The 72,089-nt window shown below is 32.8% G+C and overlaps 4 protein-coding genes across 4 annotated transcripts; all 4 read left to right on the top strand.

Moving 5' to 3' along the window:
* Window positions 1-2,234: 2,234 nt before the first annotated feature.
* Window positions 2,235-9,971, top strand: LOC119836953 (mannose-1-phosphate guanyltransferase alpha-A). Its single transcript, XM_038362426.1, has 9 exons — window positions 2,235-2,391; window positions 2,699-2,897; window positions 3,354-3,522; window positions 3,922-4,133; window positions 4,778-4,868; window positions 5,858-6,016; window positions 7,347-7,467; window positions 8,065-8,208; window positions 8,895-9,971. The coding sequence occupies exons 1-9, from the start codon at window positions 2,352-2,354 to the stop codon at window positions 8,993-8,995; spliced, it is 1,236 nt and encodes a 411-aa protein (XP_038218354.1). The 5' UTR covers window positions 2,235-2,351; the 3' UTR covers window positions 8,996-9,971.
* Window positions 9,972-14,130: 4,159 nt separating this feature from the next.
* On the top strand, window positions 14,131-31,980 carry LOC119837133 (facilitated trehalose transporter Tret1-like). Its single transcript, XM_038362645.1, has 8 exons — window positions 14,131-14,274; window positions 23,263-23,492; window positions 26,288-26,457; window positions 27,274-27,427; window positions 27,984-28,116; window positions 28,610-28,839; window positions 29,809-30,003; window positions 30,697-31,980. The coding sequence occupies exons 1-8, from the start codon at window positions 14,202-14,204 to the stop codon at window positions 30,949-30,951; spliced, it is 1,440 nt and encodes a 479-aa protein (XP_038218573.1). The 5' UTR covers window positions 14,131-14,201; the 3' UTR covers window positions 30,952-31,980.
* A 5,857-nt stretch (window positions 31,981-37,837) lies between these two features.
* On the top strand, window positions 37,838-64,929 carry LOC119837115 (facilitated trehalose transporter Tret1-like). Its single transcript, XM_038362619.1, has 9 exons — window positions 37,838-38,102; window positions 51,475-51,593; window positions 57,470-57,699; window positions 60,037-60,153; window positions 60,534-60,740; window positions 61,705-61,837; window positions 62,396-62,625; window positions 63,205-63,399; window positions 63,880-64,929. The coding sequence occupies exons 2-9, from the start codon at window positions 51,515-51,517 to the stop codon at window positions 64,153-64,155; spliced, it is 1,467 nt and encodes a 488-aa protein (XP_038218547.1). The 5' UTR covers window positions 37,838-38,102; window positions 51,475-51,514; the 3' UTR covers window positions 64,156-64,929.
* Window positions 64,930-67,162: 2,233 nt separating this feature from the next.
* On the top strand, window positions 67,163-71,118 carry LOC119837165 (trypsin-1-like). The gene is made up of 6 exons (XM_038362687.1): window positions 67,163-67,419; window positions 67,882-68,063; window positions 69,057-69,154; window positions 69,769-69,936; window positions 70,292-70,410; window positions 70,953-71,118. Exons 1-6 carry the CDS (start codon window positions 67,163-67,165, stop codon window positions 71,116-71,118), a joined length of 990 nt encoding a protein of 329 aa, XP_038218615.1.
* Window positions 71,119-72,089: the final 971 nt, after the last annotated feature.

The raw sequence follows: 72,089 nt of genomic DNA, 5'->3' as shown, positions 1-72,089 counted from the left end.
TTCTTATATCCGTAAAAATCTAAAAAAGATACATTATATTGATGTTTCTACCTGCTGACATCCATACTAATATTATAAATGCGAAAGTAACTCTGTCTGTCTGTTACGCTTACACGCCTAAACCACTAACCGATTTTGATGAAATCCTATCCTGCTATATATTATATATTATATTATCCTATCCTACTATCCTACTAATATTATAAATGCGAAAGTTTGTAAGGATGTGTATGTGTTTGTTGCTCTTTCACGCAAAAACTACTGAACCGATTGCAATGAAATTTGGTACGTAGACAGCTGGACAACTGGAATACGGACGGGATACGGACTTACGCGGGTGAAACCGCGGGGCGCAACGAGTTTGGTGTAAAGATAGAACTGAACTTGAGAAAGGATAATAGGGAATGAGGGTTTGTATGAAAGTTCCTTACCTTCCATGTCAAACACAAAATCATGTGAGATTCTGTCACACGTAAACCACTTAACTAATTTTGACAAATAGTCTAGGCTTTGGGCGATTTCACGAAGAGTTCCCACGACCTCGGCTAACGTGGTGAGACGGAACACAGTGGAGTTTAGTCGGTAGGTCTACTGCCTATGGCATATAGGCAGTAGGAGTCCGACATTACCCGCGGTCTTTCCCCGAAGGCCGTGGGTATGCATGAGCATTCTCCACTATAAAAAAAAAAATAAAAAAATAAGGCCTTGGGAAAGACTATAGGCTACTCCTTACCATGTCGCGCGATATAACCGAATTCCAAAGCGAGCGAAGCCGCGGGCGGAAAGCTAGTAAAAATTAAAGAGAAATTGTTCTCGAATAAAACGAGTATGAATTCGTCTTTGGATCTTATAATATTATAATTATGAAGTAATCCATCTTTTAAATGAATAAATGAATTATAAAAATCTCTTTATTTTATGTAATGATTCTCTCTCTAATTATTGTGTATATAACAAATTTATAAAAGGATGATCTCTTGCCGAGGTAGAATAAAGAGATCACGATAATTTCTAATAAAATCAATTGAACAAGATGGTCCTATTAATTTTACTTGGAAATAACTATATATTGTGAATTTATTACGGTCACGAAGTATCGTAATACAATTGGCCCTTTATTCGATTGCGCAAGGTCAAGGGTCATATTTATTGGCATAGCATCGACTTTCATATATTTTTATGTGAGCCATAATAAGGACCATTAATAATATGATCTGGATCCTATAGCATAGAGCCATTAAAATGAACGTGATATGATGGCATGATTTAAACAGGTACCTAGATCTAAAAAAAAACAAAATAATATTTACATAAGTGGTAGATATCTTAGTAATTAGTAGGTAACAAATTTAAAGTATGTATAGGTAAATAAGCAAGGTATTAAGTTGATAAAAGCGATCAGTTTTTTTTAGATATATTCTTGTTCGCCTGTGTCAGTTGATATGGCAAATAGTTTATGAAAATATTAATATATACAAAATCAACAGGTGAAACAATCCCCTAGTATAAATTTCCAATGTGAAAGGAGTTATATAATAATTAAAAAGAATTAACATTCTTATGGGATAGCATAATGTCTATTACTTATCTGCTTGCCAAAACTAAAAACTTGAACAAAAATTGCGAATAACGTAAAAAGCTCTAGGCGCCAGATGGCAACGACTGCCAATCGTAAGTTGCTTGACTTCAATGTAACCGGGACCGGTACTGCTCTGAACCAGTTTAGAAAGTTAAGAAGTTGTACCTCACAATCTTATATCAAGAGTCCGTTATAAAAGCATATTTTTTGTATAGAATAGCTTATAATTATCAGTTTCATAGCGTTGCAGTTTCAGAGGTTATCTTCAAATTATTGAATTGAAAAATTTTATTGATTATAAAAACTAATATATACTGTTTGCAAAATAAACAATTTATTAAAGGGTTTTTTATAATGGCAATTTTTTTTCAGTTATCTCCAACCGTCCATTCATAATGTTTAAACACATATGTTATCTGTGACTCATATATGAACATACCTGTTTTTTTTAAACAACAGCTCTAGCTAAGCCGTAGGTCATCATTTAATTTTAAAAATAGATTTGCAATAACTACAATACTTTAAGCATTTTTGCTTATTCTGCGTTCGAAACTCTTATTGACGCAGACGTTGTCGAGTTACGTATTATTGTGACACCTGACAGTTGACAAATGTATGACGTGTAATTTCTTATATTTTGTGTAGTAGGCAGTGACGGATTACGCGCCGGTTGTACGTGAAAGAATCGCGAATTGCATTGTAAACAAACATAAAACCTGTGCATAATTTATAGTCAATTTATAGTTTTTGAGTAGTTAAAAATTTATGTATAATGCTGAAAGCTGTGATACTTATTGGAGGACCACAAAAAGGTAAGCAAACATTTGCCGCTTCACAATCTTTTGTTCAATTATGTTAACTATTGATAAGAAAATTATAGCGTAAAGTTTACAATGTATGCATTCCATACAATGTCGTGTAAATCCTTGAAATATCTTTATTATATTAATGTGAATGTAAAATGTATTTTTATATTTAGTCCATAATTAACATGTTTCTACTCTCAGTGAAAGAATTATCGCCCAATATGTTATTAGAAAATGCAAATGATAACATAATTATTAATACCATAACATATGGTAAGAAACAAATAAATATAATATTGAAACCTCTTTTCAGGCACAAGATTTAGGCCTTTATCGTTAGATACACCTAAGCCTCTATTTCCAATAGCTGGTCTACCGTTAATACAGCATCATATAGCAGCATGTGCTAAATTAGAAGAATGTAAAGAAATATTGATAATTGGTTCTTATCCAACCACTTTGATGACTCAGTTTGTCAGTGATATGCAAAAGGAGTATCATTTGATTATAAGGTAATTATTATTATTATTTTAACTAAACTTGTGAGTCCATTATATATTTAAACTCAAATTCTCACGTGACTCTGAGCTGGCTCTGGGCTTTAAGCATGAATCATTCCAGAAATCAGAAATGATGATAATTCCACTCATTCACTCTTGTTTAATTGAAATAAGAAGTAGTGAATAAAAATAAATTTTAAGTAAAAGTAAATTGTTCATTGTACTGATTTTTTACTTCTATTATCCTACCACAGTACTGCTTCCTCAAACCTGCTAAAACAAGCCTGTAAATCAAACTAGAAACAGGAAGCTACATTTTATTACATTCATAATTGTTGTCATTTAGTTGGTCAGAGTCATGATTCCAATTCATAACATATTTCTATTAACACTGAAAATCTTATAATTAATTTAATAAATCCAAAGCCCCACAGTGTTTTTACTCCATGGTACGGATACTGTTTACAGGTACCTTCATGAGTTTATGCCGTTAGGGACAGGAGGAGGTCTATACCACTTCAGAGACCAAGTGCGGGCTGGAAACCCATCAGCATTCTTCCTGCTCAATGGTGATGTCTGCGCAGACTTCCCTTTAAAGGAGCTATGGGAGTTTCATGAAGGAAGACCAGAGGCTTTGGTGTGTAACTTAATTATTTTAGTCTATACTGGCTCCGTCCTGCGGTTTCACCTGCGTAAGTCCGTATCCCGTAAGAATATCGGGATAAAAAGTTGCCGATATGTTATTCCAGTTGTCCAGTTGTCTACGTACCAAATTTCATTGCAATCGGTTTAGTAGTTTTTGCGTGAAAGAGCAACAAACGCACACACATCCTTACAAACTTTCTCATTTATACGAGTAATATTAGTAGGATATTAGCAGGATGTAATGTTATAATAATATATATAGTGTACAATTTTACACCATAATTAAGCTACAACAAATTTGTCCATTTAAAGTGGGTAGAAAATAAATCAGTTATGTACAAACATACAGGTAAACCAAATGACCAATAACCAAAGTAAATATTACTTCCAGGTAACCATAATGGGCACAGAAGCCACCCGCCAGCAATCCATATACTACGGATGTATGGTGCGAGACACGAACTCAGGCGCCGTCAGCCATTACGTCGAGAAACCACGCGGTTATGTATCTACGTTGATCAACTGTGGCGTGTATGTGTGCTCACCGCGAGTGTTTCAGATCATGGCTGAAGCATTTCAGAGGAAACAGGATCAATTTTATGGGTTAGTTTGTTTGTGTGGTGATTGCTAGAGAATACAGCGGGTGTTCCTTAAAACTAGGTAACGCATTTATGGGCCCTATTTCTACTAATGTGCACATGCTTCATCACAATGAAACCACTGGGTTAGTTGCTCACTCTAACAAAAAATATATCTATATTAATCTATAAAACAGATATATAACATATAAAAGATAAAAGATATTTGTGTACATGATTAATATTAAGTACATATTTAACGCCTTTTCACAATTAGACGATATTAGGTTTTGGTAGATTACATGTAATCTATGGAAAAGTTTAATTGTAAGGTGTATAGTTTTTACCTGTGTTCGATTTTACGCGAGTATTATACATTGAGAAATTAAAAACTTTTTAGCTGACAGGTCAGTCTCCCCGTGATCACGCTCGCTGTAAAGTGTTCGAAACGTCGGGTTAATAATATAATGAATAAATCGCGTTTCAAATCCGTTAAAAAGTTTTTAATTTCTAAATATATGGTGTATTTTTTAAATTTATCTAAATTAAAGGCATATGTATAAATCTTTATATATCAAAAAGATATTGAATATAAAACAACAGTAACAATAACAACAGTCATTACTGAGATTATTTATAATTATGAACATATTAAAACATTGGTTTCAGTTCGAACGGCCAAGGTAGTCCAGGTTATATGTCTTGGGAGCAAGATGTGCTGTCGCCTCTCGCTGGGACCAACAAATTGTACGCTCTACAGGTTTGATACTCTTAAAAATACTATTTAAATCTTACTCCTTATTATTTCGTGAAACATAAGATGTTGGAATGTAAATATTTACTATGATAGAGAAGAATTATCGTCGATATATGTTAAACGGAACCGTAAAATGGTGCCTCATTTTAGGGTTCCCTACCCAAACGGTAAATGGGACCCTAGGAATAAGACTAAGCTGTATTTATGTCTGCGTGTGTGTCCCTGTAAGCTGTATTTCATGAAACGCGATAGTTAGACAGTTGAAATGTTTGAAGGATGTTGTGTTTCTATTGCCGCTATAACAGCAATTAATAAAAATATAGGTTAAGCAACGGTTAACACGGTCATAAATTAGATGGGGGGCATTTTTTTATTTGCAATTGCTCTTCCGAGTCGCACTTGACTGTTTTTTTTTTCATATATAATTATGAATTTATTTATTTCTTGTAAATGTATATTCTATGACTATCAATATAATTTCTATAGAAAAAGGTTATCATAGGAATGATAAGGATCAATGATTGTCGCTATAGATTATTATATTATATCACTGAATATTGTAAATTTGCAATACTTTTAAAGCGGTGATATAAAACCTGTGATTAAAATGACATAAAAAGTAAAACATTTTATGCGACAGATAATTAAGAATGAAACGTTTTGTCATATATCTATGTTATAGGAAAATAATCATATAATACAGCGTAAATAAGTTAAAGAGCAACTGCAAAAAATTGGTCACCCATCCAATTTTTGACCGTGCCTACCTTTACTTAACCTAATTTTTACCATTGCTTGTTATAGACAGGGCAAAATATATAATCTCTGAAAATTTTTACCGTCCAACTATCACGGTTAATCAGATAACAGCCTGGTAACAGACGGACAGACAGACAGGGAAGTTTAAGAAATAGGATCCCGTTGACCCAATTGGATACGGAACCCTAAAAAACATATAAATACATATAATTAATAATTTTATTTTTGTCTAGGTAACGAACTGGTGGTCGCAAGTGAAAACAGCAAGCTCAGCGATATACGCGAACAGGCATTATTTAGAACTGCATCGAAACGGGTCCAGCCAGGCCCCATGCAAAATCACACCAGATGTGTTCATACACCCTACTGCGGTTGTTGACAGTACAGCTGTTGTGAGTATACTAACTTCCTTTTACTCTACATTATAAAAGGGAAACCCTCATAGGAGGCCTGTGTCCCAGCAGTGGCAACACATATGGGCTGATGATGATGATGATAAAAGGGAAATGTGGCTATTGTTAACCGACGTCTCAAAAAAAAAAAGGAGGCTCTTCATTTAATTGTTTCTTATTTGTGACTCGATAACTCGTGTTTACAACCAATTGACGTGATTGGTTTTGTGTTTTCAAGGAAATTGGTCCGATTGTAATATGACCCGATTTTAGAATTGGAAGTGATACCTTTCCCCCAGGGGCTTTGACCTTTCTATAGAAAAAAAACTTATGTTTGGATTTTTCTTTAAAAGAATAGATATTTTTTTTTTATCACGAAGCGGAATTCGAACCCGCGTCATTTTGCCATACCGCAGTGTACCCGTGATCCAGCCTCAGCAATCGAATTTCTTCTACTCGTTCGGTTTCATGTGCCCAACGGACACTCCACGCCATCTATTGAGATATTTCATTCAAAACCATTTAAAAAAATACACTCGAATTAGTAACCTCTTCCTTTATTTTGAAGTCGGTTGATAACAGTATAATTTATTCATGTAATGTACCTTCCAGCTGTTATAACAATGTATATTCAAATTACATACAAATGTCAAATTTACAATTCAACACTAGACAAAGTATTTCTGACTTGAAGAGAAATTTTTAATTAATTAATTTATTTATTTATACAGTAACAAGTAATTTACAGGTTTTACCCCAAAGCATTACATCTTTAGTTTGCATGAAAAATATAAAAAATAGAAAACGATTTTTATTTTTCACTTAAGTATTTTAAAACATTTGATTTATATATATTCAAGGACGTATTAACTAAATCTGTCTCCGGTAGCAAAGCGAGCAAATCAATCAATTAATGAGATTGTTTTAAAGAATAGCAATAAATCGATAACGAGAGATATAAACCGGCGTCTTTTGCCGAATCAATGTTTTCTATTCTTAAAAAAATCTGTTTTATATATTTATATCTTATAAAAAAGAATTAAAGATAATTTTTATATTATTAATATGCAATATCAACTATCTTAAATTTATGTTACTATACACATATTATATGTATGTGAAATATGTTTTAAAGTTGTCTTACGTCTATTTTATACCCTCGGCTTCGCCCGTGATACATATATAGCCTATATATAACCTTCATATATAACCTTCCTCAATAAATAGGCTATCTAATACTGAATTTTCCAAATCACACCAATAGTTCCTGAGATTAGCGCGTTCAACCAAACAAACAAATAAATGGTTTGTATTATATTTTATTCAACAGATAGGACCGAATGTCTCTATTGGTGCGGGAGTGACGATAAAAGCAGGTGTGCGCATAAAAGAGTCCATTATATTGAACCACGCGACCGTCCATGAGCATGCACTGGTCATGTACTCTATTGGTGAGTATTATGTATTATCTAATATATAATAATTCTATATCTAATATATTCTCATGTCACAGTTTTCCTCTGAAACGGTTTGACCAATTCTCATGATATTTTGTGTGCATATCGGGTATGTTTGAGAATCGGCTAACATCTATTTTTCATACCTCTAAATGATCAGAGTAAGGCTGAACAGCGTTTGCCGGGTGCAGCTGGTTTGTATATATATAGTATGATTAAAGAAAGAAAGAAAGAAAGAAAGAAAGAAACATTAAATATTCGGCTCCTCAAAAATTTCACAAACAACAAAACAATATAATTACAACAACACAATACAAAATTAAAAAATATCAATAAGAAAATCAATACAATGAATACACAGAACATATTGAAAGAAAGAAAAAAAAAAATAAGACATAAAGTGGAGCCAAATGAGGTACTCTCTCAGCCTACGCAGCAACGCAGTTGCCACGGTGATTTTCAGTAAAAAAGATAATTTATATACGTATACATATATAATAGCAAGTGACATAATTTAACTAATACTGTGATTAAAAAATTATACAGTGTATTGTTTTTTCGTTTTTTTTTTTTTTTACTCTATCCCTCCAGTGGGTCAAGACTGCTCGGTGGGCGAATGGTCGCGCGTGGAAGGGACCCCGCCGGATCCGGACCCTAACAAGCCGTTTGCGAAAATGGACAACACGCCGCTGTTCAATAGCGATGGCAGATTGAACCCCTCTGTTACTATATTGGGTGAGGTTGAAAAAAAAAACGAACTTTTTTTTTTGTTTTTTTTTTTTTTGGGGGGGAACTAGCGAAAAGTATAAATTCGTTTTATAATATACTAGCTTTTCGCCCGCGTAGAATTCACTTATATCACGCAACATGGTAAGGAGTATTTTCTTCGCATTAAAAACGTATGGTTTGTTCTTTCCCACGTTTAGCACCAACTTCATACCAAGTTTCATCAAAATCGGTTTGACAATAACGAACTTTCATCTCCTCTTTCAACCCTTTTAGTAGGGATTAGTAGGGACTAGCCCCTGGTACCTTCGCTAGTAGTACATATATAGCCTATAGCCTTCCTAGTTCCTAGTCTTCCTATATGGTCTAGATAGCCACTAGCCACACTGAAATAATTTTTCAAATCGGACCAATAGTTCCTGAGATTAATGCGTTCAAACAAACATACAAACTCTTCAGCTTTATAATATTAGTATAGATTGGCTTTAAAGGAATTCTGGAATTAAATATGCTTATGGTAGGCTAATGTTGAAAGGTGATAAAATACGGTTTTTGTCACGTCATAGCGGGGCGTTAAGTGAACTATTTTTTGAACCGTGGTTTAATTGTTTACTGTTTTTTTTTTCTGCTTTGTTTACTAAATGCTATATTGTACTAAATTAATGTATTACAATTATTTTTTATTTTATTTTTAGGCGCCGGAGTAACAATGCCAGCAGAGAGGATACTTCTCAATTCAATAGTATTGCCTCACAAACAACTCACGAGGAGTTATAAAAACGAAATAATTCTCTAGTTATAAATATATATATATATAATTATATAATGTGGTATAAAGAATAGCTATTTATTGTACAAATTGTCTGAATTCTCAATGTTTTGTTTACAAACTCTCAGTCCGTGCTATGTTTTATTAAACGGAGATTCTGATACGCAATATAAAGATTTCTTTAAACCGAGTTAATATAATTTACTTAATATTTACTTTGTCTTTGCGAGACTGTTGATAAAAAGAAATCATTTTAATTTTTTGTCATTAAGGGATAGTGAATACTCGAGAGTTTTACTATAAGACTGGCTGTTCGCCCCGGCTTCGTCCAGGGTACGTATATAGCTTATAGCTCGGCGATCACGTACGTATCCAACAATGAAAGAATTTTTGAAATCGGTCCAGCAGTTTCTGAGATTAGCGCAACACGCCCTTCAAACTCTTCAGCTTTATATTATTAGTATAGACTATACAACATGATGTTGTAAAATTTTCATAATATTTTAACAATCATAATAATGTTAGGTTGGAAGAGAATAACATTTATTACCGTCCCTTTCTTTTCTTTGAAATCATGTGAAATGGCAATAATTGTGATTAAAATTATTTCAAAACACAAACATTCTTTATGTAATAAAAACGTTTATAAGAAAGTTTTTTTGTGTGTAGAAGTAATTAACTGAGCTAGGTCGGTAAGTGGTTAGTGGTATCCTGATGGTAAGTGACCAACATCGCCCAAACATTTGCAGAGATAACCTCCATAAATCGTTAGAAATTTTTTAAAATTAATGGGATATAGAAAGGATTTACCTCGGGAACGTGTGGAAGGAATGGGAAAGGTGAGAAATAGGATATGGGCCGGGTTCCCCTACTTACCGAGCGCAACACAGTAGCATGCTAACAGTCTCCCCGTGACCTCGCTCGCTGTAATGTGTTCGAAACGTCCTGTAAATAATTTAATGAATAAATCGCGTTTAAAATCCGTTAAAAAGTTTTTAATTTCTAAACAAGCTACTATTTCATGCCGGTTTTTTGTGGGGGTGTGGTACTTCCCCGGTGCGAGCTGGCCCAATTCGTACCGAAGCGTGCTGGACTACCACATACAAATAGCTTTTGAGAATTCAATATTTTATTAGATAGGAATGAATTATAAATAATCCAAGTCATTTTGTCATAATTTTTGTAATAAAGTATATTATTTTGTTTTCTAAGATATTTGAAATGCAATAAGTCTATGTATTAAACATACTATCGCTAGATATATTACATTTGCAGCTATAAATGCACATAATAATTAATATAATTTACAATTTATAATTTATTTTTCGTCTCAATTGATATATTTTGTACCAAAGATAATATTTCTTTGAATTGATTTATATGTCTTTTAACTTTATTTCTCATATGCATTATAACTATAGCAATAACGATATTATATGTTAATTTTCATCCTTTATTTAATCTGTAGGTTTTTAGAAGGGTCCTAAAAATCATTGAGGTAACTATAAGAGCTTAAATGACGCACGCACACTAGTTTTTGTCCGCGGCTTTGCACGCGTTAAATTCGGAGTAATCCCTTTTTATGTTATTATACATATAAACCTTCTTCTTGAATCACTCTATCTATAAAAAAAACATCGAAATCGTTTGCGTAATTTTGAAGATCTAAGACATAAACTAGTAATAGATACACCAATGGAACATATTTTCTTTTATATATATATATATATATATATATATATATATATATATATATATATATATATATATATATATAGGTCGTAATAATTTTTAACCAAACAATTGTAACTTGAATTAAAAGAATATGTTATTTATAATCATGCGTAAGCTGTTTTCTCCAGGTGACTTAAACGAAGCCAAAGGCTACAACTAGTTTAGCTTTTTATATTGTTTTTTACACCTGGTATATTGTTGTATTTGTACTGCAAAGATGAACTGATTTTGATGTGTTTATAAATTTTGATACCAGTTTCATAAAAGACAATAAAGCACAATATCATACCGTTTTGTTTTATTTTTATCCTTTGTTATTTTTAAACGGATTAAAACTGAATAATTAACCAGTATTTAAATTAGTTAGGTCTTCATATTCTAGTCTACATCTTCACGCGAAAATTGAGTATTTTTATTAAAATGTGCCCATACTCAAAACACTAAAGACTTGAAAATACCGATTTTTTTAAAGAAACTCTATTATAGCCTTTATCGGTTTTAATTTCACCCATGCTTAACCCTGTTCATTGTAAGGATGTGTGTGTTTGTTGCTCTTTCACGCAAAAATTACTGAACCGGTTGCAATGAAATTTGGTACGTAGACAGCTGGACAACTGGAATAACATATAGGCAACTTTTTACCCCGATATTCCTACTAAATACGGAGTTACGCGGGTAAAACCGCGGGCTGCAGCTAGTATTTTATAACATGTTTATATCGGTCCTAATTTGACAAAAACATCGATAAACATATTTCTCCTGTTTTGAAGTCAATTAATGCAAGCAAAGATTACATATCGATATTACATACTATAACTCATTATTTTCTACAAATGAAGATCACCGACATCCCTGGGTGGTCCACTCCAGATTCTAAAATGGTACTAAATAAAAACAATATACCAAACACAGATAGAATCACGACCATCGGTTGAAAACCCGCCGGGCTGCACTAATATTAAGAGGAAAATTTTGTATTTTTCTATGTTTGTAACGTTTTCACAAAAACCACTGGACACTGAGTGACATACGCTACCTATGTAAAACGAGCGAACAGCTACGCGAGTAATAAAACCAACAAAAAATGCATTCGAATAGAGAATATTCATAGTTTTTGGGAAACAAAACAAAATTAATCATAATGAATTAAAATTCATACCATTATCTCAACGATAATTGTATTCTTCACAGAAAGAACTTAAAATCGCATATTTATCAATGAAATTACTATCAGAGTAGTTTTTATACTAAAATTCTTGTCCTACTTAACAACACGCTAAATGGTTAACGACCATTGACTCCATAATCAATTGATCTTTATTGTGAATTTTATTGTCATAATTGCAATTCATAAAATAAAGAAAAACCAATTTATTTACCTCTACAAACGCAATTATAAACTTCGCACAATAAATAATATTATAATGTTACCACAGATAACATAATATTTATTTATTTATTTTATTTATTTATTATACTTTATTGCTCTTGAAAAATTACAAATTGAGACTTAGTCTAGGTGACATTATTACAAATGGTGGCATAATACTATAATAGACGCTACCAAAAATCTGACATCTATTTAATTCGCTCATTTATAGTTTTTAACAGAAAAAAGAAAGATTTTAATGTTTGTTACCTCTTAACTTTTTACTGCGTGAACTGATTTTTATAAATCTTATCTTAATTCAAAGCTGCTGGCTGCCATGTGATCACATTTAAATTCTAGTTCTGACAATTCGAAGGCAGTTCAGTTTTTTGGTAAAAATAATAATTAAGAATAAATTTACCTGTAACACTATACACTGAACTTAGGAAGTTAATACCAGTTATAAAAACCTGAGGCGCGTGATAATTTGATTACCTTGGATTTTGTAATTAAATGTATTTTGTGTATCAAAATTTTCATAGTGATGAGACGACCGTTTTAAAAACGTCTAGGAACATTATATTGCACAGTACAATTGGGTTCAATAAAACAAATTTAAACCTGAGGCATAAGTCCTGACTTGGGTACTATTTGCGTTTTATATTTTTATCAATATATTTAAAGTAGTTAATGTTACCTTTATTTGTCCAGCTTTTCGCTGTGCGCCTGTGGTTGGTACATATATACCTATTAGCCTATGTCACTCAGTGAAGTTACAGCTTTCTAATGATGGAAGAATTTTTGAAATCAGTCCAGTGGTTCTTCCGTGCAAACGTTTCAAACACACAAAAATAGGTTTCCTCTTTGCAATATAAGTGTAGATTAATTTAATCATAATTTACTTTAAAATGATACAAATAAAATAGTGCGATGTTTCATACGAACACATTCTAATGCAATGTTTATAAACAACATTTAAAACAGGTAACCAATGATAATGAGTGCACTTGACCTGCTATAAGCCATGCGCTCGAAAGGAGTGCGCCTTTTTATTTTGTATTTGAACTCAACATATCCATGAAATAACTTTAATATTTATATAATCATAAATAATAATGATTTACACTAAATGCAATGAGTGACCTGTTTATTTTTGTAAATAGAATACGTGCCAGAAGAACCTAGTTTATTTTTAACCGACTTCAATAAAGAGGGGAGGATTCTCAATTCGACTGCTTTATATTTGCTACCTCATAACTATTTACTGGGTTAACCAATTTTTATGATTCTTTTTTTATTGAAATTTGTGCATTTTGTGCAATCCATTAAAATTTGATCTATATATAACAGTTTATTATGTAGTAAGAGATAATGATTCCATGTTATACATGCCAAAGATAGGACGTGATCTTTCTATTAAATTAAATGAGATCATTGTCTGGATAAGCGCAAGTAGTCTATAACTTAGTAACCAGAAGAAATAGTAAACATTCCAAATATTATTATTTCATTATGCTTATTCCGTAAAAACAACAAATAATAGAATAATGTAATCCTCATTTACGTAACTATTTCGTTAATTACAGTTTTTTATGTGAGAATTTAAATAAAGTATTTATGAGATAAAAGCAATTATAAAATATTACCCACATAGTCACTGTACCGTAAATGTCCCCAAAACCAATATTTGCATCTACCTCCATACTGCTCTCAACATCACGTGTCCACAGACCAAAAAACTTGTCACTTCATTTATTTCCCTAAAGACAAAACTAAACAAATTTAACCTTCGTCGAAAAAAATCACTCTTTTAAATGGCCTAATATACGCAATTTAAAACAATTGTTACACAAATACCTAGCTTTTGATAGTGATTAGCAAATTGACATAATGCACAACGATGGTATGTGCAAATTTTTTTATTCAACACACTCTTGTTACGTTGTTTACACTGTCGTTTAAACGTTAACGTGCACTATCAACAAGAGGACAGATTATGCTTGCGTTCTGGTTTGTTCATCTCCCGGCGCCAACCAGCAGTTCATTTATAGACGTAGAAGTGTCCGCATGAATATCGCGAAGTCAGTGTCATAAATTCACAATAAAAAAAATATATTAAAAAAAAACAAAATGAACATTCTAATTTCGAAATTAATGTGGCAGAATGGAACACGAATCAATCAATACGTTTTCGCCATTATCAGTAAGTTTTTACGATATTTTAATTTCACCGCGAAAACTGTAAAGGATGTGAATTATAATATAAGAATTTCGAAAACAGTTATATTTTTAATGCATTATGTGATCAAATTTCTTACGTTAATTCATTCAAATGTCAACTTGCACAATATAAGAATTGCTTCACCATTTATGAGGGTAGGAATATGAAAACAAAATTGTAGTTTATAAATAATATGTGCATAGAAACAGCATTTCGTAATTCTTTACATATTTATGAATGATTATAATATACGTGTAAGATTATCAGCTATTTCCATGAAACGCATACAATAACCGTTAATAAATCATTTTCGATGTCCAAATACTAGTAATTACGCAATTTCAACCTTGGATACATATTAAAAAATGACAACAAACTGCGTTAATATAATAATTAACATTAACAAATCATAAAATTAGAATAAATCTGTATGACGTCTTATTTAACTGTTTTTCGGTAAAAAATCGTATTTCCCTATATACTTCACGTTCATGTTGGTATAATATATGTATACATTTTTAATTAATTTTATGTGCATTCAGAATTATTAGAGCGGTCTTCATAATTCTAACTTAATAAGTTTATTATTAAACTAGCTGTTGCCTGTAGCTTTGCCCGAGTGGATAAAATAAATTTCCATGTGGTAGGTATATATATTTTATGTTAAGTGTGATTTCCATACCTTCATCCCCTATTTTATCTTGGGGTAGTAGGCAGAATTTATCAATATCCTTTCTTAACGAATACCTGCATTAAAGAGTCTATCTGTAAGCCTAATTTCAGCCCGAACGGGCCAGTAATTTGGTGTGTGCGATGATAAAGTCAGTCACTTACCTTTGCGTTTAATATGTATAAAAAGATAGTAATACTTATTAATTGTATCAAATCTATGTCGAAACATAAAAAGACTGTGCGCAGATTCGCCAGGGATTAAAATGCATAGCTTTTATTAATCGCTCGAGGCTGTAGTTTTCTAATAATACATATTTTTTAATTAGTCGTCACTTCTCAAGATAACAAAGGAGTATTTTTTTCCTTTTTTTAAGCTTTAAATGTTTTTTGTAATAGACATTAATAAATAAAGCTTTATATAAAACTGCATATTGACACTTGAAATGTATATATACACAAAATCGGTACAGTAGTTTCTTTATATTTATAATAGGTATTAAGTAGGATAAATATGCTGAAAACAAACGAACTCCAAAAATTTACTCGTTTTAACATATCCATCATTTTGTTTAATTGATTTGGTATTTGTTTATATAGAAGCTAAGTAAAATCAGATTATTATTATTCACAATATATATGTATAGGATTACACTTTCAATGTTTATGGAGTATATTCTGAACTATATCGGGTCACAAACTATATTTGTGTCAAATTGTATCCAAAACGTTTCAGCAGATTGGGTGTGAAGAAGAGACAGAGTTACTTTTACATTTATAATATTAATAGGCAGATAAGAAAGGAAGAATAAGACTGAAGAGTACCATCCTACTATCCTTCCTACTAATCCTGCTATCCTACTAATATTATAAATGCGAAAGTTTGTAAGGATGTATGTGTGTTTGTTGCTCTTTCACGCAAAAACTGCAAACCGATTGCAATGAAATTTGGTACGTAGGTAGCTGGACAACTGAAATAATATATAGGCAGCTTTTTATCCCGATATTCCTACGGGATACGGACTAACGCGGGTGAAACCGCGGGGCGCAGCTAGTAGTATTATAAATAGTAAATCGTAATTACTACGTTAAATCGTGTTGTCTTTAACTCCTGATTAGAGATGCCACGAATAGTTGAATGGCCGAATACCGAATACCGAATATTCGGCAACGCTGTCGGCCGAAGCGCCGAATATTCGGCCACCGAATATTCGGCACAAAATACATGCTTGTCGGGGGCGCGTTCGCTGGAATAAGACAAGTAAAAACCTGTTTTCCTCGTTGCGTTGGCGCGGCAGGAGATCGATGGCTATTTGTTTCAATTCAATTGCGAGTAAATCACGTCAAGGATAGTCGCCTAGATAGGAAGGCCGATCCTTACAAGTGGTGGTTAGCAAACGAAAAACAATACCCAAACCTTTCGAAATTTGCTAAAGTGTATCTTTCTTCTCCTGTAAGTAGCGTGTATAGTGAGAGGTTATTTTCTGAGCCTGGTATCATTTACGATGAAAAGCGTAGTCGTTTGCTACCAATAAATGCTGAAAAGCTTGTTTTTATCCATCACAACTTACCACTGATCAATTTTAATTACTAAAGAGTTGTAATTTGGAAATAAATAGATAATTTTGAGTAATATGATGTGTATTTTTTTCATTGATTTGCTATTCGGTATTCGGCCGAATAATACGTACTATTCGGCCGAATACCGAATAGCTTAAAAGTGGCCGAATAGGCCGAATACCGAATAGCTGCCGAATATTCGTGGCATCTCTACTCCTGATATGTAATTATTTTATTTGTATAAAATAAAAGTGTAGTAATTTAGTAAACGGAGAAACGTATGGTGCTTGAAATTTGGTTTTGCTTAAAAAAAATATATATATTAAAAAAAATATATATTTATGTAATTAAGTACTGAGAAACACAGGTTCGAGAAGATTCGTTTGTTCTCTTTTAAATACTTATTAACTTAGTTCTGAAAATAATTCAATTGTATAACCTCATTTTGAAAAATTATAATTTAATACCTACCCGCCGATAATTTTTTACAATTTTTAATATGTCCTTTTTTCAAATTCGATAGCCCAAAAATTGATTCAAATTCATTGATAACTGCAGAAACTTAGTGAAATAAATATAAACTTGATTTAATATTACTACATTGAAAATTCAACTATACCCAGATGTATATATTATCTATGGCTAGCGTACCTAAGTCCTAGGTACTCTAATCGGTCATGGCAAATGATCCGTCAATTCTAGGCGGTAGTTAGACCACGTTCCTACTATAAAATCGTGCAGAATACGTGAGACACTTTCGTTATGTATTCCATTAGTATAACATTGTAACTAAATTTATTTCTTAACATCGATATTGTTTGACACCGATTTAAAAAATGAGGAAGACCCTTGCAGTTTCATTGTATCGTAAAATGTAATTTTTTTATTTAGAACGAACTGCTCAATAGACAAGTATTCTAATTAGCTACAATGAGAAATAAAATCATAAAAATCCTGATTATATCAAAAAGTTATAGAGGCCTATATTAATTGCATTGATCTAAAAGTTTATTGCGAATTTATTGTAAACTAGCTGCGCCTCGCGGTTTCACCCGCGTAAGTCCGTACCCCGTAGCAATATCGGGATAAAAAGTTGCCTATTCCAGTTGTACAGCTATCTACGTACCAAATTTTATTGCAGTCGGTTCAGTAGTTTTTGCGTGAAAGAGCGACAAACACACACACTTCCTTACAAACTTTCGCATTTATAATATTAAGTAGGATTTAATAAATTAATAATAAATTGAATTGTTTTAAACTTATTACAATACACCTAAACGTTAATTGAATACAGTAGGTTCTTGTTTGTAAACAAACTTAGGATACATATGATTTTCGAAACTAACAAAACGCATATAATAAAGTTTGGAATGCAAGTCTAAAACCAATTTTCCATCGCATTGATAAGTTTCATAATGCAATATTAATTGCGATTACGTATAAAATACGAGCTGACTTCGTTGCATAATATCAAAAATTTCAAACTGTACCTATATTAGTATTTTCTTGTGTTTGATTTTACGCGAGTATTATACATTTAGAAATTAAAAACTTTTTAACGGTCGTCTCCCCGTGATCACGCTCGCTGTAAAGTGTTCGAAACGTCGGGTTAAAAATATAATGAATAAATCGCGTTTTAAACCCGTTAAAAAGTTTTTAATTTCTAAATGTACCTATATTATTTTTATTTCGGTATGGTCGAAACTCCAAATTTAAGGCGATGTTCGCCTTTGCCAAATCTGTCCAAAAAGTATACCTAAACATGTATATAGATACAGATTTAGATTTAATTTTATTGCTCTCAGTATGTTTGTTCAAGTTTCTTGACTTCTCTAATCCACTATAACTTGTAAATGCATGGTACAAGATCTAATCTATAGTGCACCTACTTATTGCCTGCAGCTTAGCACGCGTGGTCAAAAAAAATTCTTGGCACAGCCTTTCATCCTTTCTTGCAGTTACTATATGGTAAATTACAGCCAGATCGATCTAGTAGTTTGGGCTGTGCATTGGTAAAACCGTCAGTCGCTCACCATTGCGTTTTTCATATTAAAGGATTAGAGATATCGCGTGTGTGAAATAATGATTTTATTAGAATCTCATAGACATGGATATGGAAAAAAGGGCTGATAATTATAACATTCACTTCTCTCTGTTCACCTCATCTTTATTATAATACTAGCTGCGCCCCGCGGTTTCACCCGCGTAAGTCCGAATCCCGTAGGAATATCGAGATAAAAAGTTGCCTGTATGTTATTCCAGTTGTCCACCTATTTACGTACCAAATTTCATTGCAATCGGTTCAGTAGTTTTTGCGTGAAAGAGCAACAAACACATACACACATACACATCCTTACAAACTTTCGCATTTATAATATTAGTAGGATAAACAAAAATGTATCACAAAATGTGTTGCTCAGATAACCAGGAGTTCATTATGAATAAAAACAACCGCAAAAAAAAAAAAAAAAACAATTTCAATTGGAAAATAATAAACAATTTCTGATAAAATGCACTAAGGCAGTAAATTCTATGTATATACACAATATATACGTAGAATGAATTAAATTAATGATAATGAGAAAGAGTCTACATAGAAGAACATAATATTAAAAACGGAATTTGCTATAGCTGTCCACCAAACACCATCGTGCCCACATTAAAACGTAACAATTTAACTACGCATAGAAATATGGTAAAGAAAAACATTAATAATAAATAAATAATAAGAATGATTGTTGACACGGACTCATCCTATTATCTGTTACAAATATTACAGTACGTGTCTCATTTACTCGTTTTTATCTAAAATATTTTGAATGGAGGTTACATTTCAAAATAACGCTTATGATATTTATTATTTAAATCGTATCCTAGCTTTTTCTTGATTGCTGATTCATTTGAAAACCTTCACGTTTACCACCATTACGTGAACTGTAGTTTTTGTAAAAAGTATAACCTAGCTATCTTAGTTTGGCATTTACTAAAAAAAGATATATAAAAGTTCGCCAGCGTCCCTGTACACTGTATACAACAAGCATAATAACATAGCAGAAAAACTTCGTGTAAAGTTAATAGTGTTTTACGCTAATTTTTTTCAATATAGAAGCTCAATGAAAAAATTATATTATAATCCAAGCATAATATATTCACTTCTTTTTTCATATTTAAGACGAATATAATAATAATTAACACTCCGTTACGTAGTGCATATGTTAATTTGAGTGATAGGCGTTAATTTAAATAAACTGAGGTGTGAAATGACGATTGGTGACGTGGAAATGCCTCAATTTCCCTGTAAATTAGTTGAAATCGATGTTAACTTAGTGCGTGCTTGAGAAGTTAACAATATAAGGTTAGAATTAACGTTATGTCTATTTCCTACACTACTACTGCAGTCGTATCTGAGTCATAGAATAAAGGTAAAAAATCGTTTTTTTTAATATTATTATATTATTATTTGTTTTTGATTTTATATAAAATACGTTTGAATGTATACGTTTAAACATAAAAGGTTTTTGTTATCTAATTAACTGATATTTATTAAAAAAACTAGCTTTTGTCCGCGGCTTCGCACGCGTTATATTTAGAGTAGTTTAATAGATGTACATAGAAATCTTCCTCTTAAACCGCTCTTTCTATTAAAGAAATCCCATCAAATCCATTACGAAGTTTTAAAGATTTTAGCATACATAGGGACAGAGAAAGCGACTTTGTTTTTTACTATGTATTTATAACTGTTAATTAGATAAAAAAATCTTTTTTTGTTTCACTTCCCAATGATGTTTCGCCTCAGTAAAAGAAATGCTATGTCATAAGCATGATGGAATAGCTCCGTTGCGACGTGACAGAAGAACAAATAGACAAACGAACTGTAATAAGTAAGGATTATAAGTTTTCTCCCCGCGTCAATACAATTCAAATGAATGAATTGATCGATAATTAATAATTAATTAATATTATAAATTATACATACTGTGTGTGGTTAGTACTATTTCAATAATTTATATATATATACTGACTGACTGACATAATGATGCACAGCCTAAATCGGGATCGAGCTGAAATTTGGCATGCAGATAGATGTTATCCGCTAAGAAGCGATTTTGACAAATTCTACCCCCAAGGGGATGAAAAAAGGGATGAAAGTTTGTACCATTAAAATTTATTAGGACCGCGCGAACGAAAATGCGGGCAACAGCTGGTGAATTATATAAATTAAAATTAATTTTGTACTATAACTTATATAACGGGGTTTTGTTTTCTTCTCATTTTACGTATATCCTTAAAACTAAGTAAAAGTAAATACGTTATTAAATTGTCCATGTAAAGTATGTTATGATAAAAATTTCGCTAGAAAATTCAATAAACAGCCAAACAACGATTGACCGCTGTGATCTAAAAATTATTCAGAAAGTTGTCTATTAGGACCTAGAACAAGATTATTTATCATTGAATCGCATTACCGACATTCTTGACATACTTACAAAAATATTAAGCATTTTTAGCGATATTCAAAAACAAACACGCATTTTTTATCAACCATAATCTTAATATAGATTCATAATCAAATAAATTAATTGAGTAATAATAATAAGTGTCCCCACGTAAGCCTTCCAAGGGACCGGGTGCTTTCCTTCTGGAGGTACCCGAGTATTATGGAGACATACACATAATAATAATAAAATAAATTAATTACTTATTATTACAAGATTTTTCTTAATTATAGACATTTACAGTAATTGTGATAAGTGGCATGGAATTACAAAGAGCATCGAATTTATGATATGAAAAAACTGCGAATGAGTATGAAACAATTTTTCAACGTTTTTTCCCGGTTTTTTAATATCCACTTTCTCTGTTTTTGAGCGTCTACTGGCCTAGTTAGTGAAGACGCTATGCCACAGATAATATACATAGTAGGCTACGCTAAGCCTTGTGATTCCCTCCTAATGAATTTTATACGACCCTTACTTTGTTTTTAAGTTTTAAAAGACATCAAGGAATAATGTTTACTTTCTAACAATCTTTCTAGCATTATTTCTAACAATTACTCTTCATTGCACTCATTACAAGAATTATCTAAAATTATTTATCAATTCGGATTAATTTCATGGGAATTAAGCATTTCGTGCATTTTATCATTATGAAGTTGTTACCGATAAGTGACAGTAATGGCACGATTGTATAATAATGGGCATTTCCAGCATCCAATTAAAGCAACAATTATTTGCTATAGGTAGAAATAATGCAGCTGTTATTCATAAAACAAACAAACAATGCAATAATGTTAACAATGCAATTAATAATTTACTATCAAAGAGATGTGAGTAATTTGTAAGTATATATGTTATGCGCATAATATTTTTAATTTATAAAACATACTAGGTGCGCCCCGCGGTTTCACCCGCGTAATTCGGTATCCCGTAGGAATATCGGGATAAAAAGTTGCCTATATGTTATTCCAGTTTCATTGCAATTGGTTCAGTAGTTTTTGCGTGAAAGATCAACAAACACATACACATCCTTACAAACTTTCGTTTCTACATTTATAATATTAGTAGGAATAGGATTATATTAGTTTTTCTGAAAAGAAATGCTCATTATAATAAGACTGTCAATTGTGTGTACCTAATCAACTATGTTTTGAGTATTTTATTACATTTGTCGTATCATTTCATTAAATTTCGAAAGTAAATAGTAAAAGTATGTTATAATTTTCCAAACCAAAATATTGTTAGCCTACGTACCTAATTTTTTAAAGGACTAAGTATCTAATATGCCTGTATATCTTCATCTTTCACTTTCAAATAGAATAACATCACATCTCAAATTTCTTTTGTTGATATATTATAAATACTAACATTCATTGTCTCACCTAACGATCAAGAATACGAATATTTTTTAAAAGTATCTTTAAGTTTCCGTTATATTGGGTAGGCAGTGCACGTGAACGCATATAAACACATGAAACAACTAACGTGTTACAGGGCAATGACTGAACCCGAGTTCAAAATGCCAAATATCGATTAAAAAAATCTGGATTCAGAGTGCATAACTGTACACTCGGGAGCGAATTATTAACAAGATCCGAGCCAAAAATAGATGATAATACCAGTTCTTGGTCGCGATGCTTTTATGAGGAATGCACAGGTTTTTGCCTTGATTAGATTTAATTGCAATAAATTGTAAATTATCCTGAGGATATGCTTTTCCGTTGAAAATTAATGAGGTCCGTTGTTCAGAAATTAAAGATGTATAAAATAAAAAGCTTTTTTTTTAATGATATTAAACCATTAACCTACTATTAGGTTTCTTGTCTAAATAATGATTTCTTAAATGGGTGAAGCAGATAAGTTTGTTATACCATTAGTTAAACATTTTCTTAATCTGGATGCATCCATTATATCCAGGTAACGCAAATAAGGCAAATGGTTAGAGGTAATTTATGAATATAACGCGAATTTAATAAGAACTTCGATCTTGGTTCTGGCTTTGTTTGTAATGACATCATCAGTAAATAAATGTTTCCACTGCAGGGACAAGGGCCTCCTATGGAGATTCAGGCCATAATCAACCACGCTGGCCAAGTTCAGGTGCAAATATCACATGTCGTCTTCCTCACGATGTTTTCCTTCACCGTTTCGAACAGTGTTGATGATATAATGAACAAATTACACACAATACTATTATTTTGTTAATAAATAGATTATATACGATCAATTTCATTTGCCATTTCAGTTACAATACCGCTCCTCAGCTTCGGCATGGTGCAGGGCTGGTTGTCCCCCATGATCTCCGTGCTCCAGTCCCCCCAAGGACCAGCCCCTGTGCCCTTCACCACGGGCGATATATCATGGATGACATCCGTTACTTACATCACCGCGATCATAGTAGGGGCTCCTATGGGACACCTGACAGACCGCTATGGAAGAAAAGCTATGACGCTGATAACTACATTGTCTTTAATTGTGAGTATTTTTCGTTTATGGTTATTATCGACTTTCAAAAGGTTCTTTTGACCAGTTTGTGTTTAAATTTAAACTAGCATTTATAATAATTTAAGAATTATTGCTGTTATATATGTGTTTATTCATTCAAAACATTCAAAATCTTTGGTACATACATGTCGTAAAAACTAAATTGTTTATGCAAATATAATCCATCTAATTATAAGTATGAAAACGGTCAGTAATTTTATAGGTTTTTGTTTTTTTCATACATTAATTTTCTGAGGTAACCCCCGAATACCAAGAAATCGTAAAGTTTTACTTAAAATGCACGTAAATAGTCAATTTACCTCTTATTTTCATTGGATATTTTGTTAATTGAGTCCGCAGTTTTTCTACATAATCAAAATGTGGGATATTATAATTAAATTATTATTTATTGTTGTTATAAGCGTCGTTTGAAAATTAATATTTAAATTTATTTGCTTAATATCCACTTTCGTCCTAATCATAAGGAAAACATAATAATAAGTAATGAAACCGGCATGTCATTGAACCAAAAAGTTCGACGACTCGTGACAATTACCAAATACCAACCCACACTTGACCAGCGTGGTGGATTATGTCATGAACTATCAAAGGAGGCCTACATGTCCCAACAGTGGGATCAAAAACATCTGTAAATAATGCTGATAAGGCTATATGTTTCTCTAAACTATATTAATCAGCATTTCTTAGCTTACTGTTCCATGGTATTATTTCTCGTAAGTAAACTTCTCTCTTTTTATATAATAAATTGTAACATGAGGAAAGTTTCAGAAGTTTTACTATATAATGATTTAATTCACGTATTAACAAAAAAATTAAATGTATTATTAAAAATTCAACTCAAACATTATCCTATAAATGGTTTATAAATTTGGCAACAAACCGTAAACCATAAAATCGATGTGTCGGAAATAGTTTGATTTATTTCTGTGTTTTAATTCCATAAATATTAAGATCATATTCATTTCCATACGGATATTGTGTCCATAATATAATAAATTGTATTATTCAAGGCTAAACCAAGGCTGTATTAGCATTTAACTGCGTAATCATGGGTCAATTTAATTCACCTATACTGCATCACGGTCTTGAGTTAAACCCGCTACTGTTAGTTAAGTAGTTAGGTATGGGTTTGTTGCTTATCTTTCAAATGATAAACAGATGTATCCTATCCTACTTCCTATCCTACTAATATTATAAATGCGAAAGTTTGTAAGAATGTGTGTGTGTTTGTTGCTCTTTCACGCAAAAACTATTGAACCGATTGCAACCGAATGAAATTTAGTACATAGACAGCTGGACAACTGGAATAACATATCGGCAATTTTTTATCCCGATGTTCCTACGGGACACGGGGTGCTACGCGGGTGAAACCGCAGGGCGCAGCTAGATCCGCTATAATAACGTCTTAGGTTTTAGCAGAAAACACGACTCTCATTGTATTACGCTTTGAAAAAGTTATTTTAAATTCACCCTCTTCATTCTGTTTATATAACTAAGATAATACATAAATACTACAACCTATTATAAATAGACAAAAAAGCAATAATTTTTTTGTACATGTGTTACGATAGAACTTAAATTAATAGACCGATTTGTAAAATTCATTCTTAGAAACCTAAACCCCCGAGAAATAGACCGTTTTAAAATATTTATATTTTTTTTATGAAATTTATACTCAAATTGTAAAATAATATCTAAATCATGTCCATAAACGTTGTTATTTTGCTTACGCTGTAAATGTTATTTATACACACAGCGCATCTACTCATGATTAATAACAAAAAAGTCCATGATGGTAAACAGTATACACCTATTAAACTTTTACAGTTGACACAGTAATGAGTTTAAATGTAGGCAATCCTACTAATATTATAAATGCGAAAGTTTGTAAGGATGTGTGTGTGTTTGTTGCTCTTTCACGCAAAAACTACTGAACCGATTGCAATGAAATTTGGTACGTAGATAGCTGGACAACTGGAATAACATATAGGCAAGTTTTTATCCCGATATTTCTACGGGATACGGACTTACGCGGGTGAAACCGCGGAGCGCAGCTAGTATCTAATAATGGTGAAACCTAATTTGGAAATTGTTTTACAATTAGAAAGCGTCAACGTCTTTATCTAACTTTTTATCTCTTTTTATAAGGGTATTTATTACATGATACCCTGAGACATTAACAACTGTTATGTCAGAAGTTTCTTCTGTTCTTCACAAAAAACTCAGTTGGATTGAGAACCTCGTCCTGTTTTTGAAGTCGGTTTTTAATTTACGGAACGAAACATTAAGTGTAATTGCTCTAAAACTATTCATCATTTCCACGCAAGTAAAAACGTTCACAAATGTAGGACAATGGTTGTACCTATTGTTAAAGTTTTTGTAACTCTGTACAAAAAGCTTCGGAATTCGATCGCGGAACTATCGTCTTCCTTCCTAAGTAATTGTAACTATACTGGGCCTTTGTTAACGATGAAAAGCCTATAACTATTTCTAGTTCTCTCTATAAGTAGTTTGTCACACTTCCTAACTTTTAGTAGAATTTTCTGTACAAGGCAACTGAGAAAGACTGTGTTGCTTTATTGAACTGGTGTATCTTACCTTTTTGTTAAAAGTGAGTGAATAGATTTTTCGATACTCGGAAGTCGGTCGATATGATTTTTTAGGGACACAATTTATTTAGTGTTGACGACAAATATTCAGTACCATTGTAAAAGGTAAAAGTATCGAGTTCAATGATAATAATATTCTAATGAATTCTATTTCAGATATATTGGCAGATAAAATTGCTGTGCTTGCAACCCTGGGCTCTGATTCTGGCCCGAGCGATAGCCGGCATCCCCTGTTCTGCTTGCTATATCGTCCTACCTATATACTTAAAAGAAATAAGCGACATTGACTTGAGAGGCGCCCTGGGCTCTCTTCTTATTCTTAACAGGTATTTTGCAAACACACATACTTTAATACCATAATTGTTAAATGACAGTACTATAGAGTCTTATTTAATAAGCACGACATAAGTAATAATACCATAAATACTGATGGATCTTTTCTCAGTATAAATTAAATTAGAGGGTCAGTTTTATGGTTTTTATAATTAAAGCAAATTCTGAGAAAGGAAAGGTTACAATAAGGTCAAACCTAGATGCAGTTAAAATACAAAATTTGTTCTCTTTTATTGATTAGGAATCATCAAAGTTTTTATTACAAGTATGTCTACTGTTTGTCTAACGTGTCTATATAAATGGAAGCTTTTAAAATGATTCTATTGCCAGAATAATAACTTAAAATAATCCATAATACCCAAGTCGTAGCAGATCGTGTTATTAAGTAAAAACAAATACGTTGTTTTAACAAGAATCTGGTTACGTTACGTATTTTTTTGGATCGTGACCTCAATCAAGGTAATATTATCATAAAATCATTTATTATTTAGCATTATAACGGACACAAATGATGCATTCTTTGAGATATTAAAAACACCGTTCGATTTTATAGATAGTTGAAGATCAAGGACATGATAAAAAATTTGCATCTTTTGTAACACACTATTAATCATCTTTTAAATTTATTAATAATGTTAAATATACTGAAAACAACAAGTCTAATACACTTAAATAAGTCATAGTTGTAATTAATAGGCATAATTTTATACGAATTAAAATAACCGACAACAATCTGCGTAGAGAAGATACCAGGGACGTGCGTAAGGCCCTATGTTCTATTTATTCTAGATCGTTGCTATTGTTTTCAGGAACATCGGTTATTTAGCTAGCTATGTGTTCGCGGATCTCCTGCACGTGTCTACTATGCTCTGGATGGGATTACTGGTGCCAACTGTTGTATTTTTTATCTTCCTCATCATGCCAGAGACTCCTGAATTCCTAGTGAAACAGGGAAAAGTGGACGTAAGTTATCATTAATTTTTTTATTTTATTCAAATACTATAATAATAGTTATAATGGAAGATATTATTTTCTCACCTATACAACCTACTTCACCAAACAAGGAAACAATGCTTTTAAATAATAAAAATACTTGATATGAATTCAATTTATTTATACCTTGTGTTGAAATTTCTGTATGTTACATGCATAATTTATAGAGATCATTCTGTTACCTGCAGTTTCGCTAGCGTGGTTTTATAAAATTCATAGTACTCACTATCTATCGTTAATAAAATTTGGAGTATATACGAATATAGGAATATGTTTTACTTCGCTGAAAGGTCGCGTATATCACTCTAGCCTCCCAACTATTTCCAGACTCAATGACTTTTGTGTATTCATTTATCATAAAATCCGGCCCGCACTGTTGCATACATACACACAAACACACTTTACAATATTAGTAAGGAGATGAAGGATAGTATAGATATATGAGGATTAAACAAAATTTTTACTACATTTATTTTCTGATTCGCCACATTAAACAGTTGTTGTAACCAGTTAATAAATTTTTCAGGAAGCTAAAAACGTTCTGGCCTGGCTCCGAGGTGTAAATATTCTAGACCAAAGAGTGGAACAAGACATAGACAACATAGTTAAAGTCGAGAAACAAACCAAGGCTGATCCTAAATCTGTGTGGAAAATTATATGTACGTAATTGCCTTGTATTTTTAATTTAGTTTCTTGTTATTATATTGTATTTCCTACTGTGTGATTATTATTTGATATGTCTAGGTTTTTCATACAATATAATTTTCTTAAAGTTGTTATTATATAGTCAATCATTAAATGTATATCGACATGTTAATGGAATAATCTACTTAATTATATTCTTTTGATTTCCGTACTATGCATTGAAAAGGACACATCTATAGGCATTTACGTTCATTTCTAAAATCCTTTCCCAACTTTCGAGGTGATTTTTATCATATGATATCTCTGGGGTATTAAAAGAAGACAATTTTTTATATGGACTGCTTAATTTTATATAGTAAAACTTATAAATTGTATTGACAGGTTGTTAGTGTAATTATTATAGTAAATTATTATTATATAAATTAGTATAATAGGCAGGTAGCCTATTTAGCCTGCTTACTGTCCTATTCTTAACATTTCCTTATATATTTAATTCCCTTATTTCAGGGCATGACAAACCAACCTTCAAAGCGTTCATAATAACCCTGGTCATCAAGATAACCCAGCAGTTCGATGGCTACCTCATAGTGCTCATATATGCTGGCTTCGTCACTGAAAGAGCAGCAGAATCCATTAGCCTTAAGCTGAGCCCTAACAAACAAGTCATGTTAATTGGCTTGGTTCAACTCGTTGGGTCTATTGTGGCTACTTGCATTGTGGAGAGGACTGGGAGGAAGGTGAGTTCTAAAGACATCTAACGTATTCAAGTATTATAATGTTACAAACAGACAGACAGGTGACATAGACTACATGTTAGTATAATATACTAACGTAATAACGTCCATGGCAGGTAATTACTTTGTATCTTTGGGACATAACTTCACTACATAGTTCTCATAAAATAGTCGTACTTTTGTCTATCTGTCCCTGTGTATGCTTGGATTTTAAAACTACGCAACGTACTTTAATGCGGAGATGGTTTGTTTGTATAATTTATGCATAATATAGTAGAGAAATACTGATAATTTACGTTCCTAATGTGAAGTAAACAAACACATTTGTTCGCGAGAAATACCATCATTTCTCATAAAAAGTATTATATAGAAGTGAGTGATTTACGAAGCGATTCAAGGTAGTACAGGAATAAATCTATCCAATTAGTGTGTGGCAAACAATAATTATTGTAGTTCATTTATGTCATTTATGCCATTTATGACATGTAGGTTGTTCATAAAAATAATTTTACGAGACTTTCAGAATAATGACATTCCCAGTATCAAATACAAATATCTTTATATTTATAGTATACACTGCAGTTAATAATAAAATATTAAAATCGTTTGTTAATTGGTAACACTCAAATTGATGGTTTATATTTCCATCAACGCCACCCATTCAAATAATTCTCAGTCAGTCTCTTATTGTGTAGTAAAAATCGTCCTTTATCTAATGCTTAAATAAAAAAGTGTTACATCACTCTGGTTCCTACTATCAAGACTTCCCGGTCGCTTTAACTGTTGACCTGGTACGCGACATCAGTCTGTTTCTACTCGTATACTACGTCTTAATGTCTCGTTAATTTAGTAAATAGATTTGATATAAATGTTCCCAATGCTGGGACACAGGCCTCCTATGAGGGTTTCTGTCTAGTTATCTGATAGTTATCTGATATATCAATAAACAAAAACGTATCAAACCCATTCCAGCTGCTGCTAGTATCAACATCATTCGCGGTGGGAGTGGGGATGCTGGTACTTTCTGGCTGGTTCTACGCGACGTCAGTGGGCGCGTGGCTGCCGGGCTGGTTGCCTGTAGTTGCCATGTGTGTCTGTATATTTGCTGATGCAGCTGGCTTCCAACCCATATCGTACATCATTATCACCGATTTGTTCACTTTCCAGGTGAGTTTTGGTGATGTTCGATATGTTTTTATTTGCATATCTGGACATCTTCTAGTAAAGGTAAAATAAGGCTAAAAAGGGATTTGGGATAAATATGACGAATTATGAATTACTGGCTGCTCCCCGCGTTTTCACCCGCGTAAGTCCGTATCTCGTAGGGAATATCGGGATAAAAAGTTGCCTATATGTTATTCCAGTTGTCCAGCTGTCTAGGTACCAAATTTCATTGAAATCGGTTGAATAGTTTTTGCGTGAAAGAGTAACTAACACACACACACATCCTTACAAGCTTTCACATTTATAATATTAGTAGGATATAATGTGAGTAGGAAGTAGGATAGAATAGGATAGTAGGATTATCAACATCACGGGGAAATGAAGATAATATTTTTGTGATACGAATAAAGAACAAATAATAGTGGTAATAATTTTTTCCTAATATTTATAGGAACGTAAAATAAAACTCCTTCGTGATTAATTGATGCTATTCTATTTATTTCTCTTATTTCTTCCAGCCTTTATAATATATTATGAGTATGTGAAAGCTATATATGTAGCTTCATACATTTTTCACTGTAATTATGTTTTGCGTTGTTTGAAATTGCTTTGTCCTCCTAACAAAATTTTATCGATATTTACCCAGAAATATCTTAATATCTTGAAAAAAATAACCTAGATTGTTAACAATTCCAGTTACGTGGCACGGTCTCATCGTTCGCGAACATATGTGCGAAGCTCAGCAACTTCGTTCAAATGAAATGGTTCACGAAACTATGCGAACTCACCAGCATTCACTGGACTTTCTTGTTCTTCGCGGTAGTCTCATTTTCAGCGTGCGTCTACACTGTCATGTCGTTCCCAGAAACCAGACATAAAACTGTCGAAGAAATATATCAGAAACTTGAAAATAAAACGCAAAAGAAGGACGTCGAAAATGATGTCTCGTAAATCTGTGTTCTTATGACTGTGATGTGGACTTTAGATAAATGGATTGTCCCCTTGTAAATATTTAGTCGGGGTCAAGATGTATCGTAAGTTTTAGATTGTCAGTAGATAATAATGATTTAGTTTAAATTCGCCATATCGAGCTGTGCTTGATGTTCTGAAATATGGAAAAATATAAATTTCTTGTCTCTTGTCGGGAAAAATTATAAATAGGTACAAGAGATTAAACTCGTGGTAGGAGACAAAGGAATAGACATTAAAACAAAAGACAATTTTGCATACAAAAGGCTGCTATTTTTACTCCATAATATACATAGTAAAAGAGCCAGTTTATAAATAAATGTTTTTATAATTTGACCGTACATACTTTGAAAATGGATGTTGCGTATAATCATTTTTGTTTGTTATAGACAGGAATACTTTTGCCATTTTTACTAATATCACAGATAACATAAACTGTTTCGTTTGTACAATCGTTCCGGCATATGCTTCGCTATTCGCAAGAATATGTAAATGCGACTTAATTACCACAATTTAAGAATTTCAGTATAAAAATTTGGTTACTAAACTACTCAATTACAACAATGGCCCTGTTATATCCCTGTCCATTTTTTTTTTCTAGACTGCAAAAATGACATTTCACGCGTATTGTAATTTTGTCGTTTGTGAGGTTAAAATTGTTGTCAAATATTTCAATTGTATTTTAGTATGAAAATCATTTATTGAAACTTTAATTGGACTTTTTATAATTGCGTTATCTATGTGTTTATGTTGTGCTAATAAAAATACGTTTTTTCTTCAAAGTTTAATTTAAAACTCATTATAGTAATCAGGTCTCTCCCAATCTATGCATTATGAAAAACTATGATAGTAATGGTTTTGGACTTTGCCATAGATTTTTCTTATACGTATCTAGATAAATCATAAACGCACAGCTGAAAATTTTATTCATGCTGAAAATAAATTAGAATATTTGACATCAAGTATCTCTTTTTTCTAGTTTATTTAATAGTCTGGTGTAAACTTATCGTCTAAAAATAATAATAATGTAGGTAGTTTTTTTTCCTTAAAATGTATAGATTAATAAATATTAAATAGGTTTTATGAATTGAGTCTTAAAGTTTATTAAATAAAGTAATTTAATTAGTGTCTGTAGCGGTAAAATTGTAAATACTTATTTAAAATTGTAAATATATCGAGTAATAAAAAAATGATTAAATACTTATAAATCTGTTTCCTTTTCGTGCCAAAGAGGCTTATATCATCTACATATTTGCTATTCAATGAGTCATAAGAGGAAAACCACAATACTAAATGAAAGTTTCGTATTTACTAACGAAATAAAGAAAATTAACCTTTTTTTAAATCCCCGTTATGCTGTAATTGCATGAATGTTGGTAAAAACCGCTTAGGTAATTTTTGTTTGAATGACGAATAATTTGAATTCAAATTCAATTGAATATGTCGCATTTTTTATTTTTCTATTGTCATTGATTCATTTTTTTTTTTTTTTTTTTTATGTTATAGCGGACAGCTGAGCTGGTGGTTCGCCTGATGTAAAGCGATCACCACCGCCCATAAACATTCGCAAAGGTAGTACCTCTGTGAATGCGCTGCCCGCTTTTATGGGGTAAGGGAAAAGGAAAGGATTAATGACTGGAGAGAAGGAATGGACTAGGACGGGTGAGGAAAAGGAAACGGGCCTCCGGCTCCCCCACTCACCGTACGAAACACAGTGGCATGCCACTATTTCACGCCAGTTTTCTGTGGGGGTGTGGTACTTCCCCGGTGCGAGCTGGCCCAATTCGTGCCGAAGCGTGCTCGACTCCCACAATAAGATATCATCATCATATTCATCAAAACTTACGTCGAATGGAGGAGTAAATGTATCGCCTACAAATAAATGAGGCGATTTTACTGCAAACATAACTTCTGGCGCCTATGAGAAAGTAACAAAGTTGTAAAATCTGTTAGGGCATAATCTGGATATTAATACTTCTTCACAACCGACTTCAAAAAGAGAAGGATTGTCACTTCAAATGTATTTTTCTGATTGTCAGAACTTTCACTGACTGACCGATTTCGATAACTTTTTTTCATTCCATGTGGTCCCTTTTAAAATTGGTGTAATTTTCACAACTTGAGTCCAGTTTAGTTGTATTTGATTGTGTTGTGTTTGATTTTACGCGAGTATTATACATTTAGATATTAAAGACTTTTTAAAGGGGAGACTCCCTGTGACCACGATCGCTGTAAAGTGTTCGAAACGTCGGGATTATAATATAATGAATAAATCACGTTTAAAATCCTTAGTTAAAAAGTCTTAAATTTCCAGTTTAGTTGTTAAAAATAATATTCCAATTCTTTGGAAAAATTTCAACACATTAGTAATTGTTTCTGATATTATTCTTAAACTAGATAGATTACTATATGTCGTATTGAATTATCTTGTCCCGAGAATTGACCGAGATTTCGATCTGAAGTCCTAGTGACTCCAGCTAGCTAGCTAGCTAGCATTCAGTAATCGCTATAGTATTAGACGTACAAATTAGACCTTTGGATAGTACGTTAGGTACTTTGTAGTATATTTATAAGATATCCATATGGCTGATATAGATTTATGTCAGAGCGGGAAGCTGAGGTGGTGGTTCGAGTGATGGTATGAGATCACCACCGTCCATGATCATTCGCAGAGGCAGTGCCTAATCGAATGTGCTTCCAACTTTAAGGGGGTAAGGGATAAGGAAAGGATTGACGACTGGAAAGAAGGAATGGAATGGGACTGAGGGTGAGGAAAAGGAAACGGGAAATAGATGCATACTTGCGAAGAAAACTAACATAATAATTTAAAAATATGTTATCATAACACATTTATGGACCTGTTTATATTATAGAAGTAAAGTAGGGATAAACGTTTTTATAAACACGAAAGTTTGTAAGGATGCATGTGTGTGTTTGTTACTCTTTCACGCAAAAACTGCTGAACCGATTGCAATGAAATTTGGTGCGTAGATAGCTGGACAACTGTAATAATACATAGGCAACTTTTTATCCCGCTATTCCAACGGGATACGGACTTAAGCAAGCGAAACCGCAGGAGGCAGCTAGATTTTCATAAAGGAAGATATTTTTTATGACATAGCAAGAAAGTATCCGAGCTTCACCAGATGGTATGTGATCACCAGAGCAAACACATTGCCCGCTTTTAAGAGTAAGGAATAAGAGAGGATTGATAATGAGAATAATGGGACAAACTAGGAAATGTGAGGGAAACCTGCCAATTAACTTGTACCTATACAGCATTACAAACAGTTACTATTAAAACACAGTTGCATTAATATGCTACTACTAGCGGTCCGCCCCGTCTTCGCCCGTGATGCATATATAGTCTATAGCCTACCTCAATAAATGGGCTATCTAACACTGAAAGAATTTTTCAAATCGGACCAGAAGTTCCTGAGATTAGTGCGTTCAAACAAACAAGCAAACTCTTCAGCTTTATAATATTAGTATAGATTTAACTCTGATCTTATGTGAGTGTGTAGGAGCCATTCTGTGCCAGCTGGCCCAATTCGTGCCGAAGCATGCTCGACTCCCCGATTACAAAAAATACCTGAAAATATTAGTATTTCTATCAATACCTACTAAATTTACTACAAACCTTTGATGATGTCATAAGACTTACGATGTGGGTGAATTTAAATAGGTCCTTAAATAATTTTCCATTGCCATTTTTGGATATGTTAAAATACACAAATGATTATTGCCAGGCTAAATATTATGAACAAATACTGGGAGTAATTGCTTTTATAAAGAGGCGTTATTTTTTTGTTCGTGTTTTGCATTGCCTAGAGCTTCTAGAGGTCTATTTATAATATACTAGCGATCCACCCTAGCTTCGCCCGTGATATATTTATAGGCATGGGCGAATGTACGTAGCGAAGTGTAAACGAATTTTTTAATTAGGTTCAGTAGTTTCTGACATAAGCGCGTTCGAACAAATAAAAAAACTATTCAGCTCTTCTGATTTAAGTATAGACACAGGTATAGATAAACTAAAAGAAATTCTTTTGTAAGTTTTGATTCTAAAACAGAACCATGCAAGTATAAAAAAAGGCTATTCAAAATTAAATAATATCGAGTGTTGTCTGATAGATACTGATACCAGACGAAAATTTTATGTTTTCCATGCTGCTGGTCTATGTTTTAGTGTGTTTTTTTCCGTTTATTATTCTAGATGCCAGCAGACGCTCGCAATTTCTGAGAATATTAGTATCGTATTATATACTTTCTATCACACTTTTGTCAAATGCTTGCAAATGCAATTTTGTCAAATAAAGAGATTTTAACGTTTGAAACATTTTTTTTTTTGTTTAGACGTTCGCCTATCTTTCATCTAATCTCGCAACCTGAAATCTTTAGCCGAATTTTAACGTAAGTGATATCAAATTAATGTACGTTATTCTACATTCAATGAAATATGTCATGTTTTTAATTAGCGGACATTGTTGTAGGTGAAAAAGATAAAACAAGAGACAGATATACATAATTGTATTATAGTTATGTACGTTGTTTATTATATTGTCTTCTTGTTATATATCTTTTGGGATTGTCTGTAGACCTTGTTTAAAATTCATTATTCGCAACAATCGATTTAAATTACAGAATCTTGATTTTTGTTTATAATATTGTTAGTATATAAATTTAACTAATTAACATTCAAAGCGTATAATAACTACAACATAAAACTATATTTTAACAGATGTTTTATTATCCATACAAATACTACGTACACCCACTGCTTGCAATTATATTTTTTTACTTTAAAAATAAAATTCTTTAAAAGTTAGTTTACAATTGTTCATATGGGAAACAGACCGCCTCCTTATATAGTGGTTAACGCGTGAGCGTAGAACCGGACAGTCCTGGGTTTGATTCCCGATGGGGACGCACAAAAGAAAATGTCTCGGTCTGGTAGGACACAGAAGTATGATCACTTGTATAAATAAAATCGAGCAGTGAAACAGATGAATCTCATCTGCGCCATACCCCATTAGGGGACACGGGACTTCACTTCTTATATGGGAAACAACTTGTGTGCCCCGGATTTTTCTGGGTTAAAACAAGACAAAAAATGTCATTATTCTTAATTACAAACTAGAGGTCCGCCACGGCTTCGCCCGTGATACGTATATAGACTATAGCCTTTAAATAATTCTTCGAAGCGGACCAGTAGTTCCTGAGATTAGTGATTTTAAACAAACAAACAAACAAACTCTTCAGCCTTATTATATTAGTATAGATAAGGTCACGGACGATAGTGAGGTACCTACCATGAATCAATTTCCTATCAAACAAAAAGAATCATTCCAATCGGTTCAAAACCAACAGAGCTATCAGGTTACAAAACCGAAACAAATACAATTAAAAATCTCCTTCGTTTATTGTTGTCGGCTTAAAATCACGTTTACATAAATCCAGCTGTTTCGTTAATGTAGAGATTTATGGATTTAATTACATAATTATTCAATAAAAGCCACAATGATAATACAAACAAATACTTCAAAATTATTAAATTTTATAGATACTACCAAAACTAACCCATTGGTAAAGGCAATAAAAATGTTTTCTACAACAAGCGTTTCAATATAAACTTAAACCCTTAGTTAAATATTTGTAAAACATCAATCAAAACATTTGTACAAATTACCGAGAATGAGGTCAAAATCACTTCCTATCGAATGAGTCCAAAATGGTCAATCACCATTTAACATGGCTATGTTAAACAATTATCTAAATACATATACATGCATGTTTCCAGTCAGTCTCTAATAACATACGTTTCTTGAAAAAAATTAAGATTCTTTCGTAACTCTACTTTAAGTTTGTAAGTATATATGTCATGCGCATAATATTTTTAATTTATAAAACATACTAGCTGCGCCCGCGGTTTCACCCGCGTAAGTCCGTATCCCGTAGGTATATCGGGATAAAAAGTTGCCTATATGTTATTCCAGTTGTCCAGCTGTTTACGTACCAAATTTCATTGCAATCGGTTCAGTAGTTTTTGCGTGAAAGAGCAACAAACACACACACATCCTTACAAACTTTCGCATTTATAATATTAGTAGGAGTAGGATTAGTAGGACTAGCCGTAGCACGCGGCCTCGCACGTGTTAATTCAGAGTAGTTTAACAGTACATGATACATACAGCGACTTTGTTTTATACTAAAACCCATTGAAACCCATATTGAAAAAAGTTTAATACGTGTTGTTGTGAAATATTTATTCCGCCAATTTGTAATGGCGGCCATTATGATCGAAATTAATTGAAAAGTTTTGAAAAAAAATCTAAATCATCTGTTTGAAGACACGATGCCACAGACAGGTGTCACGAATTGTTGCATGTACATACACACACAGATAAATCAAACTTAGAACACTCTGTCGCTTTTACTTTAGGTACAACGTTATTTCATTCATTTTATAACGTATAAATTTTGTACTTTTGGCTTACTATATTTGTGTAATTTAAAATATTTTTTTAACAATGAAATTTATTTCGTTTTCTCTATGCCCGATGCCCTCGTAAGTCGTAAGTATAGACGTATATACCCCTAAAGCGATCACTACATAATATTTCATCAGTAAGAGAATATATTATACTAAATTAACGCCTAATAAACAAACTTCATATTAAAAATAATAAAGTTTGTATTTACCCTATGGTTACTGTAAAGTTATTGCACCTGTAAAGTTCGTCAACCCGCGTTAAAACTAAAATTTCGTTACTAAAATGTCAACCACTCTTACTACGAATGGTGATTGTATCCGACATTGTTTACACTTCGATAGTTTATAACTCGGCCTACTGGATCTCGTGTCAGTGTGTTAAAAGACGTAAGGGTGTATAAACGCGTTATAACTGCGCGTGCGCATTGTCGATGTTTTTTACGATAAATCACGCGATCTTAACTAAAATATCATATTACCAATAGATGTATACAAGATACACAAGAAATTTTCAGTTTGTTTGTTTGTTTTCAATCTGGTCGTTACTAACAAAATCAGAAAGAGAAAGCTTTGGGTCAAATTATTCCGGGTTGTGAAATATTGATGTGTTAAAGTGGAATTAAGGATATACAACCTTCATGTAAGTATAATTAAGATATTTTAATATATATTTTGAAAACCTCATTAACTACAAAAATTTTAAAATTAAAATGCTCATTTAGAAGGTAGATATCCGCTAATTAATAACATGGTTTATTATACAGCTTAAACGGTTTTTTTTTTCATTGTAAAACATTATCACAATGCCAAGTAAATATCAAATAACAATGAGCTAGGGCTGCCACGTCCACAGATTTCCTGGGAGAACCCATTTTGATACACAATTACTTTTTTGCGCTTTCGCAATAAAAACTGGTCTAACAGGCTTTATAATTGTTAAAGAAAAAGAATGGTTTATATTTGTTATCAAGAAACATCTTAAATAAAAAAGCTCCGTCAAAAATTGTATCAGGCCAAAAGCAATTAGACATAAATAATGTTGAATTAATACAAAATCTGATAATAGACTATAATAATCTGATAATTAAAGTGTGACACACTAATAATATTAATTACTGTCTTTAATTAATAAATAAACTATTACCATTATTATTATAAATAATTTAATTTTGAGAAACGCCAAGGAGTTTTTTTTCAAGTTTAATTTAATACAAAAGGAATTCCTAATGGCAGTGTATAGAGATTTAATATCAATGTCCTTGTTGGTAACCCTAAAAATTTCGTGTAGATAAAGGATTTTGGACAAACAAACCATATTGTTGTATCCCAGATGTCGAAACGGGTCCTCTTTGTGACACCACCTGCGCCATAAACAAAGAAATATACAAAACAACTCACCCCATTTTATGTTGTTTATTTTTATTGGATTGTTCCTGGTTTATTCCTTACATATAAATTTCATTAAAAGACCGCTTAAAAAGTCTAGAGTAGTATAAACTTGAACCGTACAAATAAATCAATTAAGTGATAGTCGAACTCGCGACTCTGATTGTGTTTAAATGATGAGATCAAAATTTTTTATGTCATAATCGACAATGGAGCTGATGTGACGCCTGATGTTAAGCGCTACCACCGCCCATGAACATTTGGTGAGGCGTAAAGTCGATTGCAGACCTTACGCATCTATAAATGCATTGCCGACTTTAAACTGGAAAGGGATTAAGAAAGAATTGATGAGAAGAATAAAGGACTGGGAAGGGTAAACAAAAGGTTATGGACCTCCGGCTCCCCCACTCACCGTACGAAACACAATAGTATGCTATTATTTACGACGGTTTTCTGTGGGGTGTGGTACTTCCCCGGTGCGAGCTGGCCCAATTCGTGTAGAAGCATGCTCGACTCCCATCTATGACATAAAAAATACCCTGTGGGTACAAAAATTAACGTTAAATACAATGTCACACAAATAATCAATGTTCCACCTCTATGAATGTTGATGGACCGTGGTGATCGCTTACCATCAGGCGAACCACCAGCTCAGTTGCCCGCTATGACCTAAAAAAATTTATAAAACTCTTCAGCGGTTGCGACATAAACTTTAGGAGGTAGATTTTTTACAATACCCTTGTAAACTTCTCTGAGCAATTTATAATTACTATCAAAACTTGTAGATATAATAGACTAAATATAATCTTTAAATTATATAAAAACTGCACTCAAATATAATTAATTATTTAATAACGATGACTATTACATATGTCATTGACAATTGCAATTATATATAATGTGTGTTATTTTATCGTGTAAAATATTTATAATAGAATAATATAATTCTAGTGAACTGTTAGCGCAATGCCTTGACAAGTTACACAATTGAAATGGTTTCCTTGTTAAAAATACTTAATTCTATTATTTATATACTTCTAACCTACTTCCTACTAATATTATAAGTGCGAAAGTTTGTAAGGATGTGTGTATGTTTGTTGCTCTTTCACGCTAAAACTAGTGAACCGATTGCAATGAAATTTGGAACGTAGACAGCTGGACAACTGGAATTACATATAGGCAACTTCTTATCCCTATATTCCTACGGGATACGGACTTACACAGGTGAAACCGCGGGGCGTAGCTAGTATTTATATAATTTTATCATTTAATAAAATCGAGTTTCTATGCACCTGGTGTTAGTACTATGATATAATGGCCTCTATGATATATCGGTGCTATATTTTATCTAACGTTCCTTTAAATTTTAAATAACTTTAGGGATCACATATCATTAAGGCCGTTTAGCACTTTTTAACATACATTTTCATGCATTATCTTATATTTTAGCTAAAACGTGAGTAAAAGATTAAAAAAAAAACAGAACGTATCTAGAAGTTAAACAACCGTTCCCTAAGAGTAGCATCCATTTATTCATTATTACAAAATTTCTTATGTATAGAAAAACTGATTGAAAGTAGCATAATTACTTTTGTGTTGTAACTCCATAACAAGCAAAATGAAATTATATAAACACTCTAAAATATGAGGTCTTATTGATTTCGTAGGAACCTCACTGTCTTCTTCGATAGTTGAAAAGTCTGTTCCTAGTTTATTAATGGAATATTTATAATCTAATATCTATCTATTTATATATAACCTTTTTAAGAAGCGACTGGTAGATCTGAATTATAAAAATAAATGGCTAAATCCAGGATAAGTAACGTTCACTTATATCACACGGCATGCCGAGTTCAATGTGTTACTTATTGCACTTAAAAACGACTTAAATCAGTTTCCTTTCGATATTTTACCTTGAAATAACTGACTCTAGACTACCAGTAATGTGGATATATAATTGTCTGTACCCATAATAAAAGCTATGGACTATAAATACAATATAGGTATATGTAATTACAGTATAACTATCGTATGGATTCACATCCCGTGTTTATGTTGTTTATTAAACTTTGTATCATCATCAGCCCATATATGTTCCCACTGCTGGGACACAGGCCTCCTATAAGGGTTCAAACCATAATCCACCACGCTGGCCAAGTGCAAGTTGGCGGATGTCACACGTCGTCGGACTGTTTGATTCTTGGACATGCCGGTTTCCCTGCGATGTTTTCCTTCACCGTTTCGAGCAGTGGTGATGTTATCCACATGCGCAGGTAAATTGAAAAATCAATTTATTTCCTGCACGCCCGTCTCGAACCCCTCTCACTCATTCTGGAATCACGTACATATTCAAAGGAGAAGAGATTTTTTTTAATCGATCCAATAGTTTCTTAGATGATACGGTATATGCTAAATACGTAATAAATCGTTCGAAGAAACATTTTCAAAAATATAAATAAATATATGAATGCGCTTCTCAATCGGTATTCATTATATTACTTACTAGCAGTCCGCCCCGGCGTCACCCGTTGTACATAACATTTAGCCTTCCTCAATAAATGGACTATCTAACACTGAAACAATTTTTCAAATCGGACCAGTAGTTCCTGAGATTAGTGCGTTCAAACAAACAAACAAACTTTAGCTTTATTATATTAGTATAGATTTATTTCAGTCTCCAATATACTAATGATTTATTTATCAACAAAAGTCATCTCACAAACCACAATCCCTACTATCCCTACTAATATTATAAATGCGAAAGTAACTCTGTCTGTCTGTCTGTCTGTTACGCTTTCACGCCTAAACCACTGAACCAATTTTTTTGTAATTTGGTATGAAGGTAGAACTGAACTTGGGAAAGGACATAGGATAATTTTTATCGCGAAAAAAATGGAAGGAGTTGAAATAGGGAGATGAAAGCGATATAACCGAATTCCACGCAGGCGGAGCCGCGGGCGGAAAGCTAGTATCTCATAAAGAAATAAATAAAATAACACTAAAATAAATTATAAATTTCAATACTTCCTGTAAACGAACTGCAAACTGAGAGTTGTAAAATAAATCTTTCCGTAATAATGTAGGTAAAACCCCATCGTGTTACGTTGCTACATTATAAGGACTTACTTTCACTGCTTTGTAGGTCTCTTATTAATCAAGCATTCCGCCTCCTTGGTACAGTGGACGACACGTGAACGCAAAACGCGGTTAAAAAATCGGTTAAGTGCGAGTCAGATAAGCGACAATAAAAGTTTCGTACAGACACAGATAACATAATATATACTAGATGAAATAAACTAAAGAGTAATTGCAAAAAAAAAGCAATCTCCCCTCCAATTTACGACCGCGCCGACCGTTGCTTTACCTCGATTTTTATTGTGTTGTTATAGCGGCAACGGAATCTTCTGTTGTCCATTGAGTGATGTTGCAAGGGTTTTGATATATATTATAATCATTATTAGTTAGGTAATTAGTTAGGTTTAGTTGTAATTTTTTTTTTTCGTTGTAAGTCGCTGTCGCATTGGGTTGTAACCTGTAATGGCATGTGATTTGGATAAATAAATAAATAAAAAACACTACATATTAAATTCGCAACTGTGTCATTCATCGTTTATGAGATACAGCCTGGAGACAGACGGACCGACAGACTGACGCACAGCGAAGTCGAAGAAAGACGTCGTTGATGAAAGTCCCCATTTGGGTACTAGAAACAGTCGCGGTTTGGCAAGACATAGATGTACGTTACTTGCCTAATGCGTACTATATAGTACTATTACAGATAATATAATACTGTAATAATGATTACCAACTTCTCCCTAAATAAAAAACAATCACTAAAACATACCTAAACACCAAAAAGTAATATGCTGTTTTCGAGTCGAGATATAAAAAAATGGAATAATAAAGCTGATTTCGTTTCACGCTCATTACCCGAATAAACTAATAAAAAATAGCTAACTCATGATGGTTTCGTCATTTTTCAAGTTTTTTGTCACTGAATAGTTATAGTTAATATATCAGAAACTATCTAACTGTAAATATATGAACGAGGTTAGTATCTTCTTGTGTTGGAGTCTCCGCATGACCACGCTCGCTGTATAGTGTTCGAAACGTCGGGTTAATACTGTAATGAGTAAATCGCGTTTAAAATCCGTTTAAGTTTTTAATTTCTAGAGGTTAGTATCGTTATCGATCTTTAAGACGTTTAATTTGATACATCATTATTCGTGTCTGTCACTCAGTAATCCATGCTTTTCATAATAATTACTAATATTCCTATAAAATGTATTGTTATTAATATATAGTACTAGCTGCACCCGGCAAACGCTGTTCTGCCTTACACTTATCGTTTAGGGGTATGAAAATTAGATGTTGGCCGATTCTCATAGATACCGCATAAGCACAAAAAATTTCATCAAAATCGGTCAAGCCGTTTCGGAGGAGTATGGTAACGAAAAATGTGACACGAGAATTAGTGAAAGTCTTCAATGGTTTTTTTTATATTTAATTAACAAACTTATATTAGTTTCATGTTAGTACGCAACTCTTTTATACTCACTGTTGATATACTTTAAACAGATTGAATTAAAACTTTGTACACTCAAGGATTGGTGACAATATAATAATTTTGGCAGTTATTATACTCATTAGGATGTAATACACTGCATGACAGTGTTGTAAATTTAGTTGATTCCATTATAAAATAGCGTTTTTAGTTTTTCAAAGAAGATATTTTTAAGAAATTCTTAAAGAACAGAAAAAGAATCGCAAAGTTCGAACCCGCGTCTTTGTACAATAATTTCGAATCGCGCCTCGTAATAATTTTTCTTTTCTTTACAAATTTCTCATTTATAAAGCATTTCAATGCTATAAAACTAATAATTAAATTATTGTACATAATTTTTTGTATCATTTTGCGTACTTTATATGTATATACATACATAGCTTCTAACCAAGATGAATTGAATATTTGAATAAACGTATCTGCCAATCAGGTTTTTTGGTATACGCATTCGCAAAATAAAATCAAGATACAATCTCATATAACATGCTTGTTCCGGATTGTAAAATAAATCGTAAAACCCGTTGTATTGCGAGACTCACGTTATTTCGTTTGATACCTTAATAACATTCATGACCTCGCAAAAAATGTAAACCTAATAAGAATAAAATGTTATACGTATCCGCGATAGTGCAAACTAAACTTCTGACGTTTCCTTTCCTGCGAGGTTACCTGGAAGATTTTTCTGTGTAGCAATTAGGCAATAAGACACTCGTCGCGGCTCCGCCCGGATATCAAGATTCCTGTTTTATCCCAAGGAAGCGTTTAATCGGGATATAAAGTATCCTATCACCCAAGTCATCTTATACCCTGTCTGTATACCAAATTAATCCAAAATCCGTTCTGTAGTTTCAACGTGATTAACGGACAAACATACAAACAAACTTTCACATTTATAATATTAGTGTGATTTATTATCATCACTACATAGTATAAAACAAAGTCGCTTTCTCTGTCCCTATGTCCCTGTGTATGCTTAAATCTTTAAAACTACCCAACGGATTTTATTGGAGTTTTTTTTAATAAATAGAATAATTCAAGAGGAAGGTTTATACGTATAATAACATCTATTAAACTTCTCCGAATAAACGCTTACGAAGTCGCGGGCAACAGCTAGTATTATATAACATAAAAAAAATGGTAAAGGCGGTTTCTAAGAAAAGATCCGAAGTATAACTCCGTATCTGCTGTTTGTATTTATTCTATTCATTAGCGATCTTGTCAACATTGTATTATGAATGTAGCCATGACAACACGTTAAATGAATCACTCTAACTTGCTATTAAAGTAAACTTTAATTTATTAACGTAATGAAATGTCCACACGTTTGCTGAATGTCTCGAAATATCAAGGTTACGGTGTGAATCTTTCATTTAGGAATGATTTACATTTTAAGAATGTGATGTTCAATCATCAGCCCATATATGTTCCCACTGCTGGGACACAGGCCTCCTATGAGGGAGAATGTGATGTGCTTCGAATTAAAATTGGGATCGGCTATATTAAATATATTTGGAACATGTCAGATAAAAAAAAAACAAATTTAAATGGAACACAGAATGCACCAGCTTTCAAATCAAAAAATATCATCAGTCAGTTTATCCAGTCGAAAGTTCTGAGTTAACAAAGCCAAAACATTACTCTCGAATCGTTCTTCCTTTTATTGAAGTCAGTTGAAAACCAACCACGATTTTTATGTCCAAAAGCTTCAGCTGCGATCCTTAAAGTAAAAGGTTTCCCAAATGACAAGATTATGAATGCGTCATAACTCATAAGCACATAAAAGAGCTAAGCACGTTAATTCACACGCGTGTCCGCCGTCCGCTGACGTCTAACGAGCGTGTAAACCCATCATTACAATTTTAAATATTAGCATTGATAATATTTTTGACGAGATTATCTTTTAGAAGAGACACTATCTATCATCATCTTGATACATTCCTTTCCTATTTTTAAAGTTTTAAAATGAAAATAAACCGATTTTTACGATGATTTAAAACTGGTATTGTATTACAGATAGCTATTTTTTTATTATCAACTAGCTGTTCGCCCCGGCTTCGCCCGTGGTACATTTTCGGGGTAAAGAGTATCCTATACCATTCGGGAATAATGTAGCTTTCTTTTGGTGAAACAAATTTCAAAATTGGACAATTAATAGTTTCGGAGTTTTTAGGGTACAAACAAACAAAAAAAAAACATCCTTTTTATCATATTAGTATAGATTGTGTAGTCTGAGTTATTATATCAAAAACGTTATGAAAATCACAATAGGCTATATGTGTGTTTTAGAATAAGGAAAAAATAATTTAAAAATAAAAACTTCCACGTCCAAAATTGTTATCTTGAAATATCGATTGAAATCATATTTTGATTTTTGTTAGATGTCAATTATTAATATTTTATATATATCATGTCAGCTTCGCAACGAATACAATTGAAACTAAAATACATTAACCTAGAGAGGTAGGCATATCTAAACCGAGCCCGATCCTTTTTATGAAGCATTGGAGTAAAATATATCTCTAGTGTGGATAAAATAATACTGTACTAGTAAATTTAGTAACATACAGAAGTCAGCGGAATATTTCGCATAATTCGTATCATAATTGTGATTTATTTTAAATTCTTACTTAATCGATTTATTCAAATTCCATTTTATTAAGATTATCGTGATCGGGGATATTGACGTCATTATACACAAATTAGTTATAACAATAGAATCTTTGTTAGGGTGAATAAAAATTACTGATAACAACACATACATACTAATTATAAAGGAGTTATACAATAGTTACACTAAAATTTCCTTAATACAACTGAATTACAAAAATATTTGATATGCGACTAGAATTTTTTTCTGTTATAAAAGGTTATCATCATCATCATCACCAGCCCATATATGTTGGGAACATAGGGACTGCAACATATAACTGCTGGGACACAGGCCTCTTATGAGGGTTCAGGCCATAATCCACCACGCTGGCCAAGTGCGGGTTGGCCAAATAAAAGGATATGCTTATTGCCAATCTTAGCCTGCGTTGTGTGTATTTCCTAATCCTTTTCCTTTTTCTAGTTAATCCTTTCCTTGCCCCTTTCCCCTCAAAAGCGGGTATCACATTCGAAAAGGCACCCATTCTTGGCTGTGTTCAAAGAACTCGCCTGTGTCGAGAGGCACCAGCTTCTTTCCTTACTTTTAGCATTACTTTCTTTGGATGTTATACGTGGGACGTTCTTTCTTCTTTCTTTCTTCTATAACAGTAATAGCTGCGCCACGCGGTTTCACCCGCGTAAGTCCGTATCCCATAGGAATATCGGGATAAAAAGTTGCCCATATGTTATTCTAGTTGTCCAGCTGTCTACGTACCACAGTTCATTGCAATCGGTTCAGCAGTTTTGCGTGAAAGAGCAACAAACGCACACACATCCTTACAAACTTTCGCATTTATAATTAGTAGGATTAGTAGGATAGAATATAGTAGGACAGGACTTCTTACGTCTTAAGGCTTTAAAAGTCCCCTTAAATATGACCTCCATGGGCTTACATTGCTGCCCTTTGTAATTGTGACAAAAAAACCAACTCATTGAATGACCATATCATTGACATTAATTTTACTATTGACAAAATCATAGACTGGCAAAGCAACAATAATTTTGACATTAATTGAAATAAATCTAATTATTACCAATTTAATATATTTCGTGATCTCCCTTCGGGATCCGTTGTGCCCGACCTTCAGGCGACCGACGTCGACTTGTGAATTATATAATTCATACTGGCCATATCATTCAGTGTCAAGTGTCTCTCAAATTATCCCACAGCACTTGACACAACACTTACTATTCTATCTATTTCAAGTGGCTTTGTTCCAAATTCCAATGTCAAAATATTCTAAGTAAAGATAAGATTCTATCCAGGTAATGGTAGTCATTCAGCTTCGTAGTAGAACGAATTATTAAATTAGAAACGCTTCCGAAAACAATTTTCACGATTTGCATTAAAATGCCCCTTCTTCGAAGAGTATATATATTCTAAGAAGATCTTCAAGAATACAATAATTGTTTAAAGGAATTCAATCATTCATTCTATTAAAACCAATAAATATAGTTATAAAATGTAAGAATCAACTACATTATAACTTGCTCTTGTACAAAATTGATGATACAAATCAGGATAATAAGATAAGCTCATAAAATTATTCTACTGTCTCCAGTCCTTGATGAGCGTACAAAGTTTTTATTAAATCTGTCCCTTTAAAGTGGATTAAAATCAAGTATATATGAGTCGGTTACACACCGTTGAACCTATTAAAAGCATTTAAAACACGCAGCAGCGTGAAACTAAGAGGATTGCATTTAACTATCTGCAATGAATTACCCAGTATATATGATACATATTCTTACAATATTTAGAGGCTTTCCTCAAAGCGATCCTAACATTAAGAATCTACTGAGAAACCTCCAAAGAACATACATTTCCTATTGATAGCCGTGTAACCTTGAACTAGAGACATCGAGTTGCGTACAAACAAACAAATTGTCATTTAATTTCCGCATCAAATGATTCCGGTGCGATGCAGTCGGCTTCAGTCTTAACTCCAGTTATTATTGAGAAAACTAGTATTATCACTGTGCAATTAATTACGGAATGTCTGTGATAGTCGCGATGATTGAAGCAATTTATCCATAATACTTTATATGAGATAATATAGATCATTCATAGAAGTAACCGTGATTTGATAACATGGACATATCATACATAGAAAGAAAGCTTTTCTACCTTCCAAAATGAACATACATTCATTTATACTTACAAAGATCTATCACAAAACCAGGCCTAAATAAACGACTTATGAAAGTGAAACTCAATATTACGGACAATTTATCGAATTAATTTACACAATATTTTTATCTTCTTTCCACCGTGAACCCTTTTTTTACCTTCAATACTTTACATGAACACCAATCTTCTGTTAAAACTTATTATACCTCAATCAAATTCGCGTATTTAGCAGAAAATCCTATGTAATATTATAATTGCGAAAGTTTGTGAGGATGTGTGTGTGTTTGTTGCTCTTTCACACAAAATCTACAGAACCGATTGCAATGAAATTTGGTACGTAGATAGCTGGACAACTGGAATAACATATAGGCAACTTTTTATTCCAATATTCCTACGGGATACGGACTTACGCGGATGAAACCGCGGGGAGCAGCTAGTATAAGCATAAGCAAATGTATGATGTTTGAAATTGGGTCCGCAACGTGAAGCCAAATTTAAATCTTTGGCTACAAATTATTGACGCAATCGTTACCAAACATGGCGTCGGTAGCTTCCACCCATCAATTGTATTCAATGATCGGAATTATAATTATTATAATGAGGAGAGAAGTGTACACGAATTTTGTTTCGATCTAAAGTGGTAATTTAAATGAATGGATTAGGGATAATTCAATTTTTGTTAGTCTCTACGGTTTCTTCTTAGTGAATTTATTATTTGTGTATTCTTTATGTTTCTAATACGAAATTTAAAGTAACTAGTTATTTTAATCCTACTAATATTATAAATGCGAAAGTTTGTAAGGATGTGTGTGTGTGTGTTTGGTGCTCTTTCACGCATAAACTACTGAAACGATTGCGATGAAATTTGGTACGTAGATAGCTGAACAAGTGGAATAAGATATGGGGAACTTTTTATCCCGATATATCTACGGGATACGGACGTACGCGGATGTAACCGCGGGTCGCAGCTAATAATTAATATATGCTAGAAAATAATTTTATTTTCTTTTGACTACAAATTGCAATTTGTGTAATTAAGACTGTCAATTACCTTATTTTAAAATACACACTGTTCGCCTCGGCTTCGTCCAATAAGTATATAGGCTATGTCACTCAGTGCATTTGCAGCTTAGTCATCGTGGAAGAATTTTTGAAATCGGTTCAGTAGTTTTGTGCCGAAATATAACAAACATATTTACATACAAATCTTTCCTCTTCATAAAATTAGTACGGACAAACTCATATTGTAGAAGGTCATGAGACATAGGAATAAAGGCATCATAAGAAGGTTACCATTAGATGAGGGAAAAAAAGAACATAAGGAATATCGTGTTTATAAGCTAGTTATCGCCTTCATTGAATATCTTGACACTAAAAAAATGGAATTGGAGTTTCAAATCTTTATACGTCCATATTATAAAAAAGCAATTAAATGCATACTTTCGAAGCATTAAATTCCAGTGAAAGATTTTCTACTAGTATCTATACTATTACGTATATTATAAATGCGAAAGTTTGTAAGGATGTGTGTGTGTTTGTTGCTCTTTCACGCAAAAACTTCTCAATTGATTGCAATGAAATTTGGTACGTAGACAGCTGGACAACTGGAATAACATATAGGCAACTTTTTATTCCGATATTCCTAAGGGATACGGACTTTCGCGGGTGAAACCGCGGGGCGCAGCTAGTAATTAAATAAGGCATCCAACCCCTGTACCATAGATAACATAATGCCACAGATAAATAAATACTATTTCGCTCGAGCCCGTACTCTTTGCGGCCTTCATATGATAATAATGCAATGGTGAACTGGTTTTAGTTAGAAACTGCCAATGGTCTTATGACTAATAGTAATCTTATTACCTTAGTTCTAAATAACTTAATATCAAACTGGTATTATAAAGATGTATGAATTGTCTGTATGTTTGTTACGATTAGACTCAAAAATAACTTAAGCAATAAAAAATCTTTCATTTATCTTGTTGCGGCTATTTACCTAGATATATGTTATTTAATTTTTCAAATTTCGAATTAATAAATCTACGAATTACAATCGCTTAATCTATTATTGAATAATAATACATTAAATTATCAAGTTCGGTTAATAAAATCAAACTTGTGTTTGAAAAAAAACCAAATGTTTGAACGCGCAAATCTCAGGTACTGGACCTAATTCAATAGTGTCCACCGTTGGATGTGTACGTAATCCCCGAGTTCTATAATACGTAATGAGTAAGTACTAGTATAACAATAATCATCATCATCATCATCATCAGCCCATACATGTTCCCACTGCTGGGATACAGGCCTCCTATGAGAATTCAGGCCATAATCCAGTAGTATAATCATACTCTCTTTTTTTTATTAGTCTTTTGAGTTGCTCACTAACTACATAATAAGCTTAGTTTATCACTGTAATTGCCAAGTAATCATATCACTGTAATTGTAATTGCCCGTCGATTTATTATAGTTAGATTTTTTATAATAACACAAAATTTAGAATAATTAACAACAATGAATAGTTAAGCTAAGTGCATAATAATGCCATTTAAAATAATTTCTTAATGTTCACCTGCGTAATACGGAACACGAGACAATTATTTACCTACGTGAACCTACTTAGAAATAGTTAGATATGCTAGTGATGTATGTGGATGAAACTGCTTTAATTTCTTATTCCTATTTGGCCTTTTTTTAAGTCGTATCTTACAGATATTTACGAAAGTTCGATCTGCCGTCATAGATTATATTCCTACTACCATAGATTATACGCTTATATACTGATACTATATAAAGCTATTACATACAGGCAATACATTAAATAAATATTGTTAAGTCCTAAATGAAACACTTTTCAATGAAGTATTTAATAGGCAGGTAATCTTGAGGTACCTATATATGTAATTCTCCAATAAATTCAGCCACAATAAAAACTATGAGCGTAATTTGTTTTATGAAAAACTGAGACAAATCAATTCCTTTGTAACCGACTTCAAGAAGAGGCGGTAAGGACCTTCTCTTCTTAATTCGACTGTATTTTTTTGTGTTTGAAACCTCTTTACTTTTTATTAGGAAAACTGATTTTTGATGAAACTTGGTGCCTCACGTATGGTGCCATTTAATTTGATTTAGTTCTGAGAATTTCAAAGCCGTTGAAGTTTTTATTCAAAATAATTATAAATAGGTATTTTTATTTATATATTATCATTAGTTTTTTCATAGGAACTAAGAATACAAGTAATATATATTATTAAATTAAATTGTTCCAAATTTAAATTGTTTCAGATCAAACAATGACTGAATAGAACAACAGAAAGAGGCTATTATGACCCTGTCCCCGCTGCGATGGCTTGCGAAATTTCAGCATGGCGGCATCGCCAACCAATTCTTTATGGCTCTAATGGGTAAGTTTATAATTTAATCTATCGAACAACTAATCAATTAATCAGAACTAGACAAAAACAAAATTACGCATTAATTTAAATACTCTTTCCGAAAACCTTTTGCAGAAGTGAGTTGATTTTTTTTCGGTATAACATACATAATGTGACATTAAATGAAAACAACTTAACTATCAATTTATAACTAAACTTTGTCATTCAAATTATTACCAATTAAATAAGAAAAAGGTGAACGAAGAGATACCTATTTGTATTTGTGAAATATTTATGGTAAAAGATTGGAAGTATACACGAGTAAAGTCACGGGCGAATAGATTGTACATTACGAGAATATAACATACATTTAGACATGATCTAACACTAGCTTCAGCGGCTGACTTGCTTTAGGTGTTATTCGGGTAAAAAATCCTTAAGATTATAGAGATAAAATTGTGTATCTCTTGCGTAAAATATTACATTGCTACCATCTCAAAAATGAAGAGTGTCGTCAGTCATTACCGTCCTTTCAGCGTAACTTTCAGAACAATATTTAATCTTTAGAACAATAATTACGCATCATTTTAGCTTCAGGCATATTTAACAAATAACATAACATTTGTCACTAATGACAGTTTAACGTCTTTATTGGACACGCCGTTGACATCTTTAGTTCAATTTTCCGCCATTTAACAGAAAAATTGGTGACTTTGTAACATATATAATCTGTTTAGTTTATAATATTTGAATATAGATTATATCAGCCTTCCACAGTCGCAAAATTACATGAAAACAAGCTAACCTTTAGCGTGGCTTCCTTATATTTATAAACAAAGACCATGTTGTCGATACAGCACTTCCTATTTTGCGTTCTTTGAATAAACTTAGCGCTGGTCGATTGTTCGTTTAAGATGAATTTCTTTAACCAGATTAAAACTTACGTAACTATGTTATCAATATATCATTCGTAGATGGTCGTAGATGGTTTTTGATGGTAATAAATATATGATGGTAATAAATTTTAATGGTAATTCGTATTTGGTGTGGGAAATATAAATCTAAGTAATAATTTGAAGATTAATGTCTAGTTGAGTGTTATGTTATCTGTGCTAATGTCAAAGAGGGTGTAAAATCATTCCTTAATCTATCAACTAACTACTTAACTACTGTTGATTTATTTGATCATATCTCGCCTCGTGATCAATTTTTTTCTATTCTTTCAAAATTTCTCATTTACTGTTGATTTTTTTTTAACAAATTGTGACCCTCTTTAACAATCAGGTAAATCTTCAAAAACTACTACTAATATATAGGTTACTACTTTCGGTGCGATTGTAAGAAAGTCGTCACTATCATATTTCACACTAATATTATGAATGTGAAAGTTTGTTTGTATGTTTGTCCGTCAGTCACGCTGAAACTACTGAACCGATTTTGATGAAATTTGGTATACAGAGCATGAGGTGACTTGGGTGATAGGATACTTTTTATCATGCTCCCTTGGGATAAAACAGGAATCTTGATATCCGGGCCGAGCCGGGACAAGTGTCCAATACAGAACGTTTTGTAAAGAAGGTGTAAATATTCCAGCTATTAACATTTTCTACAATTCTCTTCATTTACCTAATCAATGCGTACTGAACAATTAAAATAAAATATAAATAACTACTGTATAACTTATCATTCTCAAATACTACGTAACAAATACCAGAACATGATGGAATTTATTGTAATAAAATTATATAAGAACTATTTTCTGTGACTAATAATATGTAACAATTGATAATAATATTATTGCCTTTTTGCATAAAGAATGGATAAAATCTTTAGAACTAAAAACACGTTCTTAGATGATAAATAAATATAAATCGTAAGATGGCTTATGAGTGACTAATATCTAGACTGTAGGACTATTTTAGGCATCATGTGAAAGCCTGTAACGAGTATTCTATAGATAGAAACTGCACAGCATCGCTTTGCTTTGGAGACTCATATACAGCCTTCCGCTCTCGACTTTGCCCGCTTCGACAGAGGAAACTTCAATAGGAATGAGATATTTCACTGCGAGAGAGAAGCAGACAGTTAAGTTCTCGGACACTGTACATAACGGAACTATGTATGAGCTAAGCACAAAAAGAAAATGTAACTTTATTAAACATTAACTACAGTAACAACAGATAACGAGCTCACGCTTTACTAAGAAGAAGTTTTAATTGCTTATCGCAAAGTATTTTTTCCATTTATGTCGGACTTGCCAGCCTTGCACAAGGGAAAATGTGTTTAATACTAAAATATGTGATATATGGAAAAGATAGTCTAGATAGAATAGATAGAATTAATAAATCTAGATAGAATTCCGATATACAAAATATCCTATGTTCTTTTCGGGGGCTGAAACTAATTCTATGGCAATAGCGTGAAGAGACATTGCGTTTGCTTTTATAATATTTGCAGTAATTAACGCTGCTTGCAGGGGTTTTATTATTATTGGACATTTACTCGACTTATTATTAATATAAAGATAAAAACTTGGTGACACTTTTTAACTAACTTTTTTAGTTAACTTCTGACGCTGAAGGGAACAATCTCTCAATCTGCTGAATCGATTGTAAAGATAATTTATTAGAAAGCCACTTTATCTGTAAGTGCCATGGGCTGCATTTTATTTTGTTTTTTGTCGGCGTTAGTCAGGTGTTTATGTCTAAACCGTTGAACCAATTTTCGTAAATTATAGCAAGGACATAAATACCAATTTTTCTTTAAAGTTAAATTCGGCATGGGGTATAATCTTTGAAATTAAATTCTTTATTGCTTATAAAAAGAAAAACAGAACATAACATTAAAAGTAAGTAAATATAAAAGTAAATCTTTTCAATATTTACACAATTCGTTAATTAATTCTATCATTTATCAATAAATCTATATTCAATACATATAATATAAAGCTGATTTCTTTTTTGTTTGTTTGAACGCGAAAGTCTCTGGAACTATTGGACCGAAATCAACACCGCTGGATTTGTACGTGATCCCTAAGTGTTATAGGGCATGGACTAGATATGTATCATAAGCATATATAACACATTCAAGTCTATGATATTATTCTCATAGGAATAAAATTATTATAACAACATCATAATATTATGTTTTATTAATACAAGAAGCTTTTATCTGATTTTTATAAGATAAAAAAATATTACATAGCTGCCAAATTTCATTTAAATTCAATCCGAATAATAAATGTTGAGTCGTATTTATAATTTATACACATGTGTGAAAGATCTCAAAACGGCTAATCATCAGTATGATTGTTACATAGCAAGATTATACAATACAATGTGGGTAGAATGACAATACACTGCGGCTTAAGCAATTTTAGCGGCGTCAAGTAACTATTTAATAATCTGTGGTGGCACATAGATATACGATATCCGTCTACATCCTACTAATACTATAAATGCGAAAGTTTGTAAGGATGTGTTTGTTTGTTGCTCTTTCACGCAAAAACTGCTGAACGGATTGCAATGAAATTTTGTACGTAGATAGCTGGACAACTGGAATAACATATAGGCAACTTTTTATCTCCATATTCCTACGTGATACGGGCTTACGCGGGTGAAACCGCGGGTAGAAGCTAGTTGCATATATATCGGATATTTTAGCACTGTTTCACATATGTCGCTTAGTTTGGAACTGATTAGCGTTCAAAAAGATCTAAATTATTTGAAACCACACTACTTTTTGAATAATATTAATAATTATAAGGGACGTCTGAAAATCAACGCTGTCTAATACCCTTGAGTCACGCAGCCTATTGCTTCTCTATGAGACATATTATTATGTAATTTAAATTGTATGTTACGTGAAAATATTTGAAGCAAAAACGACCTTTTATTTTATTTATTTACATAATAATTAAAATGCCGTTGCTCTCTTTAACGCATCTTTCTCTGCGCTTGACCTGAAGTCGAAATGCAAAACAGGTATATGAGTAAGGCATGCATTGTGCAGTTGCATTTCAAACGGGTTTCATCTAAGAACGATTTTACACACAATACATTGATTTTTGTGATTTTAAATGGAAAAATCACTTAACTTTCTGAAATCAAATTAGGACAGAAAATAAGTTAAAAGGGGGAACGAGGTCTATATAATCTGTGTCATTTTAAAGATCTATGTATAAGGTGTCAGATAACAACGAGTAATGGTTAGACAGAGGGTTAAAACTTTGCTTGGTAGTTACTGTATTCAATGGGGTTTTAACAATTTCAAAGCATGTAATAAGAAGACAAGATAAGGTTTTCATTTACAGATAAGGTTTATATTTATAGGTTTGCCTAGACTATAATCTATTTTCATAACATATTTCAACCAGACAGATTCTGTTGTTTTACTTATGGATATTTTTAGAAGGCTCACGTTATTGTTTGGAAACCCATGGAGTTACAGAGTAACAAATAAAAAAAGAACCAGTCCAATTAAATTATACCCTTCGTTTTTGGAAACGTCAGTTGATAAAAAAAATACGTACACCCTTTTAAGTACATCAAATTCGGCATAATTTAAGCCAGAAATAACAATGTGTACAGGGCTTTACGTTATATCTCGAGATAGCGGATACAGTAAAATGTTGGCTAAGGTCAGCTGAGGTCAAATACTTCGCCGTTAATAAAATCTTATCTTAATTATTTTCTTATCGTTGTCTCATCGTGCTGGCTCTATCTATTTATAGTTTATACTAATCTTTTAATATGCTTAACGGTTTGACCCGGCTTCAACCGTGTTATGTTTAGAACCTCCCTTGTGACTTAACTAAACCGTTAAAATTTGTTCTCGTGTTTTACCGTCAACAACACATATGGCGATTAATTTTTATGATGAAAATGATAGAACAGTGCACATTATGAAATTAAATGGAAAAATTAAATGAAAATGGAATTACACATGCGAGATTCTAAAAGCATGCTTACTTGAAGATAATTGATAATCCGAAGTCTTATCAATTATCAAAAGTCCTGGGACTGTAATAATTTTCTTTGACTACGAAAACCTAGTACAATTATTGTAAAATTTGTAATAAAATCTGTAATAAATTTCAAGGTCTTCAAAGGTGACCGTGGGGCGACCCATCTGCATTGCGCTGTTCAGATTTTCCATTTATTTGTTTGTTTGCAGCTAAACCAGAAATGTATTTGTAAATATACATGCACGAATTGATTATTTATAACCGACGTTCCCAAAAAGAAGGTTCTCAATTCGATTGTATTTTTTTCTTATTTGATAAGAGATTGCTGAGCGAGTTGCTTGATTGATCAGAGTGATAACTCATCCCCCAGGGAAGTCAATGATCGATCTTGAATCTATGCTAGATTATTGTTTGGATTAAGTTTATTTGAGTGGTATGCCCAAATTCAGCCATTCGTTTGCATTCTCTTCAATTTTAACTAGCATAAAAAAAACCTATTAGGAAAATCAGGAATTAGTTATAACTCCTTACAAGTGGCCTTTGCGAACAAGGTTTATTCAAACACTCCATTTGAAGACTCAAACTTAACTTACACATAAATGTCCATATCAAAACCGTTTAATACTTTCACAAATTTGAATGGCTATGCACAGCAATTTATTGTTCAATACATACTTAAAACTATAGATTAATAGGTAAAGGGAAGTATTTCAATGAGTGACTGTTTTATTATACTTTTAAGTGACATATATAATTAATAAACGTAACGTATTAACAAAGACAACAAAATACTGTACTAGGTATTACTACAGATAACATAATACTGTACTAGGAATATCACTAAGCTAGCGACTGACTGTGAAATCCGCAAAATAATAACTGACAAAATGAGGGGCTTCGTTAAAATATAACAATCCGTAACTTTTTACAATTGTTACAGTGACGATCCCAGTACTAAACTTCGGTATGCTCATGGGCTGGCAGTCGCCCATGACGCCCATTCTCCAGTCAATAGACGGGCCGGCGCCGGAACCCATCAGCGATGAGACCATCTCCTGGATGGCATCCATTACGTTCTTCCCGTCCATATTTTGTGGAGTTCTGGTTGGAGACTTGGCGGACAGGTGGGGCAGGAAGACCACGACAATGCTGACTTCTCTTATGCTAGTGGTAAGTTGATATTTTTCCTGTTTCACATGCAGGTTTACACTTTAATTCGACTTTATTTAATGCAAAAAACTATAGCAACTTTGAAATGAAAATTATTACTGAGGATCTGCTTCTGAGGACAGTATACTTAAGAAGCATTTAAGAAGTAAAAAAGTAGCTCTTATCGGAAATTCTGGTTATAATTTAAATGTTGGTAACAAATATAATTAATGTTAAAAATCATGTGTATTCTATTATTCTATTTATAAATTATATGCCCATAAGTACACAATTTATCATTATATGATGTTATTTAGACTGCTAACCCCTAACCTCTAATTTAAAACTTTACTACGAAGCTAATTTGTTTACTATATTTTTATCAAAGTAACGTAATACGATAAAGGTTTCTTGAGGCAGAAAAATCGAGAATACGCGATAATTTTGAAATACATAATATATGTCCTACATAAATATCATAATAATAGTAAGGAAGGTATATTTCTACTTACCCATATATTATCGATTCCAGGGATAGGCTGAACTTCTTTTATACATTATGTTAGTTATCTTAGTACATATTCTCAAATACAAACTTTAAAGCCTGTTATATTATCTGTGATAAAGCCAAAACTATTAGATACATATTCTTTTTTATTAAAAATCTAAAATGTTCAGTTCAAGCTTCACTCGATCTATCACTACTTCATCCTCAAATAGTAAAGAAAACATGAAATTGCAGTAGGTGTGTTATATAAAGCACTGCAGGCTTGAAATTGCAAAAAAGGGGAGGATTTTTTTAATTCTTTAATTTATACTTATAAGTACAATTATATCCCAGTTTAATTGACAAAAATATGCCTATTCTATAAATTACAGATAAACATAGACACAAACAAATTCGAACATCATTTGTCTCTAACCCAGAGCCATTGATATATATCTATGTAAAAATATATAATTTTAAAATAACAGTTTGCCAACACTTTAATAATTGTACATAATGTGTTAAAGATTTCCAATTTAATGATACATTGGTGTTCCATAAAACAAATACATTGGATAACCCATTTGCACTCTATAAAACACGATTTTCTCACAATTAAACGAAGCAGTTTTAACTACTTCATTCTCCATTTAATCGGAGAATGTTATCTTAGACTAAATACGTGTTATGCTATCTATTTAATTGTGAAGATTCATAGTATTTAATATAGAATTAAATAATATTATACATTAAGAGATCGACAAAAGTTTGTAAGGATGTGTGTGTGTTTATTGCTCTTTCACGCAAAAACTATTGAAATGATTGCAATGAAATTTGGTACGTAGACAGCTGGACAACTGGAATAACATATAGGCAACTTTTTGTCCTGTTACTCCTACGGAATACGGACTTACGCGGGTGAAACCGCGGGACGCAGCTAGTTATTTATATAATGAATAATGATTTGAATAATATGCTTAATTCAATGTAAATTTATTTATTGTTAAATGTGTATTTGATTATATAAATAATTAACACGTAACAAGAAACGTGGATAAAATTATAATACAGTTCTTTTGGTCCGTCATTGATTATACCTTATTTAATATTATAAATGGAAAATATTATAAGAACTATATCTATTGTTTGCTTTTATTCCAATCAAATAGAAACGTTTTTACAATTAATAATTTATGACACAACTATTATGCATAATTTTATTGAAATCACGCACGCGAAGGCGTGGGTGAGAAGCTAGTATTGTAATTTTTTCATAAATTTTAGTATAACCATAGATTACTTTATAGTTTTCAGTACATTACATGAATAATTCTGTTCACGCTTCGTCCGTAGTCGTTGGTGTTATAAAATGTATATATATGTACCTACATTGGATGTGCCCTAATCCGCACCTGTATCTGTTTGATATCTCTTTGTTCATAGTATATTTTCAGACTATATATATACACATATATCTATACTAATACAATAGAGCTAAAGATATATTTTTTTTGTTTGTTTGAATGCAATAATCTCAGGAACTACTTGTTCGATTTGAAAAATTCTTTCAGTGTTAGAAAGCCCGTTTATTGAGGAAGACCTTCGGCTATTATTTTATAGACTTTAAATGTTTCACGGGCGAAGCTGGAGTGGATCGCTAGTTATGAATAAAAAGAGGTAGATATCGTATCTAAGGTAATTGTTGCAGTTTGATGTAGTTCTCTCTTTTTATCTTAAACATTCCACATTATCCATCTCTGTCTTAGTTTAAAATTACTGTACACCTTTAATTAGTACTTATACGGTACGATATTTGTATCCCTTTCAGTATAAACATTGTATATCTTTCTATATAATATCTTTGTTTTCAGATAAGTTGGAGTATCACTCTGTTCTCGCTTCGCCCGTGGGCTCTGATCGCGTCACGGGCGGTGGCAGGGCTCGCGTGCGCAGGCTGTTATGTCGTCACACCATTATACCTGAAGGAGGTAACTTATTTGGACTATATATAATCTTAGAGTCCTACTAATATTATAAATACGAAAGTTTGTGTGTAGGTATGTTTGTTACTCTTTCGCGCAAAAACTACTGAACCGATTGCAATGAATGATTGGTACGTAGATAGCTGGAAAACTGGAATAACACATAAGCATAACTTTTTATCATGATATTCCTACGGGATACAGACTTACGCGAATAAAACCGCGGGGCGCAGCTAGTAATGCATATTTTTTTCTTTGTTTATTGCCTTAATCCTTTTTGTGTTTGATAGAAGAGTTTGGTCCCATTTTAGAATCTGACCTTTTTAACAGTAAAGTATTAGAAATTTATCTACGACTCTTCAACTAAACTTTTATAAAACTTCCAGATAGCCTCAGATAAAATCCGAGGCGCGCTAGGTTCGCTGTTCATCCTAGTTCAGAACCTTGGCTACCTGGTAGTCTACGTGGCTGGTGATGTCCTGTCTTTCGCAGCTGTCATGTGGATATGTACGGCTATACCAGTGCTGCATCTGTTGGTGTTTCTTGCGATGCCAGAAACTCCAGTTTTTCTAGTCAAACAAGGGAAGGTTAAGGTGCGTTGTGAAATATTGTGTTTTGTTAGTTTTACCCTCTTTGTTTGTGTAAATAAAATTTGACTTATACGAGTATATACATTATTAATGTCAGTTCGATATAACTCATACAAATTATATTTATCTCACAATCTAATTTTGGAGCGTCCATTTATTACGTGAGGCGTGCTTTTTTAATTTTTGGCCATAATGTCCCCAGTTTTAGTTACTGTTATGAATGCTTAGAAAAAAGATTTTGTTTCCTTATAATATAAATAAAACAAATCTTTTCCTGGGAATTCTTAATCGGAAATACCACTAAACATTTCTTAAATAATAAAACAATCTCAAGATGTTTCTAAGAAAGATACGACTATGACGACTTTAATTTTAATTCAACATTGATAAACCCGTTTCATTTGCAATGTCATGCAGAAAACCTTTGCAATAAAGACTTTATGAAATACAGACACAGTCAGTGATGAAACAAATAAATAAATTACCATAATAGTAATTGATATGATGCGACTATGTATATATGAAGGTAGGTAAATGCTAAAACATAGAACAAAATCATACTCCAATTGAAAAATCTTCTTAAACTGTACAAGACAAAAAAGCAATTTTTTTCTCAATGCATTGTATTCTTCGATTTGTTATACAATATAGGTAATAAAATTGTATATTGTTTTATAAAATCTAATTTACCGATCTTAACTTTTTTATTTTAAGTGACCCCCACCAAAATGTTAAGCTGCGCCTACCAAGAATATTCTATTTCAACTGTTAATTATAGCCGGCTTAAATAAGTCGCGCTCTTTCATTCTTATAAAATCGATTATATCTCTCTCGTATAGACTGTATATTATATCATTCTGAAGCTTGTATAAGCTTAATAAACTTATTAAGGAATATAAATGGTGTAGGTGTTTATTCCTACATGTTGCTTCTTCCATAGAGGTCTTATATTTTGTTATTTTTTTAGGAAGCCCGCGTCGCTCTAGCCTGGTTACGCAATACCTCTGTAGAAGATAAGAATTTAGAAGACGAAGTCCAACAGATGGAGAGGGAAGAGGAATATGCTCAATCTATGGAAAAGGCCTCATGGAAAAGTTTATGTGAGCTTTTATATAATTAACTAGGCTTTGCCTGTGGCAGCGCACGCGCTGAATTAGTAGAACCCTTTCTATTCTATGTTATTGGTGACCCCCTCTATAAATCTTCCCCTTGAATCATTCTATTGAAAACTTCTCACACAACAGTCTCTTCAAAGATTTAGATTGAGATTTTTCTCCTCAATTAAACTTTTTTATATAAAAGATCAATTTCCCAAACGGTAAACCGCGTGGGGTGCTTGATATACGAAAAATACGGCACAAGGCGCCTCACGCTTTTTTCGTTTATTATTGTTTTCAGCTTATAATTAAAATTGTTTTCTCCTTTTTATTTGGATGTGCTTTGAAAGCCTGTTTTTTCAATTGGTATCCAATATTCTTATTACATTCTTATGAAAATAATGAAATTTTTGTAAATTTAATGAAAATAATTACTTGATAATGCCAGTTGTGTTCAGAAACACCACCTCAAAATATTAACTAATACGAATTCTAAGTTTTTTTAAATTTTTTACTATATCGTATCAAAATGCACCTACTTATCACATCTTCTGCTTTCAGTTAAAGACAAGAACACATTCCAAGCGTTCAGAATTTCCCTCAACGTCATGCTGTCCCAGGAGACGTGTGGGTACCTCGTGGTGCTGATGTACGCCGGCTCCATTTTCGACCAGGCATCCCAGTCCATTAGTCTGAAACTGAGCCCCAATAAACAGACGATTGTGGTCGGCGTGATACAGTTGCTGGGATCCATTGTTGCTAGCTGTATTGTAGAGAAGACCGGGCGAAAGGTGCGGCTAAGTTTCTTTAAGTAAAACGAAAAATCCATGAGAGTTATACTACTAATCATAAAAGTATCATGGAATACCTTTGTCTGTAACGTTGGACAACCTTTAATAAATTGACATTCAAAAAAATTTAACGAAAACGTATGTCACATACATAATAATATTTGGTCTGATTATTGGCAATTTTAAAGATTAAAATAACAATCTTAAAGGAATTTGATTTATAAGAGTTCATTTCCGAGTTCAGTTCAGATCTATGCCTTAGTATTTTATATATTAGATTCCTTTTACTTCCTTATGCAGCATACAGTCTCCTAGCAGGCTAAGCGCGTCTCCCACACTCAAATATCCTACTAATATTATAAACCCGAAAGTTTGTAAGTATGTACAGACGTATGTATGTATGTTTGTTACTCTTTCACGCAAAAACTATTGAACCGATTGCAATCAAATTTGGTACGTAGATAGCTGGACAACTGGAATAACACATGCGCAATTTTTTATCCCGATGTTCCTACGGGATATAGACTTATGCGGGTGAAACTTCGGGGTGTAATTAATAACAGTGAAAACATTTTCCAGTGGCTTCTAGCTGGTACATCGCTCGCGACAGGCCTGTCTATGCTCGGCCTGGGCGCGTGGTTCTACGTGACGTCACTGGGTGGCTGGCTGCCAGGCTGGCTGCCCGTGCTCGCCATGTGTCTGTGCATCTTCTCTGACGCCGCGGGGTACCAGCCCGTGCCATATGTCATTACATCTGAACTGTTCTCATTTCAAGTGAGTGTTTCATTTGTTTATTTAGGTTGATAGACAAAACATAATACAATACAATATACTTTATCCAACATATTAATTAGGATGATTCACAAATGAAGATAAAAGAAAACAAGAAGAGAAAGAATCATTTGTAATGTTAAATAGGCGGTCTTATTGCTTTTTCTATAACGAAATATCAATCCTAATCTGTTGTTTTTATATTGACAATTAATATTGTAAGCGGTCATTGGATTGCAAATTTTGCGTCTTTTTTCTGTAAAATGGAAACTCTCGGTCCCATGAAACGAGTTTTGCAGTAGACTAGATTTAGATTGTTAATATTACTTTGGCTAATTCTTGATATGGAAACTAGAATCTAGATAAATGAAAAGCTACCTATAATAAATTAACCTAATTACTTTGCTAACTTTTAATTCAACTAAACTTCCCACTATATTTCGTTATAAACTTCCATTCATATTGAAGCCATATCCTTTTCAGCACCGTGGCATGGTGACATCAATTGTAAGCAGCGTCGACGCTCTGAGTGACTTCCTACAAACGAAAGCTTACGACCCAATGCTGAAATTGCTCGGAATCCACTGGGTCTTCATATTTTTCTCAGTCATCTGTTTTCTGGGTACACTATACACCGTTCTTTATGTACCAGAGACTAAAGACCGGAGCGTAGAAGAGATATACGCTATCCTAGAAGATGGGAGGAAGAAAGTGAAGCGGAAAGACATTGAAAAGGGCAAAGAAGTTAGTAGATTATAAGCGGATTGACACTCGAATTAAACGCGGATTATTATCTGTGGACAGTATTTATGTAGTTAAAAATAAACATATGTCTTAATACTCGTTAAAAGGAAGCGGTTTTGCAATACACTTTGTAATTTTTAACAACACTCATTAATGAAACTCGACGTAAAGTTTTATCCACATTTGTCAATTAAACGTCCTTATTTCATAAAGTATTTCCACCTTATTCCTAGTTATATAGAAAAAATGTTATATATGATTATGGAACTTAAATTATAGCATCTTTTGTTTATATACAAAGAGAAACAAAAGAAATTATCGATATAAGTGCCGCCCCTTAATCTTTTCGAAAATAAAGAAAAAAAACATTTAATCCACATAACAATAAAAATATACAATGTTGTTGTTGAAATTTATTGAAGGTAAAAAGAGATACTTAATGATTATACTTAATTTAAAAATCTTGTGAACCCATAATTTTTCATGTATGTGACGAAATTTATGTTATAATAATAGAGGTATGAGCGAATAAATTTGAAAGTAATGTTGAATATCCATTGAATAACAAATATTAATAATTAATGCTATAATTGCTTGAAGATACATCAAATAGTTTGTAATTCACAAAACAATTTAGCAGCTAAACTCATGTTTATGTACTTATTTATGGTTGTTAATTGAGTATATGAGTTGTATGAGCTAAATAACAATCATTTACATTTAAATTTACAGAAATTTTATAAATTAAAAAAAATATCCTACTAATATTATAAATGCGAAAGTTTGTGAGAACGCATGCGTGTTTGTTGCTCTTTCACGCTAAATCTACTTAACCGATTGCAATGAAATTTGGTACGTAGACAGTTGGACAACTGGAAAAACATATAGGCAACTTTTTATCCCGATATTCCTACGGGATACGGACTTACGCGGTTGAAACCGTATATATATATTTAACAAAAACCTCAACCACTTTTGGATTGTCAGAACTAGACCAAGTTTTAATGGGATCACAACCAAATAAAGTATGAACAATCAAATCAAAATAAACTTCAAATACTTTCACTCAGGGAGTTTTCGAAATCGAAACAATCGAAACCTCCCGCCTTTTTTAAAGTCAGCTTAAAATTTAAATAATAGTATGATTACATTAAAAATTGTTCAATGACTTTTTTCCAAAACACAATATTGTTTCTACAATTAACATACTTTCTACAATCTACATATAAAAAAAGTGTTAAGTAATGAAAAAAACTGTTTGTAATATGTACTTACTACCTTAGACTTTGTTGTGAAAAGTGTCTATTTTTATATTTTATTTGAATTTATTTTTTATTGATATGTATAAAAATCTGTAATTTATATTTTGAGATATTTGTGTGATATATTGAAATAAGTAATACAAATGATATTTTGTGCCACTTAAATACCGAATGTGATATTACAACGAATTATTGTTAAAACGTTGGTATTAATAGTTATTAAGTTATTTGTCCGACAATAAAAATATTTATTTTGAAGCTGGTTTTTTCACATCTATACAATTTTCCTTTTTTAAACATTAATATGGAAAAAAAATATCTGATTATCTGAACTGATTATTTATTCTGTAATCTATGCAATGACGTCATATAAGATTGTGACGTCACTGGGCTAAGGGCTTGTAAGTTGTAGCACTCGATTTAATTATAACAAATGGTTCTAAGCTGTGCAAAGGTTCGTATCCTCACTGTAACACCAACAAAACATTACTAAAATGGGTAAAATGTTTTTAATTAGATTATATAGAACATAGACCATTTTTTTTTTAAAACTAGCAGTCTGCCTCGGCCTCGCCCGTGGTACATATAACATAGCCTATAGCACTCAGGAATCACGTACATCCAAGGGCGAAAGAATTTTTAAAATCGGTAAGTTAGTTCCTTATATTCCTCATGCAAACAAACAATCATCAACTTTATATTATTAGTATAGATAGCTTATAGATTTTTCTATATATTTATGTTGCATTTTTTTTACAATTTTAGTATAAATTGTATTTTATACGCGATTACATATAAGTATACAATAAATCATGTGCAATAAAAGTCGAATAATATTTGATGTTGAAACCAAAGCAATCGAGGGAATGATAAGAAAACTTCGATATTTTGAATAATGTTGAAGTTTTGTACTGAAGTTTTCCTTTTATTTTGTGTGTATGCATGTGTGAGTGGACACCATGAACGAAATGAGGATACCTCCGTATGTAAGTGATTTGTTATCATTTCTTCAGTATTCTATATTTTATTAATATATTATATGCATACTAAATATTAGCTGAATAATGATAATTCAGGTTTAACGTGCATTACTACATAATACAATAAAATGAAAATACAGTCGACAATGGAGCTGGTGAGACGCCTGATGGTAAGCACTACCACCGCCCATGAATATTTGTAGGGACATAAGGTCCATTGCAGTCCTTACGCCTCTACAATTGGATTGCCGACTTTTTGGGAAGGGTTAAGAAATGATTGGCGATAGGAATAATGGAAAGGACTGGGAAGGGTAAGGAAAAGGATGTGGGCCTCCGGCTCCCCCACTCACCGAACGAAACACAGCAGAATGCTATTTCACGCCGGTCTTCTGTGGGGGTGTGGTACTTCCTCGGTGCGAGCTGGCCCAATTCGTGCCGAAGAGTGCTCGATGAGCACATTACTGGGAAGCTATAGTGATTGCTTAAAAAATATGAACGCCACTATCATCAAAACTTTATTTTCTACACGATACTCATAATGAAACGATTGTCTGAAATGGGATTCTGGGGTGCGATATTCTTACTATATATAATTCATTCATTCCTATAAATGTTACTTACCCAATGATGCCAGAGAACAAAGAGCAAAATGGTTGACCGTCTTTATGACGAGCTACGCAGTTACATAACCTATAGAGCTAAATATAAAATAACCCTAATAGTTAGTAAGACAATAACTCCAAAACGTCTCAAAGTATGAATTTCTCAGTGAAATTCAAAATGAACTTACTACCAAACTACAAAGGGCCACAAGATGGCCGACGAAGAGCCAGCCGTCCTGACAAAAATGCTCTTAGAATACGCAACGATTATTCAGTAAATATACAAAAGAATGGCTTAAGAATCCGAGGGGGTAATGTGACGGATACAAAAAACTATCCTTATATGGCTGCTATTATTATAAATGGAAGGCTATGGTGCGCGGGAACAATTGTCGATGTTAATTGGGTTCTGACAGCTGCGCATTGCTTAAATTAGTAAGTTTACTAGTGAATACTTTAAACATTATTTTAAGTTTAACTAGCTTACCACAGCGTGCGGTTCCGCTCGCGTGGTTAAAATACATAAAAGTCTCTCTATACACAAAGATGGAAGAAAGAAGTGGAAGAAAGGCAAATAATTTAATCATAATTATATATTTAAAGTATATATTGAAAACTTTATAACGTGTCGTTGAAAAATCGTCATGGTCTATTAACCATACCTAAACGATATCTTCAATGTAAGAAATGTAAAGACTTGTTTTTCCTTTAATTCAAGAGGTAATAATAGTAATAGGTCTAAGATACCGATTTTAGATTCACAAATGAGTAAGTAAGAAAGCAAAAGAGTAAAGAGTAACTTCTATGGTTATGTATCAATTCATTCACATCAAACCGCCTTTACCAATGAAATTTTATATACAAATTTATAAATGATCATGATACAATAAAAAATAGCGTTCTACACGTGTCTCCAATGAAGACCCTAGGCCAGTATGTCAAGGTGCGAGTGGGCAGTCCCCGCCCCCACGAGGGAGGTGTCCTCATGGAGGTCGCGGGAGCTGTAAGGCATCCTAAGTTTGAGGAGGAACCGGTGCCTCATGCTGACGTCGCGCTTTTAAAACTTGCTGAAAATCTTGGTAAATAATTAATATCTACCAGCTTTAGCCCGCGGCTTCTCATGCGTTTTGGAGCAATTTAATAGATGTTATTATACATATAAACCTTCCTCTGCATCCTAATCTTTTAAGCAATATTTCATACCAGAAACTTCAACACAATTCTTTTACGTATCGTACCTGTAGATTTTCTGCTTCATGTGATCCTTTACTCATATATGTATACATATTTTGCCTACGGCTTCGCACGCGTTATTTTTGAAGCTGTTAAATAGATGCTCTTATACATGACGGAGTGTACCGGACTATTAGCATCAATATCCTACATAGTGGGCGTATAAAATGGATAATCGAGCTATGGGCAACGAATTGCACAAAATGATTACACAGAACACAAATCTCAACTTAAATCACACTATACAACGAAACGTGAGGAACAGTTCCTAGCTTTATTGAGAACTTGTTGCGAAGACTCCAAAATGGAAAGCGAGCTTTGGTCTGACACGCCTCCATTAGCTAGGCTCTGTTGTAGCATGAAATTAGTCTTAATGAGGCGGCGGTACCGCCATCTACCGGAACTCGTGCTTAGTTTCGTTATCGGTCGGTACTAATATCTGCCTTCGACATATCCGTCATACATATAAACCTTCCTCTGCAATCACTAAGTCTTAAAAAAAATACATCAAAATCTATTATGTAGTTTTAAAGATTTAAGCATACGAGTACGTACAAAGGCAGGGACAGACTTTTTCTTATACTATGTAGTTAGTTACAGATTGTGACTAAGTACCCGGGCGAATAAATGGATCTAATCTATTGTCCCATACGGTTCTTCTGTCTGAATTTCATACATCTTTATAAAACTTATGCGTGTTTACCTGTACCTAAAATCGAAAACCATTCAACTGCTACAAAAGGTTTGCCAATGTAGGCGAATATGACCCTTGATCTGTAAAGAAAATAAAACTCCGCCCAGATCAGACTTTATTTAGCAATTCATGTCATATTCAACAGAGTTCACGCCTGACATCAATTTAATCAAGATTTACGAGGGTATGAAGGAGCCATACTCACAAAGCTTCGTTGTCGTTACGGGGTGGGGTATGACTCGGGTAAGGAATTAAGTAATGTACAATATTACAAGTACCTACCAGAAAATATAAATTATTTAGGAAAAATTATATATATTATTTTCTCTATATCTTCCTTGTGGAACCTTTCATTAAAATTATCACAACTTTTACAGTGACCTAATCTCCATATACCTATATAAAATTCTCATGTCAATAGTTAGCATGCTCCTTCGAAATGGCTGGACCGATTCATATGAAATTTTGTAAATATGTCGGGTAGGGTTGAGAATCGGTCAACATATTTTTTTATAAATGATAAGAATAAGGCTGAACATCGCTTTCCGGGTTAGCTAAGTAGTAGTATATAAAAATATTAGAGTAAGAAATATTATGGATGTAACATAAAACCTACACAGAATAGGCTACGTTAGAACGTCTTAATAATCTTCAATGGGTTTCTGTCGGTGCGTCTCTAACATTCTCCAACTTCGGTGACAACCAGACTGCATGAGAGATTTAAATTTTTTTAAGCAATAGACATAAAATTGCCTTTGAGCTTTAGCACATATTACTAGTTAATAGCCTTTTCATACACATAGTTATGCTAACACAATACAAAAGAGAGAAACTTTTTAAATGTTCCTCATTTGTAGGGGACAGATACATCATTCCGCGACCAAACCCCGGACCTACTCTCCGCGCGTCTCAAAGTGCGCACGCGTCACTATTGCCGAGATGCTTACCAGCTGGTCAACGGTTTTCAATTCACACCCGACTTCTTCTGTGCGTCTTTACGGAATGGTACGAGGGACGCTTGCTTGGTGAGCCCTTTTGATGAAGTTCTAGTATGGGGATAAGTATTGTTATAATAATGAAATGCTTTGAAGGAGGCTTGCTTCTTGATCTTTATGATGCAGAAGTTGTAATGACTTAGAATAAGTATAGACACATAAACTCTTATGTGTAGTCGTCTTCGCGGCATGGTATGAGGGAGACTTGCTTCGTGAGTCCCTATATGACGTAGAAATTGTTAAGTATTGGGATAGATATTGTAGTATAGTGGGCACATCAAGTAGATATCAATCGTAACGGATAAGCTGTATGACCCTAGCTTTGTATGCTCAAATTCATTCATGACTATTAATTGCATCATTAATTTTCATGCTTGCATCATAGTTTGACGCAGGGGCTCCAGCTGTGCAGCATAACAGGTTACTGGGTGTTATGAGCTTTGGCCCCGAGCGTTGCGGTCATGAGTATCAACCTGCTGTTTTTATAAAAGCATTTTACTTCAGGTACATTAATTTTTATTTGGCATAATTTTTTGTTCTCTATTTAACACTCAGAATAAATAGAACTAAAGGCAAGTAGGAATTCATTAGATTTAAAATGTTCTTTGCGCGCATCTACAAACATTTTGGCATGCTTATTACTCTTGATTGAAATAAGGTGTTTAAATTAGTTCTTTCACTTTGCAATGTAATGTTCTTTATGTATAACTATCGCATTAATTCACCACACTTCTTCATTCGTCTTTTCTTCTAAAATACTCTGTTACTCCTACTTTCCAAAAATGTTTCAGATATTTCGTACAAAGATAAAACTCCCGTACAAATATTTTCCCACTTATTTACAAAATTATTCATTTCGAAGACGCATTCATAGAACCTTCAGATCTTTATGTAGCCACAAATAACAATATTTATAATTCTTTTACTTGTTGAACTAATATTTTAAGCCACACTTAAACTTAACTCGGATTTTACGAATGTGTGTCTTGATTATTTTGATCAATGTGTACATATAGAAAGGCAATAGGCATGGACAATAATTTCAGAGACTTCGTGAAGCACACAATATCGTCATACAAAACAACTGACGATCTAATAGATGCGATACGCGAAATCAACCCGTCCATCCGTCCGCCGGTGCACGTGCAGGGCGAGGACTTTTTCGTGGGCGGCGTGGATGAAGTCACTCAACCTGATGATAAACACGACTAGAATACTGCTGCTTTGATATTTAGCTGTTGCAATGAAGTATAAGATTCGTGCTGTTGTTTCATTTGGAATCTATGACTAATTATCTGCCCTATGTTATTGGTACACTATGTTTAGTTAGGGTACTTTATTTCTAAAATTAGTGATTTACTTTTTTCATCTTTAACGTTATAAAAAGAGTGTTCTTAATGCGGGCCTTAGAAAGGTCTATAAGGCCTATCTGAAGTGTTTGTTTGAATGCGTGTAGTTATATACTATACTATATATGACAGCGTTTCAGATTCTGCTGTAACATTTATGGTGAGGCAGTAATCTTTTCTCCAAAGTGTCATCGTAGGAGAAAGGACATGTGAATAAATTATATTATTTTTTTAGAATCCTGTCTGTGTGGGTCTACTATTTTGTATCTTTTTTAGAAATAATTGTAAACTATTCTACTAACAGTAAACAGTCTAAGATTAAGGACCGTTTTCAAATATTCTTTCATCCATTTATGTACGTGATCCCTAGTGCTATAGGCTTTATATTATGTACCATGGTCGAAGATATTATAGTTTAAAAAATATACCAATTATCTTACTGACCTTCAAGTTAGCAAACCTTAATCTCGTGTCAAAAAAAAAAACAAAATATAAGAGGGTACAAAATAAAAATCATCAACATGTATTTATTATTTATTTAATACATAACTACAGAGAATCATCATTGCGACATCGAGCGAGCGAATCGGTCGCGCCTCACCGGCGAACATATTTGGTACACTTAACGTTACACAAAATTTTTAATAAAATAAAAAATAAACCATGTGGACATCGGCGCGACAACAAAACTAACTCAAAAGATGGAAATATAATATGTAAAAATGAATTTCACATTGTATTCCCCTCTCCGCTAAATCTGAGCTTATCACTAATAACTAACATACTTAATTCATCCTGTACATAATAGGAAACCAACATAAATTATAATAAACT

The sequence above is a fragment of the Zerene cesonia genome, chromosome 26 (genome assembly GCF_012273895.1).
Source record: "Zerene cesonia ecotype Mississippi chromosome 26, Zerene_cesonia_1.1, whole genome shotgun sequence".
NCBI classification, from domain to species: Eukaryota; Metazoa; Arthropoda; class Insecta; order Lepidoptera; family Pieridae; genus Zerene; species Zerene cesonia.
The sequence above is the reverse complement of the archived record's forward strand: the minus strand, read 5'-3'. Positions and strand labels throughout refer to the sequence as shown.

Excerpts from the sequence above, each read along its gene's own strand:
- LOC119836953 (XM_038362426.1), top strand. The coding sequence starts at position 2,352 with ATGCTGAAAGCTGTGATACTTATTGGAGGACCACAAAAAG. Across the intron at positions 2,392-2,698 it reads TATTGGAGGACCACAAAAAG|GCACAAGATTTAGGCCTTTA; the intron begins GTAAGCAAACAT and ends ACCTCTTTTCAG. Across the intron at positions 7,468-8,064 it reads ACTGGTCATGTACTCTATTG|TGGGTCAAGACTGCTCGGTG; the intron begins GTGAGTATTATG and ends CTATCCCTCCAG.
- LOC119837133 (XM_038362645.1), top strand. The coding sequence starts at position 14,202 with ATGAACATTCTAATTTCGAAATTAATGTGGCAGAATGGAACACGAATC. Across the intron at positions 26,458-27,273 it reads TCTCTTCTTATTCTTAACAG|GAACATCGGTTATTTAGCTA; the intron begins GTATTTTGCAAA and ends TATTGTTTTCAG. Across the intron at positions 28,840-29,808 it reads TGGAGAGGACTGGGAGGAAG|CTGCTGCTAGTATCAACATC; the intron begins GTGAGTTCTAAA and ends AACCCATTCCAG.
- LOC119837115 (XM_038362619.1), top strand. The coding sequence starts at position 51,515 with ATGACCCTGTCCCCGCTGCGATGGCTTGCGAAATTTCAGCATGGCGGC. Across the intron at positions 57,700-60,036 it reads TGACTTCTCTTATGCTAGTG|ATAAGTTGGAGTATCACTCT; the intron begins GTAAGTTGATAT and ends CTTTGTTTTCAG. Across the intron at positions 62,626-63,204 it reads TAGAGAAGACCGGGCGAAAG|TGGCTTCTAGCTGGTACATC; the intron begins GTGCGGCTAAGT and ends AACATTTTCCAG.
- LOC119837165 (XM_038362687.1), top strand. The coding sequence starts at position 67,163 with ATGAACTTACTACCAAACTACAAAGGGCCACAAGATGGCCGACGAAGA. Across the intron at positions 68,064-69,056 it reads AAAACTTGCTGAAAATCTTG|AGTTCACGCCTGACATCAAT; the intron begins GTAAATAATTAA and ends CATATTCAACAG. Across the intron at positions 70,411-70,952 it reads ATAAAAGCATTTTACTTCAG|AGACTTCGTGAAGCACACAA; the intron begins GTACATTAATTT and ends CAATAATTTCAG.